At 34.1% G+C, this 72,089-nt stretch overlaps 1 protein-coding gene and 2 long non-coding RNA genes across 4 annotated transcripts; 2 read left to right on the top strand and 1 right to left on the bottom strand.

Annotated features, from left to right (window-relative positions):
• The first annotated feature begins 24,893 nt into the window (after positions 1 to 24,893).
• Positions 24,894 to 28,402, top strand: LOC125492640 (uncharacterized). The gene is made up of 2 exons (XR_007269291.2): positions 24,894 to 26,002; positions 27,964 to 28,402. It is a non-coding gene; the product is annotated as an uncharacterized LOC125492640 (long non-coding RNA).
• A 2,137-nt stretch (positions 28,403 to 30,539) lies between these two features.
• Positions 30,540 to 35,912, bottom strand: LOC104884082 (transcription factor bHLH18). 2 transcript variants are annotated; one of them, XM_010668677.4, is made up of 4 exons: positions 35,714 to 35,912; positions 32,514 to 32,963; positions 31,094 to 31,537; positions 30,540 to 30,874 (listed from the first exon to the last, which is right to left on the bottom strand). In XM_010668677.4, exons 1-4 carry the CDS (start codon positions 35,735 to 35,737, stop codon positions 30,764 to 30,766), a joined length of 1,029 nt encoding a protein of 342 aa, XP_010666979.1. In that variant the 5' UTR covers positions 35,738 to 35,912; the 3' UTR covers positions 30,540 to 30,763. The 2 variants fall into 2 exon arrangements, with proteins under 2 accessions (XP_010666979.1, XP_057247203.1); XM_057391220.1 differs by lacking the exon at positions 35,714 to 35,912 and adding an exon at positions 33,108 to 33,410.
• Positions 35,913 to 38,854: 2,942 nt separating this feature from the next.
• On the top strand, positions 38,855 to 40,647 carry LOC130589721 (uncharacterized). Its single transcript, XR_008967360.1, has 3 exons — positions 38,855 to 39,252; positions 39,797 to 39,859; positions 40,529 to 40,647. It is a non-coding gene; the product is annotated as an uncharacterized LOC130589721 (long non-coding RNA).
• Positions 40,648 to 72,089: the final 31,442 nt, after the last annotated feature.

Genomic DNA, 72,089 nt, shown 5'->3' on the forward strand with positions numbered 1-72,089 from the left:
GAGGACACTCCTTGATAAAATGATCGAAACTGCCACACTTATGACAAACAAGTTTGTTATTGTATTTCTTATTTTTACCTTTATAGTCTCCATTATTCATGTTCCTAAAAGTTCTCTTGAATTTTTGGACCATAAGAGCGGATTCTTCTTCAGCAGTTTACGATTCACCATTTTCACCGACTTTCAAGGCAATCGACTTCTGTTTGGACATGTCACCATTCTCAGTGTCCAAGTGTAGCTCGCGAGTCATAAGGGAACCAGCAAGTTGTTCCAGATTGAACTTAGTTAAGTCATTAGTTTCTTGTAAGGTCGTAACCTTAGCCATCCAACAATCCTTAGGAAGACTCCTTAGGATCTTTCGTATTTGTTCCTCAGATGTAATTTCTTTTCCAAGAGAGGTTATCTCATTAATAATATTATTAAAGCGCGTAAACATCTCTTAAATGGATTCCGTATATTTCATTTGAAAGAGTTCATATTGATTCATTAAAAGTTCGATTTTTGATCTCTTAACTTCACTCTTATCTTCATAAGAGACTTCAAGAAGATCCCAAATTTGTTTTGCGGTTTTGCATCCCATGACACGATTGTGTTCATGAGGTCTAAGATCAGAATGAAGCAGTTTAATAGCAAGAGCATTAATTTCCATTTTTCGAAATCTTCTTTCTCGAAATCAGTTATGGATTTAGGAATTACCTCATTTTTGTCGTTAGTGGTAGTGACTTCATAATCGCCTACCTCTATAACTCTCCATACCTGATAGTTGTCGGCTTTGATGAAGATCTCAATTCTGTTCTTCCAGTAGGTGTAGAACTTGCCATTTAACATCGGTGGCCTCTGGGTAGAGTACTCTTCTTCCAGTTTCTCTCTAGTATTCATATTTCCCAAGATCTTGAACTCAATAGGGTTTCCTGTATATTTAGAGTTCCCGCTCTAATACCAATTGTTGTAAAATATGAGCACTCACTAGTAGAATAATTACTTACTGATGCGGTGATATTGCTGCAGTTTTACCCATACGCAACAATATATCACGTAAAAAGAGAAGGCAAAATATATAATAACCATATTGTTGCGGTTTCGGCAAAAAACTCCAACAATATGGTGTCAACGAATATTTTTTGAAAGAAGTTGACCCTTTGACCAGGATTTATTGTTGTGGTTTCTGGAAAGAACCGCAACAATATATTAAAATAATTTTAAAAAACTATTATTTTAATATATTGTTGGCGTTCTTTAAAAAAATAAGCAGCAATAGCCTTTAAAATTTAATAAAACACGTACGCTAAGTGGCACTTAGCGTTCTCCCCCTTCTAGACATCTCACTCTCTCAGCCGTTTAAGGTTCTCTCACCCTCTACCCATCTCACTCTCTCAGTCGTTTTCTCTCATCCTCTATCTCCTATCTCTCCTCTCATCCTCTCATCCTCTCACCTCTCACCTCTCACCACTAAACTCTCACCTCTCACCTCGTCGGCATCATCACTGAACAACAAATCGTTGTACCAAGTTGTCTTCTTCAAACCAACTCGTTCGCACTTCTTACCAACGTCGTTCATCCGCACTTCCCACCAACGTAGTTCACCAGGTCGTTCGTCCTCACCAAGTCGTTCGCACCTCTCACCAACTTTGTTCGCAGTCGTCGTTCGCCTCACCAACGTCGGCGTTCTATCGCGGTCCGTCGTTCGTCTCACCAACGTCGACGTTCTCTCGCGACCTGTTGTTCGTCTCACCAAGATTTGTTTGTTCTTTTCACTTTTTTCTTTATTTTTTGATTTTCTTTATTAGTTTTGTACTTCTGTTTTGTTTTTAGATCTGTGTATATCTTGTAATAAAAAAAAATCCGTGTGTACTAAATCTATTTTTTACTTTTTCGTTTCTTTGAAAAAATTTCACTCGATCTACTGCCTGAAATCTGCTAACCGGCATCAAATCGGTGGTCGCTCGCCGTTATTACTTCATACCTTTTACTTCTGATTTTTATAGTTTGTGCAAGCTGATAATAATTGTGTTTCTGATGTAATGTTAAGTTTGTCTCTTCCTTTCTTTGTTAATGTTTTTCTGATGCAATGTTAACTGTTGAATTCCGAGCAGTGTAGAGTTCTTTTTTTTCCTTTTTTATTGTTTTGAATTTTTTTCATCTTTCGAATTTAATGGCAAAATGAAAAAAAAATTACCCTACCCATATACCTATTGTTGCGGTTTTGGCTAGAAATCACAACAATATGCTTATTATTTATTATAAAATAGAGTATATTGTTGCGGTTCCCCTAGAAACCGCATCAATGTACTGAATTTTTCTAATATAAAATAAATATATTGTTGTAGGTATCACTAGAAACCGCAGGAATATGTTACAATATTGTTGCGGTTAAAAATCGCAACAATATATTAATTACCTATTGATGCACCCTTAATTGTCGCGCTGCCAAAAACGCAGCAATAGGCCACTTAATGACCGCAACAAGAAGCATTTATTCTACTCGTGACTATAAGAGGGCGACTGAATTATAGGGAGAGAATAAGCGTAACTTTTTGCGGAATTAAAAACTAGCTAGGGAACACAAACTGGAAACACAAGAGAGTTTAGCGAGAAAAAACTTCCTAAACCTAATAGGATGAAACAACCTCGACAAAAGGGATTTTAATTCAAATTTTCCACTATAATAGGCCAAGAACTCTGTTACAAACCTATTAATTCTCTCGAGCCACAACCTAAGTTCCTAAACTCAAGTTCCCAACAACAGTTCCCACTAACTGTTGTTCCTTTCAAACCTCACTCGAAGTTCCTTTCTTTTTCCATTTCTCTTGCTTCACTCAAAGCTTTCTCACACTTACAGGAGTTCACTCAAATCCTTTAACCAAATAAATACAATTTATGATAACAAAGGAAGAGTAAAAACCAAAGATAGTAAGTATGAATTCTCTTGGGAACGAGACACTGACACTTTAGACAACTTAGGATTTTAAGCTATGTCAGACATAAATTAATCTTGGGATTAGGCGCCTATTTATAGAGTAAGTAGCCACGAATTAATTTTCCACTAATTAACCCATTAACCTCATGATCTCCACTAATTAACTTTACTTGGAAACTAAGAAGCTAACCCATTAACTCACTTAGAACGTGTAGCGGTGCAAATTACGTGATAAGTGGTTACTTGTGGAGTAATGAAACAATTAAAGAATAATTCAATTTAAGAAAAGTATATTTTCCATCTTTTAAATATACCCGAAAAATCAAATTTTATTTAAAGAATTAAACCGTTTTATTTATAATAGGAAAGATAAGATTTTAAAAATAAACCAATATGTTTTTCGAATAAAATAAACTAATTAAAATCTTTTCCTAACTAATTCCCTAAAATAGTGGATCTAGGCCTAATAAAACAAGGACTCCTACGCTTAACATTAATAGGCGCTTATGAACTTCTTCACTTCGATCTTGATTAATTCTCCTTTCTTTAATCTTCGATCAAGTATTCTCTTTGTTCTTCATGAATAACCTAGCAACATTGTTATGTTCCCTATTTTGAGTTTTGAATGATGACAAACCACATTGAACTATTATATTGCATGTATGTTTCTATTTACATGTGTAGGTGTCAAAGTACGAGTTCAATGGATAAGAAAGACGAAGCTAGTGAAGCCAAGTCTTGAAGAATTGCATGAAGACCAAGATCAAGTTGTACCTTTTAGTCTTAAATGCAATGTAAGTGGTATAAAGGTTTTAATGCACTATAAAGGTTTGAAACTGGAGAGATGAGGTAGTTGTGGATGACAAGAAACATCGGATACTTGTCATACACAACTACAAGTAAAACTTGGTTGATTGGAACAATCTGGGAACAGATCTGAACCAGTCCTCTAAGATTTACTTCATGCATTCGTATTTTAGGAAAGTTTCTTTCCGCGTAAAATTGATTCTCAAAATACACGGATGCATGGTTTGTTTTGCGAGCAAGATTTCTTAAGTATGGTAAGTGTGTTATATGATATTATACTGAGTATATTTTCCTTGGAATAATTTCCATACTTCCGAGGAAAGTATACTCTCATAATATCATGTAACACTAACTTACCAAAGGCTTATTTAAGAAGTTCGGCTAGCATTCAAACCTTAAGCTTTTGCTCGATAATTTTTTAGTATTCTCTCAGCAAAACTATTCTCTCTCAAGGATTCAAACCTAGCATAAACCCTAATACCACATAGATCAGAAACTACTCTCATTCTAAGCATATTAGGTTGTTTTGTTCGTGAGAGAAAAACTTGTTATATTTGAGCATCCTGTGAGTTCAGGTTGCTGGGGAAGTTAATCAGGGATCAACTTCATTTGAACCATCATAGTTGGTGGTTGAGTCGAACTTCCATAGGTGGAAGTTGGGGAATCATCTTGTGCATATGTGCATAAGTGATTGAGTGTAATTCTTTTGTTTTTCTAAGTTGATTAATAAAAGAGTGAGTGAGTGGAGGACGTAGACTTATTTGAAGTCGAACCTCGTTAAATTCTTGTGTTGTTTATTCATTGCTTTTATTTCCGCTGCTAAAGAACTGTTTCTTTACTGTTCTTACATTAATCGAAAAAGTTGCAACATTCGGACAAACACTCAATTCACCCCCCCTCTTGAGTGTCTCTTGCACTTACAAACATCATACATGAAATAATAAGAGTATGTCATTCACGACTTAGGGTCAACATTTTGATTATGTATTTTTAACTTTGAATTTTTATTTTTTTTTATGTTACTCATCAAGACATTTGAAAACCTAGGTTTTGCATTTCTTTTGTTTGTTCATTTTTATTCATTTTGTTGATCAACAATTTATTTGCAATTCATAATATATTGTGGTTATTGATTGAGTGAGGTTTCGATTATGTTCGTGTAACTTCGTTTTTTGATGTTACTGTTTATAAAGTAAGGTGTTACTGCTTTTAATTTAGCGTACTGGTTATATATTGTTTTGAGGTTACTAATTATAATGTATGGAGGATACTTATTTGTTGATGAACTTATTAATATAGGTGTTATGGATGAAGTTATACAAGTATCACCTGTTATAATTGATAAATGTTACTAACTATAATTTTTAGAGGTTATTGATCGATTTGGATTTTAAAATTTGTGCTTGTTTGAGTCTTGTATTGACTAGATTCTTTTTGTGGTTACTGACTTTATTATGTCGCGTTACTGATTCATTGTTTTCGTGTAAGTTCGGTTTTGAGGTTACTATATATACAGTGAGGTGTTACTGCTTTCAATTGAGTTTACTGGCTATATACTTTTTTGAGGTTATTGATTACAATGTCTGGAGGATACTCATTTGTCGATGAACTTATTTAGAATAGGTGTTATTGATGAATTTATACATGTGTTACCTGTTATAATTGATATATGTTACTAAGTATAATGTTTGGAGTTACTGATCGATTTTATTTTAATATTTGTTAGTAAGAGTCTGTATTGTTTACATTTTTTGTGTGTATTGATTATAGATTTTACAAGCTAGTGAATTTATTATGTTATGTTACTGATTCACTATTTTACAGTTTATCATGAGGTTCTTGAGGATTCAGGTGCTTCTAAAGGTATTACTGAGGAAGTTCCTTTGTCACGATGTGTTGATGTGCAAGAATCCTCTGTTGCTGCAATTACGCTGCCTTCTGGTGTTAGTCAAGTTGTTGTTGAGATTGATGAGAAAACATAATCTGATAATGAGGAGGGAGGTAATGAGGAAGCAATTGATGAAGAAGAAAACAACGAGGAGGAAGGTGAAGAGGATGAAGGTGATGGACAAGAAAATGATGAAGAAGAAAAGGATGATGATGAGAAAGATGGTGAAGAAGATGATGAAGATGGGGAGCAGCAATAATCTTCTAGATTTCCAGCTGAAAAAGTTCCTCTTGAGATGAAGAAGAAGCAATCTGATAAAAAGTCAGTGCATAAGCCAGCATCTTGTTTGAAGAGGTCTTTGAGTGGCCAAAATTTGAAGGTTAATGAGCCTTCATTGGCAGAATCATTATTTGGTAAACAGAAGACTATGTCATTCAAAAGAGTTAAACCTGAAGATGAGCCTGTATGTTTGGTTGTTGAAGTAGTTGAAGATAAACCGGCCAAGAGGGGTAGGTATGAAAAGGTGAAAGAGGAAGTTAAAGCGCCTGTAGCTTCATCTAAATAAGAAAGAGCAAGAATTTATCCAAGGTATGCTATTGTAATAAATCCTAATGAAGTTGTTGATTTGGAAGAGGGATCAATGTAAGTATTTTTTTTGTTATTAATGTTACTTATGAAAATTATTTAATGTGGTTACTTAGAGCCCATGTATAGGGTTACTTATTATTAGAGTAACATTGTATGTAAAAGGGTAGTATAGTCTTTTACTAGTCGTAGGCCTGTATTGCAAACACTATATATATTGAATGTCAGGCTCACCTAATCAGGTTAACACAATTATTCTCCACACTTATACATGGTATCACAACCTTTTTCTAAAGAGAATTTTTTTTCCAGCGTCATGGATCCTTCAAACCCTGCTTCTGCCACCACTGTTGCTCCTCCGCAGCCACTACAGGCGCGTCCCTCCGACGCCCGCGCTGCACCAGCCGGCGCGTGACCTTGCCCTCACGCAACCCCGCGCTGCAGTTTTCTTGCAGCCCTTTGTGGCGCCTTTTTCCACGTCGACACAACCTGATGCCGCCTCCTCTTCTCCGCCCTTTCTCGGCTTCTCTTCGGCGCTACTTCATGCAGCTTCCCCTTCTTCATCGTCGCGCATAACCCCCCGATTTCCACCGGGCTTCGCCATCCCAGCAGCGGCGCCGACCAATGGCAATGGCCAGCCGTTCTCCACGGCGGCACCCTCATCATAAATTTTCGCTCTCCCGTAAATCTCGGTCCCTAATCTCAGTAATTTGGTAACTATAACTCTCTCTTCTCTTGAGGATTATTTGTTGTGGAAAATTCAAATTACTTGTTTGCTACTTTCCCATCAATTGCTTGGTATGGTTGAAGGCACTGTTTCAATTCCCCTTACTACTATTATTGATGAACGTGGTATTTCGGTTCCTAATATACAATTTTATGAATATTTACATATAGATCAACCAATTAAGTCCTGGATTTTTTCCACCTTGTCTCATGATATTTTTGTTGACGTGCATTTATTAACATCTGTGAGAATTTGGAATCATTTGCAAACTAGATTTATGCATGCTAGTATGGCTCGCTCTATGGAAATGAAAGGTCGTCTTACTCGTATTGAGAAGAGTGATTCTCAGACTATGGATGGTTATTTGCGTGAAATTAAGCTTATTGCAGATTCCTTAGCTGTTATTCAGTGTCCTATCTCTAATCAAGATTTAGTTCAGCATACGTTGTTTGGTTTGGATCATGATTTTGAGTATTATTGTATAGTTACCACTCTGCTGCATTACCCGTTTCCCCTTAGTTTTGATGATTTGCGTCCTAAGCTTCTGCTTCATGAACAACGCCTAAAGAGTTCGAAGGATGGATCTGATTCCTCTTGGCATCATGCCTTGGTTGTTGTTCAGTCTTCTAGTTTTGGTTTTTCCCCTCTAAGAATAATTCAGGCGGGCGAAATAGAAGGAGAAATAATCGGAATCGTGGGGGGAATAATGGTCGTAGTCAAAATACTCGAGGTAATGGTGGTAACAATAACTCCAACAAAAATACTCGGTTTGGAAATAACAACAACAACAACAACAATGTTAATCGGGGACGCCAAAATGACATGAGTAATTATTCTAACTTGTTATCCTATAGTATGCCTTGCCTAGACTATATTACTAATGATTTGTCTTCAGTGGGGAGTAATTCATCAAGTAGCAATTTGAACTCTACCCCTACTTCCGATACTTGTGGTCTATGTTGGTTTCTGGGTCATCAAGCTGCCTATTGTCCTCAAAGATTCAATTCCAGCTTTGTTCCCTCTTCATCTGAAAGTGTCACTCGAGCCTTAGTTGCACTGTCTATTGGTGGTGAAGCTAATGATTTAATCTGGTACCCGGATTCGGGAGCTTCCTCACACATGACCCCTCAGGATGGTAAGTTTTCTGCTAAAACTCCTTATACTGGGTCTAATTCTGCTGTAGTTGGTAATGGTACCTTACTCCCAATTAAAAGTACTGGTAATTTAACCTTAAAAACTACAAGTCGTCCCCTCCAGTTGTCTTATGTCTGTCATGTTCCTCACTTGAAACATAATTTATTATCAATTAACAAGTTGTGTCAAGAAAATGATTGTGTTGTGAGTTTTGATAATTTTTTTTATTTCTGTTAAGGACCAGACAACGGGGGAGGTTCTGCTTCAGGGATCCAGTAAGCAAGGTGTCTACCCTCTTCAACTAATTGATGTTCCTCCTGAGTCTCCAGTTCCAACTTTCCTAGCTACTAAGGAATCGGGTGCAGTTCGGCATGCTCGTCTTGGCCATACTTCATCTAGCATATTAGGATCTTTATGTTCCGATAATTATATCACATGTACTTCTAAGTTTCATGATGATTGTGTTGGTTGTAAGTTAGGAAAAATACATTGTTTACCTTTTGATGCAGTTGAACATGTTTCTCCATATCCTTTATATAAAATTCATAGTGATCTTTGGCAATCTCCTGTTTTGTCAAATCAATTATATCGTTGTTATGTTGTGTTTGTTGATGATTTCTCGCGATATTCATGGATTTAAGTCGAAAATAGGAAGCTTCTTCTCAATTTATTGTGTTTCAAAAGATGGTTGAAAATCTCTTCAATTGCAAAATTAAGATTTTTCAAAATGATGGAGGTAGGGAATTTGATAATTCTCCTCTTCTACAACTTTTTCGTGACAATGGCATAATTTTTCAAAAATCTTGTCCCCATACTCCAGCTTAAAACTGTGTCGCAGAAGGGAAACATCGTCATATCATTGAAATGGCTCGTACTATGATAATTCATTTTGATTTTCCTGCTGAATTTTGGGTTGATGCATCATACATTCACTAATAAAATAATTGCTTATTGTTGTGGTGGTATTGCTGCGGTTTTACCCATACACAGCAATATATCACGTAAAAAGAAAATGTTAAATATAAAATAAATATATTGATGCGGTTTCCACCTAAAACCGCAGCAATATGTGTCAACAGGAAAAGTTTTGAAAAAAAGTTGACTATTTAACCAGATATATTGCTACGGTTTTTATATATTGTTGTGGTTTTCTACAAAAACCGCACTAATATCATTAAAAAATCTTTTAAAAAAAAATATAAAAGGCTTGCTAGTTAGGGTTTTTCCCCTCATTTCATCTTTCCTGTTCAACGCCTCTCCTTTCACTTCTCTGCCTTCTCTTTCCTCTTACTCCTTCCTCTGCCATCTTCTCGTCGATCTCCTTCGATGCTCCTCGTCGATCTCCTTCGATTCTCCTCGTCGAGTCACATTAGACCGTCGGCTGTCGGTTGTACATCCGTGAATGCACGGTTAAAACACCTTCGAATCTGCTTCGATTCTCCTCGCCGATCTCCTTCGATTCTCCTCGTCGAGTGTCATCAACACTGCCGGCTGTAGCGGTTCCTCGACATGAATGGTCGGTTCCTCGAACTCCTTCATCTGCCTTCGTCGCCTCGTCGGCCGTTAGATCCCAGCAGTTCCTTGGCTTTAGGTGTTTAGTTTTTTTTTCTGTTTTCTTCCTTTAGATTTAAACTTATGTATTTTTCATTTTCTTTATTTTTATTTTAATTTAGATCGAAACTTCTGTATTTTTTGTTATCTTCATTTTTTATTTTTATTTTTGATTTAGATCTAAATTTCTGTCATTTTTATTTTCTTTAATGTTTTTATTTTTGAATTAGATATGATGTTTAAGATTGTCTTCCATTGATATTTTATGAATTTGAATGTTCTTGTTGTTGTTATGCTTATGTTGTATTTTCGCTGGTTGATCTGATGTTTTAGTACTTTAGTTTTTATTGCATTTTAAGTATTCTTAAAATTGAAGATTTTAATTTCAAAACAAAAAAAAAATTAAAAAAAGTGCACATATTGCTGCGGGTTTGGCACAAAACAGCAGCAATAGGTGTATCTTTTTAATATTAAAAAAATACATATTGCTGCAGTTTTTCCCAAAAACCGCAGCAATATGTTCAAATATTATTGTGGTCAAAAACCGCAGCAATATATTAATTACCTATTCCTACGCCCTTAATTGCTGCACGGCCGAAACCGCCGCAATAGGCCATTTGATGACCGCAGCAATAAGCATATATTCTACTAGTGACTGCCACCTACACCATTAATCGATTGCCCAGCTCAATTTTAGGGGGTATTTCTCCTTTCGAAAAATTGTTTCATCGTCCCCCTTCCTATCATTTTTTGAAAACGTTTGGGTGTGAATCCTTCCCTTTGTTCCTGAATTCTAAAAATCACAAACTACAACCTAAGTCTAAAACCTGTGTTTTTATTGTATGCATTGGATTATAAAGGTTATTGTTGCTTTGATCCTACTACCAACAAAGTGTTCACTAGTTGTCATGTTTTTTTTCATGAACATAAGTTTCCGTATCGTGCTCTTGTTGTTCCTGCGTCTCCCGTGCCCTACACCTCGTCCATGGTCCTATCTCGTGATTGGAATCTCACTAATGTTGCATGTGAGACTTCCTTGGTTATCGTGCCTCTAAACCCCGTCGGACCCTGTGTCTCGGTCCCCGTTGTCCTCCTCTCGAACTCTCAGTCTAGCTGCTCCTTCGAACCACTCCCCGCCAGCGCCCAATAGCCTGGTGCCCAGCCACGCTCACTGTCCTGCCTCGCCCACTGTCGAGCTAGGGCTCCATGGGTCTGCAGGCCACCTCAGTCTTCTACCATGCCCACTTTCACGCCAGCGCTCGATGGGTCTTCTATGCCCCGCGAGTTCTCTCTTGAGAACTCTGTCTCGCAAAGTAGGCTCCCAGCCTCCGCAAGCCCAGACCCTCCACTCCATGGTCCACATGCTGTCGCTGGCCTGAATTCGCGCACTCGTGTGCCCTCCCTCTCCCCTGTCCGTGTCTCTCCGACCCGCTCTCCTCAAGTTCCTTGCGTTGTCATTAATCGTCATCCAATGGTTACAAGGTTAAAAGATGGTGTGTCTAAGCCTAAAGTCTTAATAAACTTAAATGAAATTGTAGAGTCTGAACCTACTTGTTTTAAACAAGCTTCTAAAGACTCTCGTTTGCATCAAGCTATGCTAGATGAATATAAGGCTTTAATTAATAATGACACATGGGAGTTGGTACGTCGCAACTATGATAAGAATTTGCTTGGTTGTAAGTGGGTTTATCGGATTAAATATAATTATGATGGTTCTGTGGAGCGGTTCAACGCCAGGCTTGTCATTTTTGGAAATCACCAATAGGCAGGTATTAATTACTTTTAAACCTTTAGTCCTGTTTTTAAGCCTACTACTATTCGCTTAGTTCTTACTACTGTTGTTTCTCTTAAATGGTCTATTCGTCAATTAGATGTCAAAAATGCTTTTGTTCATGGTTTGCTTCATGAAGAGGTTTATATGCGTCAACGTCCGGATTTTATCCATCCATCTAAACCTACTCATATTTGTCGTCTTCGTAAGTCCATTTATGGTTCGAAACAAGCTCCTCGAGCTTGGTTCTCTCGTTTCAGCAATTTCCTATTATCTATTGGTTTCAAGTGTAGCAGTTGTGACACTTCTATGTTCACCCTCAAATTTCATGGTCATCTTATCATTCTTCTCTTATATGTTGATGATATTGTCCTTACTGGTAGTAGTCCTACTCTTGTCACAAAATTCATCTCTGTCCTTTCTTCTCAGTTTGCTATGAAGGATTTAGGGGATCTTCATTACTTACGTTGTGCGTACTCCTTCTGGTTTATTTTTGTCTCAAAATAAGTATGTTTCTGATTTACTTCGTAAATTCATCTTCATATTGTTAAACCAGTTACCACTCCTGTTGTCTCTAGAGTAACATTGTCTACTCTTGATGGAGAGATTCTTGTTAATCCCGCAGATTATGATAGTATGGCCGTGCATTGCAATAATTAACTATGACTCGTCCAGATATTGTTTACGTTGTTAATATGGTGTCTCAGTTTATGCATGCTCCTCGTACTACTCACCTTCATGCTGTGAAAAGAATTTTCAGATATCTGCAGGGCACTTTGGATTTCAGTTCCTTGTTATATAGCAGCAGTTCTCCTACTGTTGTTAATACCTACCCTGATGCAGATTGGGCAGGATGCCCTGACACTTGTCGGTCTACTATTGGCTATGCTGTTTTTCTTGGGAAGAATCTTATTTACTAGCGCTCGAAAAATCAACCTACTGTCTCTAAATCCTCCGCTGAAGCTGAGTACATAATTGTTGCCTACACAGCTGTAGAATCTATTTGGCTCAAGCAACTTCTTACTGACATTGGCCATTTTCTTTGTCGCCCGGTGATCGTGTATTGTGATAATGTCTCTGCTCCTTATCTCACTGTTAATCCAGTTCATCATGATCGTAGCAAACATGTTGATGTCGGTTATCAGTTTGTTAGCGAAATGTTTGCCAAGGGAGGTCTCATTGTTCGACATTTTCCTATTCAGTCTCGGGTTGCTGATATTTTTACTAAGGGCTTCTCTACTAACTTGTTTATTAAATATCGAACCAATCTATTCGTTATTTCACCCCGTAAAGATTGAGGGGTGTATCAAAGTAACATTGTATGTAAAAGTAGTATGGTCTTTTACTAGTCGTAGTAAACACTATATATATTAAATTGCTAGGTTAAACTAATCAATTTAACACAATTATTCTCCATACTTGTACACTTATCATGGTTATAATAATTACTGATAATGTTATCGAGGGGTTATTAGTTATGTTTATAGAAGATTAGTTTAATTATATTTAGGTATTACTTATTAATGTGTAAGAGTTAGTGATAGTTAAGTGAAGGGGTTACTTACAGAAGATATATGGGGCTACTGAAGATTAGTTAAATGGTTACTTAGAACACATGTGTGGGGTTACTTATTATGGTTATAGGAATTATTAATAATGTTATCGAGGGGTTACTAGTTATGTTTATAGAAGATTAGTTAAATTGGGTTTGGATTTTACTTATTAATGTTTAAGAGTTACTGACAGTTAGTTGAAAGGGTTACTTAAAGCAGATATATGGGATTACTGAAAATATAATTGTCCAATTGTTTCGTATCTTTATAGGGATTACTTATATTATATTTGTAGGGTTACTATACTATAGAACAAGGGTTACTGATATTATGTAACACCACTGATGGTTATGTGTATGGGGTTACTTATTATGGTTATAGTATTTACTGATAATGTTATCGAGGGGTTACGAGTTATGTTTATAGAAGATTAGTTTAATTGTTCTTGGGTATTACTTATTGATGTGTAAGAGTTACTGATAGTTAAGAGAAGGGGTTACTTATAGAAGATATATGGGGTTACAGAAGATTAGTTAAAATGGTTACTTAGAACACATGTATGGGCTACTTATTATGGTTATATGAATTACTAATAATATTTCCAAGGGTTTCTAGTTATGTTTATATAAGATTACTTTAATTTATTTTGGGTATTACTTATTAATGTTTAAGAGGTCTGATAGTTAGTTAAAGGGCTACTTATAGTAGATATATGGGATTACTAAAAATATAAATGTCCAATAATTCTTTATATTTAGGAAAAATTGACTGTAGAGGTCTGAACTTTGGGTGATAACTTTTAAAAAGTCTGAACTATTGATTAACCTGTGTAGGTCCCAACTTTAGGGGATCTTAACATTTAGCGGGCCTCGACGATTTAAAAATGGAGATATTTTTTTAAATTTCACCTAGTTCCTACATCCCTCTATCAATTAACCTTTCTGATGTGACCCAAGTTTTACAAGTGATGACCTATTAAGCCAATTTTAAGTCACTAACCGCTAAAAGTTAAGACCCCCTAAAGTTGGGACCTACACTGGTTAATCAATAGTTCAGACCTTTTAAAAATTATCACCCAAAGTTCAGACCTATGTTGTTAATTTTTCCTTATATTTAAAGGTATTACTTATATTTTATTTGTAGGGTTACTAATACTATAGAATAAGGGTCACTGATATTCTGTAACACCATTGGTTATGTTTTTTTGCAGAGTTTTCGGTCCTCTGATTACTGTTAGATGTAGGTCTGCTTAAATCATTAAGTTGTTAGGTGAACCCACACCAACCCAAACTGAAGCTGTTAAATAGATTGGTTTTAGTTGTTTGTGGAATATAAAGTTGTTTGAAGTTTCTAGGGATATACTTAGGTGGCTATGTTTAAGATTTCGCCCAAATGGTAGAGTTTCTATTATTTCTCCTGGTAAAGAGGTGTGGTTGACTTCTGAAGATGTTTTTGGTATTCCTCATGGACCACTTATAGTTCCCATATACGGGAAGTCCGAGGATAGAGATTTGAGGAGGGTATGGGGGTTGAAATATCGGGGTAGTACATATTCTATTACTGTTGTGGAGTTGGAGAGAATGATAAAGTAAGATACAAGGATGATAAGTGGGAATGATGATGTTAAGAAGGGGTTTTTAATGTTTGTTATGGTGACATTATTCACCCCCAACAAGCAATCGAACTGCTGATTTGAAGCTTGCTAGGGCTCTTGAAGATGTTCATAAATATTGAAAAATATAATTGGTCTCAATATGTGTTGGACCACTTGGCTTCAAGTTTGTCAACATAAAAACCAGACTAGAGATATGTAGGTGGTTGTATTATGTTGCTGCATATATGCTATTTCCATAGGTATATGTTTAAAGGGGTTGCTTCTCTTATTTAATTACCTTTAATTAAACATTGGACAACTTAGAAAGTGAGGGAGGGGTTACTGGAAGAAGGTGGGGAGTATGCTATTGGGAAAATTGATGAGTGTACATATCCTATTTGAAAGGGTGGTGGCATTGTTCAAGATAACTGTGCTACAATTGCAGATTGTGTTGTTGGTCAGTAGAGGAATGTAGATCAGTTGGTATTTGTACCAGCCATTGGTAGTGAAAGTATTGTTTCTTAACAAAAGGGTGTAGATGACATTGTATCTGCTCCACCCATTGGTCGTGGATGTGTTAAAGAACAAGGTGTTTTAGGTAGCGATCCAACTGGAAGTGAAAAATTTAGTGGTCGTTGTGTTAAGTTTGTATTGCCTGCTGAGATTATGTCGAATGAAGAAATTCACCAAATCTCTAAGAATGTAAGTATTTATTTACGTATTAGGTTATTTATTTTTTTAAGAATTAATTGTAAATTAGAAATGAGTTACAGATTTCTTTGTACATGTTTAGTTGTTCTGTTGTAATTGCATTACTGTTGATCTGTTTATTGGTTTACTTGAAAGTGTATATGGGGTTAGTTTTTAAGTTTTTAGGTGTTACTTAATTGTTCTTGAAGAGTTTTGTGGTTAATTTCTAAAATTAATACATATCAGTTTTGAATGTTTTATTTGTTTAAAATTGTGTGACTTACTCATTAATTTTTTACTACTTTAGTTGTTCACATTTTGGTTTTACTTGTTCTGTTTTGAAATTTGTTACTGTTTATTTCTTTTAGAGGTTATCTTAAATATTCTATGGGGTTACTTATTAACTTTTTAAATTTTGTTACTGTTTATTTCCTTTAGGGGTTATCTTTTCTGTTTATATGCTTACTTGTTCTGTTTTAAATGTTTTGTGTTTATTGCATTTGGGGTTACCTGAAAGCATATATGAGGATACTTGTTGTGTATTTAGATGTTAGTTATTCTCTTTTTAAATGGGTTACTTTATATTTTCTTTTGCAGGATCTTCAAGATAAATATCTGCTACTGAAGAGGAATATGAAGCTTTTCTCTTTTCAATGTGAGAAGCATGTGGGGAAATAAGAAGCCTATCTGAACCTGGCAACAGTCAAAGAGCAATGTATGAGAATGGTTTTTCTCCTATTATGTTGCAATTGGATCCTGCATTTAGTGATCTAAAATTCTAGGAGGTACGTAATTGATCGTATTGTACTCCAGAATATCACAATGAATGAGTTGGAGAAAGGCATGCCATCTTTTGAGTTCTTTTCAACAAGTGATATAAATGTGCCATATGATCGTCTCATAAATCCTCAGATGGATAAGCTTTTCAAAGACACTAAAATGATTAATGTGTCCCCGATTGATGATATACAAAGTTAAGGGCCAAGATACATGATATTGAATGATTCAAAATCATATAAGTTGGAGTTAAGCAAGATAGACAAGACTCCTCATGTGAGAAATGAGGTTAATACTACAATAGGTTCTGAAAAACCTGTTGGAGTTACTGAACAAGTGACCAATGAAGTACTTATTGAAAGTACAACTGACGTCGTTAATGAGGAAGTTATAGAATCAATTACCAAAGAACTTGTTATTAAAAGAACAACATCTTTAGTTAAAGATGTACCTTTTGTTGAGTAAGTCTTTGATGGTGCAAGTTATGGAAATAGTCCAACTATTTACGATAGAAGTGCAATTAAAATTGGAGGTAATATAAGTAGTTGCTTCTCATTCAAACTTTTGGGGTTACAGATTAATATAAGTAGATATTACTAATAATCAGCAAAAACTGATTATTATAAGTAGGTTTTACTCATTCATATTATGGGGGTTACTGATTAATATAAGTATGTGTTACTGATTATTAAAGAAAGTGTTTCTCATTCATGTTTTTCGGGTTACAGATTAATATAAGTAGATATTACTTATTAATATGAGCAGTTGTTACTGATTCTTATAATTAGGTGTTACTCATTCATATTATAGGGGTTACTGATTAATATAAGTATTTTTGATTATAGAAAGAAAGTGTTACTGATTTATATTTTGGGGGATACTAGTTAATATAAGTAGGTGTGACTTATTCATATTTTTGGTTCTATGTTGTTGACAGATGCGTGGTGAAGTCTCAAAGAATCTATTATTGATGTTGGAAGTGAACTATATAGCCTGATCCTGTTATTCAAATTGTTGATTCTAGTCAAGAAGCAACTGTTCTAACAGTAGAGACATCGAATGCGGTTGACAAGGAAGATGTTTCTGGGTGTATTAGTGTAAGTGAGCTTGCTGATGACATTGGCAAGAAGAAGGAGCAGCTGATTATTTATAAAAAAAAGTTGCTCATCGAAATCCAAGGTCTTCAACCGTTACTGATGTTAAGAAGAAAAAGGATCGGAATATTGGGAAGAAGGAAGGAAAACATTCTAGCAAAGTCATTAAACCCATTTGTAAGATAGTCTTTTGAGGATGTGAGGTCGTGATTAGAGAAGCCTCAAGAAGCTGGTAGAGGCTGGCGAGGAAGGGAAAGAAATACACAACAAGATGTAGGAAGGAGGAAAGTAGGTGTAGTTGCTCTAAAAGGAAGTGGGGGAGCAGAGAAAGAAGTGATGCAAGCTTTTGTTTGGGGATATATTGCTGAAGAATCCAAATGTATTTTGGAGGAGAAATTCGCTAAATTTGATTCCGCCATACTCCTGAGCTTGTTATAGAAAAGGAGGAGATTGATAAAGAATTTCGCAATTCATTATCACCTACTAAATTCGATTTGGAGTGGGGTGAGCAGAGAGGTAACAAGATGACTTTGGTTTCAAAGTTTATGCGAGCCAATAGAAAGTTACTTCTTTGGAGCTCATTTTAATTCGTGTCATAGACTGTTTTTTGTTGTTGCGCAATGAGACGGAGTCACATCTACAGAAGCTCATACTTACAAGATATTTTTTTAGTTTGACATACATGGTAAGTTTTATAATTACTTTCACATTTGTGAAATTTGTTTGTTTTTTTGGGGTTTTGTTTTTATTTAAATTAATGTTAAAGTTATACTTGTTGCTCTAAAGGTTACTGGTATGCAAAACAGGGCTTACTATTAATTACATTTCGGGTTACTGATTTCTTCTTACCCTTTTTTCTAGTATCCTTTTAAACTTGCTGTAACTGAGGGTAATATGTCACCACATGAGAGAGAAACTTATGATACATGGGACATGTGGATTGATAGTCAGATTCATCCACATGATCTTTTAGATTCAACTTTGGTAAAATGTTCCTTATATAAGTATATATTCAATTCTTTTATGTTCTATAAGTTGGAGAATTGACTTATGTATATTGTAAATTTGCTGATTATATTACCATTTGTACATTCTGACCACTTTTCATGTATGACAATCAATTTTTGAGATAATAAGATTCACTACATTGATAATAGGATTTATTCGGCTCATAATCCAAAGAAATGTGATGAAATTGACTTTGACGGGCATATTTCAGCGTATTATACATTTTGTTACCTTATTATGTTTCGATTTATCAAGTTTATACATATTTACTTAGAATACTTATTTACAGAAAATACACAGGGTTACTTAGACCAGAAGATTTTAGGGGTTATAGGTATTACTGATTAATATAAGTAGCGTTACTAATTCCTATAAGTAGGTGTTAGTCATACATATTTTACTTAAGTAGATATTAGGGGTGGGTTAGTGTAGAAAATTGGGGTTACTTAAAGTCAATACATAAGGTTACTTAGAGTATATATATATATGGTTAGCTTAGAGAAGATACATGGGGTTACAAATTAATATAAGTAGATGTTGCTAATTCACATAGATAGGGGTTACTGATTCATATACGTAAGTGTTACTATTTCAGATATGGGTTTCTGGATATGTAATTGTGTTAATTTTGTATTGTTTTTGTTGCGTCTCTATAGAGAAGTTTTATGTCCACATTTCTGATGATGAAGAACCATGATTTTGGATATGAAGTGAGGAACTACATAATTAGGCAAATCCCTTTTAAATGACATACACTACCTACTAATCATGATTGTGGTGTATTCTTGTTGTACCATTGTTGCATGTATCAAGCTCAGACTTTTGAAAGTGATGGCTTGCAAAGGGTACACAATTCTATTATTTGCATTAATTCGTATATTTTATTGAAGTGATTTGAATTATTTTGAGTGATTTGACAAGTAGGTTGTAAATGGGAATTTGTACAGTTTGGTTTTGGATTGTGAGGTTAATCATTATTGGCTTAAATGTTACTATTTATTATTATATTGGGCTACTGTCTATTGGGATATAGGTTACATATTGTTTGTGTTGGGGGTTACCTGATTGTTATTGTTTGCGTTTCAAAGGGTTACTGATTGAGTACTTTATTTCGAATTTTTTGTATTGTAGGCAATGGAGCGTCGTCTTTACCGGGCTGAAATGTGTACGTCTCTTGTTCTATCTTATATTAATTTATTGCATAGTCATCTTATGGCTCATGTTAAAATTTTCAATGGGCAAAGGGTTCAAATACTTCAAAAGGTACTCAAGCAATAAAAGGAGATTACAGAAAAAGAAAAGGAGGAGAGAAAAGAATTGAATCGTTTACATCGTTTCAGGAAGAGTCAAAAAGCTACCAAATATGTTGTTCGTAGTGTTAGAGAATGATCATTTGTTTTTTATTCCAAGTATTTTTCAAATTACTATCTTTTAAAAGACATTTGATAGATGTACTAGTATTTTCATAATAGGTTAAACAAGTATTCTTATTTTTTTTATAAAGAAGCATTTTTATCATATGTGTTTGTGCACAACTGGTATTCATCTTTAGTACATAGAGGATAATGTTGATTCCTTATTAAACTGAATAAGGTTGCCGGTTACCAAATTCAGAGTTTACTGATTCATACACCGATGGCTAATTATTAATGTATGAGTGGAACACTGATTCTCTTATTCGGGGCTTACTTATTCATATATAGAAGTTACTGATTCTCATATTATTATTACATGAATGGGTTACAAATCAGTGTAAGTAGGGGTTACTTAATAATAGGTAGGCGGGTTTTATTTGTACAAATACATAAGGTACTGATTAATTTAAGAATTCATTACTTAGTGGATTTTGTGGGTTACTTATTAGCTTAGACAAGGCTTACTGATTATGAAATTCGGAGGTTTGTGATGAATTTATGAGGAAATAGTTTGAATGGATGACATATTCTCTTACTAGGAGTTACTAATAACATTCTAGAGCAGTTACTTCCCATGGTGAGGTATAAACTATTGGTAGATAAATGAAAACTGTTGGACACTGAAATACAAATTCAATACAATATCATAAGAGTGTAGGAATTAAAACAATTTTTGGATTCAGTGCTTGGGTTACTGTTCCAAAATCTTCTTGCACTCCTTTTTTTCTTCTTTCGATTGCTGCTCTTTGACTTCTCACAATGACCTTTAATGCGCTTTGTCCTACCTTTTGTATTCACTCTATATAGATCACTCACTAAAGGTATGATATTTAATCGTTGTATTACATTCATTGATGTGTTGTTGATTGATTCTTTTTCTTCCTCCTGCATAGATTCTTTGTTTGTGATGATCTTATCTACTTCACATATTAGTCTTTCATATGTGTCCTCTACAAGCTTTCGTGTCTCAGCGTGTTCCTGAATTTTCAGCATCAAGCTGTAACTCTTTCTTACCATCATGCTACACCAAGGTATGTATTTTTATTGTTGTGATTCTTGTTGTCATTGTTGTTCTTCTATTCTTTTCCACATATCTTCCCTAGCAAACTTAGTCCACCTCTTACATATATATTTAAATATCTGGAATATTGGTTATTGAGTGTTGAAAAAGTATACGTAAAGAATGGTAGCACAATCAACCAATTTCTTCATAATTCTTGCAAGTGCACAATACTATATTGTGACCACTGTCAAATTTAATTTTATGCTTAGAGTATATGTCATCCTCTAGCCATACTCCCATACCTCATAGTAGTATTTGGCACCAACATAAGCGTGAGTTCAGACAACATATTGAAGGGCATATGTGTATTCATTTTCAAAGTCCCTGAAAAGTGTGTGTGTGTATACCTCTGATATATGCGTGCTTGATTAGACTAAACATTGGGAGTGCTGAAGTTGGTGTTGATTATGTACACTTAAAGGCAGCAATTGATTCATTATTCCTCCACTTCTCTACATTATTCCAGAATGTTTTTTAAAAAAATATATGAGCCTTGTGTTGTTGTTTGCTGAAAAACCAACAACATTGTTTGTGGTTTCACTTCTTTGAGAAAAAATTATTTGTGCGGGAAAAAAGTCCTTGCTCAGTGCTCTGCACCATTTTTCTTTCAATCGATACAACCTTTTGAACCACTATAATTGGGAAACAACCTGCACAATATTACATCCAATATTCAAAATTCATCAACATCCATCATCTACTTTCATCCTAAACACATCAATCTATTATCGGACATCCATGCATCTCCTCCAACAACCAACATCCATCATCCAACAACTAATTTTCCTCCAACATTCATCATCCAATATCCTAGTTCAACAAGAAATAAATATGATTCAATCCAACATAAATATCATGCAAATCTAACATATATATCATCAAATCCAAGTCAATACCATGTTGGTTGATACAAGTTACACTAAATTCGTTGTAAAGATAACAAAGTAAATTAACATAAACTCAAAGAAACTACACAATGCAATAATTCATAAAGTATCTTTCCCACTTATTTTCACCTCAATGATTTGTTGTTCCGTGTAAGGATCGGATCTAAAGGAACGAGTAACTTGAAAATAATTCACCCAACAAGATAGTTTCAAATAATTAAATAGATGAAATGAATTGTATGTGAACAAAAACTTACTTCATTGAATTCCTCTCAACCAGAAAGGGAGAGTACGTCAAAAAAGTTACGTATGACAAAAAAAACCGTAAACCTGGCCTCCTTGTTGTATGCACTCTATCAAAAAATTTAAGAAATTGAAAAAAATTCATTATATAATGAGAATAACATAGACATAATTGAATAATAATATGAATCTATTATCCTTCAAGGCTTCAACACACTTCCAAAGAACACCATCCCGACGAACTTTGGTTGCCGCTCAACCTAAATTTCCTAAAAGCACTGCATAACAAAACATCAAAGGATATAGACTTTTTTGCCTTATACTATGATTTCAATTCATTTAAGATATATATCAAATCAACTTACGCCGCCATAGCTGGTTTAATCTTAACTTCCACTCCTTGTTTCGACTAGCGGAATCAAAGATATAGACCCTCTCTCCCATGGCACATATGACAAGGAGAATCCAATAACAGCTATTGCAAGATTGAATAACAAAAGTTACTATTAGCTCACCACATCATGCAACAATCAACGTTATAAAACTATTAAGATAGATATTACTCTTGAAAACTTGGTGTGAATATGATACTAGCATTATCAATGACGGATCGAGTCAAAACACAATCAATGTAAGTCGTTACATTCTCCAATGCATTCACATCCGCGGTACTCTCCAGACACATCCAACAAACACAAAGAACATCTAGAAATGCTCTCAAGTTAGTCTACGATGCCTTATAAAAAGTAGACAAATGTGAAATTTATGTGCAAAATACAACTATTATACAATCAAATAGAAAAAAACCATCACTTTGATTCTTGATTACCTCATGTACACTTGGATAATAGAAACATTAAGCATCTCACCTTTCAAGAACTCAACAACAACATCCTCCTTCCTTATATAAATGGTGGAATCTGCTGGATAATGGAAAAAGGAGCCTGGCAAGGTAACACCGATGGTATCATCGTATGCGACGGCAAGAGCAAGCGAATTTGCCAACTTCCTACAGTATTTAGTGAGGGATTCCGAGAACGAGACATCTTGGACAACGGGACTATAACGAGTAGCCGAACTGGCTAAAAGATCTTGTCTAGGACATCTAACCACCTCCCCAGAAATATCCTTTTTTTTTTAGGTGTTCGGTGTGACCTAATAATTATTTTTCAGAACTCCCATAAGATTATGTTATTTTTAAATTTAATGATATTGTTTTTACTAAAATGGATAAGATTTGCACTAAATTTTTTGGCCATTGCACCCACGTACCCAAAGTACTTGCTAGATCCACAGTTTCATATGCAGGGATGGGGCTATTGTTTTTTTACTTATTGACCTTAATTGTGGGGCCAGTAAAACCGCAACAATACCCTAGTTTATGACCGTCACAATTCAATATTATTCCACTAGTGTATTTTAAATTTAATTAAAGTATTTAATTCTATTAGCGTATCCTAGTCGAAATTCCTTGAGATAGGAATATTGCAACCTCTATAAAAAATTTGCCAAGACTTATCATTACCTAAACACCAATATATATGAGGTACTCATTACTAACTCAATTCACAAAAAATATTCAGTAAACTTTCACAAAAATCATAATTCACTAACAATTCTCACAAATTACAATTTACTATCAACACATTATAATTCACACATAATGTAATTCACTAACAATTCAGACTATCAACAATTTTCTATAATTTACCAATTGTGTAATCATAAATCCATAAATTAATTAGTAATTTGTTCTTCACCAACTGTGATTTTAAGAATCGATCAATTAACTAACCATAACCACAAGCAATCCACAAGTAGGAATAGCGAAGGCAAGACGACGTCCCCTAGCCACTGCTAGGCAGTGACAATTTACTAGGAGATCAAGAGAATGGAAGATTGAGAAAAGAGGCTAGGAGCAGAGAGAAAGGGGTAAAGAAGTTTAGGGCTTCACGCTATCATGCACCCTAGCACATGTTCCTTCCAAATTCTCCTTTTTCCTTTTCTTGTAAAAAGAAACTCAATTTTAAAAAAACAGGGGTGTCGTGCTACCCCTTGTTACTATGTGGCTCCGCCACTGTATGAAGGTACATAGGGTACCTATATCTTATCATACGAACATGAACACGACCATGCGGAAATTATCTCGGACACCCAACAACTAACCGTGGAGGATTATAGTGGACGATGATAGGTATTTTGGTCTTCTTATCAATTGAAGGTATAAATTAATATTATGAGAACAAATATTGATACCAGTGGATCAGAGTGCCAATGATACATGCTAAATGTGTCATCTGTTAGTTGAATGTAATGTAGTAGCTCTCAAGATTGAAATTTTGGCATCAGAACTAGACTAGCTACCTTGACCATTACGGCCTCGCGTAACAAAACTTCGTCCTGAGAAACTGGCAACTTCCCATTCATCCAGTGTTGGCTGGAGGCACGGATCTCATGCCATTTCTGACCTTCCATACACATTGCTTTTGTAGGTTGCTCTCCGCTATTCGTAAACCTTATAAACCCCATGAGACTGGTTTACAACTAGTATTGATCCTTGTAGGTTGGTGGTCATTATCCTGGAACAATCTTGAAAGAAGAAGTTTAGGGTTTTGTTGTATTCGCCAAACCTATATCATTAACAGAGCCTGACAAAAAAGACCAATGTTGTGAATACCCAGAGCATCCATCTCCTTTGGGAGATGAAGAAGCTCTCATTTTTGCGAGTGGATGCCCTAAGGTTGTATGTTGGTCCAAACAAAAACTGAACGAGCATACTGGTAATTTTGTTGACTACAGTAGTAGGAATATGAAAAATAGACAATAGATGCATGACTGATGCTGTGAGGAGAAAATTAGTTAGGATAAACATAATTGACTGAGACATGGGCGATTTTGCCATGTACTTATTCTAGTGGAAATTTTGTCGAGAAGCGATGTAAAGTGTCGGACCTTGGTGTCTTGCATATCGATAGGCACACCATGATATGATCCGAAAGAATTTTTAGAGTTCATTCAGAGTATACCTTAATATTCTTGTTGTTTCTCCACCAAAATATTAAGAGTAAACTTGACAAAGGATTTCAGTAGGTTAAGCATCTGATTTGAAACACAACAGAATCTTGCAACCAAGTAGATGACTGATAAACAAGACATTCTTGAAGCCTGAAAAAAAAAAGTGAGTCATCCGCAAAGAATAAGTGAGATATGGTGGGACACGTGTGCCTAATTGAAATTCCTTGAAAATGGCGTTTATTCATAGCAAGATCAGTCGTCATTCGAGATAAATTATCCATGCAAAAAAAAAAAAAAAAAAAGATATGGTGAGAGAGTGTCTCCCTGTCGTAGTTCACAACATGGAATAAAAGAAGTCTTAGCACTATCATAAGCTTTATTCATATTAAGTTCTAATCCATTGATGATAGTTCAATATGAGACTATAGAAATGCGTTGCCGGAATGATTGGACCCAATGAGCAAGTAATCCATAGGCCATTAGAATTTTCAAAATAAACAACCAGCTGACACGATTATAATCTTTATTCATATTAAGTTTTAGAGCCGCCAAATGGCGAGACTCGATTGGTCTTTGTTAATCATATACGTAAGCTCATGAGAGATAAGAATATTATCATCCATATGTCGCCTCAATACAAATGCATTATGATAATCTTCTAGTATAGAGGGGATGAAGAGCTTCTACGATTGGCCATACACTTTGATATATGCACATTTATAAACAACTTAGCAAAAACTAATTGGTCGTAGATGATTTACCTCTTCTTGGGGATGGACTTTATGTAATATCCCAAAAACTTGTATTTATGCTTAATGAACTTTAATAATAAGAGGCAAAAATTATTTTATTTTGTGATTGGGCAACAAATAAATTATTAAATTAGATAAATTTAAAAATTGCCGGGATCAGCTTTGCTTCGCCTGAAACAGTCACCCAAATAACCCCCTAAACCCTCTGTTTTTTTGGTACTACCTTCTCTCTCCTCTGTTTTCGGGCTGCTGCCCGGACCAACGACCACCCCTGCCACCCTTGGAACCACCGCAGCACCACTCTCCGTCTTGAGTCTTTTCACGCCTCCACCTGCCGCGTCAATCCCCGACTACCGGTGCACCACCGTGCGCCACTCTCCTGCAAACCTCCCTGTCTCGCGTTCCTTGCGTCCTGCTCTCGCTGCACCACCAAGTTGCAGCAGCAGTTCTGTCGCCCTCCCTGCCGTCGCGCCACCGCCTCGCCGCCTGCTTGCCCACGCCTCCCCAATCCGCTATATTTCTCCAAGTCAGGTATAATAACCATTCTCTAGCTATTTACGTTGATCCTCAATTGCTAATTAAGGAATAATATCTGGGCTTATTTGAGTATGGGTTGGATGGCCTTTTTACTTATATGTGGGCCTAAGTGGATGCTATTAGCAATAGTTTGGTTAAGAACTAATGATAGACTTTAATATATTTGCTAATTGATAATATTTAGTTCATGACATAACACTTATTATTTGACTCATTAATGTTGGGTTTATTTATTCTTGGTATTTATATATTGGTTAAAAAGAATAACTTAAGTATGAGTTAATGACTTTACTTATGAATATGAATATGAATTGAAGGTTGATTAATCTTTTTCTAATTCTTCAACTTTGATATTAATATGAGGAACTTCATATGATTAAAAGGCCGATTATAAAATGATTTAGGTTCTCCACTCAATACTATTGACCATACTTCACTAACGTACATGAGCATATCTAATGCCTAAATAAAGTTGTTATATAGATATAATAATGAATAAATAATTATATGTTATATACTTGGTCACTATAACTATAGTTGAAATGTTAATAGTATGAAATAAAGGAACTAATTTTGAATAACTTTGTTTGTATAATAATAAGTCAGTTTAATAGGTAAAGTATAACTTAATTGATGATAATTATTAATTATTGACTTTTTAAAAATTAAAGTACATGTTTAAGGACCAAGTATGTTATGATTCACCAGATCAAGGATATTATGGACATTATGAAAAAAAGGTTAATTGACTCAAACTTAATGTGACTATAAACTTACTTTAATTAACATGAAGTTCTACTTGAAGGTCTAAAGCTTAAAATAAATCAAACATATTCTAATATCACCATTCTTGACTAAAAGGATAAAGAATATTAGAAGCATCCCCTAGTTATCAAAGCTACTACAGGATTTCATGTAAGTCCACTGCTAACATCCACGCTCCCCATCCAACTATGTTTCACGATGCTTTTATATAATATTGACGCTATGTTATTTATCGTATACGGGTTATGAATGTTTAATTATGCAAGTGGTTTTATAAATGGTTTGGTGATACGAGAAGTATGATTTATGTATGTTTCTATGAATGATTTGATAACACGTTTATGCAAGGACATAACTATGATTTTTGAAAAAATTCCTGAAAGACACAAAACATGATAAAAACAAGTGAAAGAGGTTATGGCAGCTTAGTAATGAAATGCATTGTTCGTTGTGTCCCCAAAAGATATACCGCGTTGCCCCGTACCTCCAAAAGGAGTACAACATTGTCCGTCATATGCCCAAAAGGGATACCGCATTGTTCGTCGTACTCCCTAAAGGAGTACCGCATGGTTTGTTGTACATGGGTTACCGCATTGGTGGGAGGTGTCCTACAAAACTATGTATACCAGTTGCCAAATTACAGAATAATGATAATGTCAATAACTGATATTACAAGTTACACAAGATGATGCTATTTCAATATGTTATGTTTACGCAATAATTTTATAAATATTTTATAATATACTCTCTCCTCTGATTGCAAATAAAATAAATTGAAGGAAGTTAAGATGTTAGGGTAGTATGTTACTAAACTTCGATCATGACATTTTATTTTTCTGTTTTAGGTGTAGAAGGGAAATACAGAATGACATAATAGTGATGAGTAGTTAACAATAAATTATGCATACATAATGGTTATGTATTATAAGTTCATTTATACTAAATTATGAAACTTTAGCTATGTTTAAGTTATTCATATGTTTCAAGATTAGCTATAATTATTATAATATGTTTAGCATTATGAAAGTGTGTTGTTTAGACCTTCCGATAGGAGGTATGACAGTGACATTCCGACTAAAATAGGTCTTCTGCTGTTAATCAATAAATTAACTAACTGAATAATGATGCTCAAAGTCGGGGAATTACAATTTTGGTATGAGTACCAACAATATTCTTTTCCATTCCTCAAGGAGATAGCCTGTTGAGAAAAACTATTGCACCGGTTGGACCACGAAAGCCCAGGAGCGGCCAATTGTTCTTAAAGAATTCGACCGAGAAGCCATCCAAGCCCAAGAACTTGTCATTGGCAATGTCGAACATGGCTTGCTGGATTCCTTGAGTTGAGTCGGGGTAAGCAGAGATGTTTTATGGTCTTCTGTGATGGTGGGCAAGTGGAGCTCTCGTAGGACCGGTTAATATCTTCCTCATGGTGTCGTACATCCGGAAAGACCGACAATTCTGGAGAATAATTAGTTTTGAAGTGTTCGAAAAACATGCATGGTCGTTATCCTGCTGGTTGTCAATCCAATTCCCAGAAGCATCGTCAAGCATGTAAATATAATTTCATTGTTGTCGTAAACGGAACTTGTGGAAAAGATAATTAGAAGGAAGATCGACAAGGTTAATATATATGTTTATCCTTCATTCGTTGCTTCTCAGTGTATGATCCCTAAAGATGCTTCATTCAGTAGATGTTGCCTGCTACACGGCATATTTGAACCTTGGTGAAGAGAACCAACATTGTTACCTAGTGTTTGAAGTTGATCCAAGATCGATTTCCAATAAAACCCCCAAAAAATTTGCTTATCAAGGCACCATGCCTCCAGTCGTTCGCGCGCGACAAGTAGCTTCCTTGATAGGGTGTACATGGGTGACCCAGAAATTTGCAAACTCCAAATTTCTCTTATTACATTATGAAATTTGGGGTGCTTGAGACACATGTTGTCAACTTGATATGGCCTTTTTTTTTACGTATATAGGAAGTTTAGCATGGAGAAATATATGCGCATGGCCCGATTGAAATAGAAGACTCTGAATATTTGTTTTCGGGAAGGCTTCCAAGCAACTCAGGGATCGGAGGCATAAGCATAATCTAGCCTTGGTTGCTGCACCTTTGTTATTTCATGTCTTGGATCCCTTAGAAGTGGTTGTAGCTATTGGCTTGGAACCCTTAGCACTCTTTGTTGTTGTTGCTTTGGCTAATGGTGCCTTTGGAGTTTTGGCCTTGGTTGCATTGGTAGTAGTTGGTTATGCTGCATTGATAGTAGATGGTCTTCCATCAGTCTTCTTGGTTGGAGGATCCATAGTAGCAGATCACTTACACTTGTTCTTGTAATGCCAAGCACTGCCAAACTTAGAGCAATAATTTTGTTTCTTTGCCCTCTTTACAAGCTTTTTGTTCCTCTCCTTATCTTCCCCTTGCATGTTCTTTCACTCTTTTCTTCTTACTTGGTCTTCCAGTCTATTGAACCCTAGTTTTGATGATGACAAAGGAACAAAGATGCAAACTATGTATTGGATTAACAATTTGTGAAAGTGAATGAATTTCAATGTATCAATGAAAGAAATAAAGAGACTATTAAGTCAAAGAAGAAAACAATTTTGGATTTTGAAGACTAAGGGAAGATGTTCAAAGATTTGGTACTAGAGAAGCATTGAAGCAAGTAGACCAAAGCGAGGCCTTTTGTTTCTAGTTCCAATGTAAAGGAATGAGTAAGAATGGTAAGGAATTGTGGCAATTTAAAATGAGAATGAGCATTTGTTCCTTTGTAAGGAACAGTCGAACGGCCGCTGTCATGATAAGTAAAAGGAACTAATTATTAAAAGGAACTAGACTTAGGATGAAGTAATATAACGATTTAATTATGTCTGTTGAGTAATATATGCCTAGATTCTAGCTAACCGTTTTATTTAAGTAAACATCTGATTTTATGGAAAATCTTTTTAAGGAAAAGATTTTATTTTTATAAAGATAATAGATATCCTTTTCGGTTTTATGGAAAATACTTTTTAAAGATAATACTTTTGTAAAAAGATTTTAATTTGGTTTTATTAATTAAAATACTTTTTAATTAAATCATACTTTAGAATTATTGTTTTAAGTGGTTGCTAAAATTAAGAAAGCGGTAACATGTTTGTCTCCCACGTTTAAAATTGATCATGGAGATCATGGGTTTAAGGAGGAACGTGTTCATCCGGGTAAGGAACTTCATGGGATAATGGTTTTATCACTAACACATGTTTTAATCCCACGTTCTAAGTTATTACCACTATAAATACTAGTGTCTAATTAAATTCCAATTTGTGTGAGACCGGGTGAATTAGTGAGCTTAGCTAAGTAAAGTGTTAGTACCTTCATTCTCTCATAAAAGCCATTTGTTCTTTATCTTCTTACTCTAATTCCACTAAGTTTATTTGATCAATTGTATTTTGGTTTTTGGGGTAAAGGGACGTTAAGTGAAGGTCTGTAAGAGAGAAACTTTCAGTGAAGCGAGTTAAAGTGAATAAACTTCAAGTGGAGTTAAGAGGAACAACTGTTAAGAAAACAGTTGTTCAGGAACTTAAGTGCAAGTTTACTTTACAAGTTTTGGAACTTGAGTGCAAGTTTACTTTACAAGTTCAGGAACAGTTGTTCAGAATTCAAAGCTCTATGTTATGATATTTGTATTTATAAGTTTCCTTTCCAAATCTTGGGTATCAGGGCATGTAACCTTCTCGGAGATGAATAAAAACTAGTTCCTAATGAAATTTTAATTAAGAAGTGATATAAATTTTGAAATGAAATTTTCATTCCATTTATATCTATTAACCAACAAAATGTTATAACACAAAAATGGACCAAAATTTATTAGTATGTTAGTGTACATGTCTTGACTCTTGAGACAGATACTACCTTATCTTTAAGAAAACGACTCTTATTATTGAAAAAAAGTGCAAAAGTCCTATGTCTTATTCGGAATGATAATTCAAAGATAAACAAGTGACAGGCTATTAGGTATGATTATCTTCACGTGACACATGGTCTCGATGACTAGCCAATCGCAATGCTGAGTGAAGTGTTCTAACAAAATCTCTCACACTCTTGTTGAAGCCATTTTTCATCTGCACAAATCAAATTCGACAAAAATATTATTACACAAAGTTTACCCAAAAAATATCCTCTTAAATTCAAGAAAAAGTGATCTTTAGTGTTTCATGAGTATATTTATTTTATCCATAGCAATTCAATTATTTTTATATGAAAATGAGTCTTGTTTGGCTTAGACAAAATAAATTATGTTATCAGAAAAGGTGGCGGGTAAGACATGAAAAGGGCATTACCTGTGCATAAATTGTAATGTCTAGAGCGATATTTCCAAATGGTATAACACTACAATTAGTAACATTCATATCGTGCTTGTCTACCTCCGCAAATAACTTGGCCAAAATTCCTTTTTGCTGTTCGCAATATACTCTCAAAAGCAGCGTTTTTCCAGATATCTTAACTTCAATTTCTGGAAGTGAATTGTCCTGATTATTTGATTCATTGCTATTGCCACCATTACCATTGGAGCCAATAACACCATGTTCACAATTGTCATCCACAGTGGAGGAAGACTCGTTATCATCCAACCCTTTGTCATCATCAACTATCAATTGAGATTTTTTAACCACCACCACAGACTCAACAGTTCTCTTTGCAGCTACATCTTCAAGAACCTTTACTTTTTCTTGAAGTTGCTTCATATATTTAATTGCCTCTCCCAAAACCGATGTTTTATCCACCTTCATAAGACCAAAAGGTTTAACAAAAATACTCATTGCGTCCCAACTTCACGCTATAGGAAAAATTTCTTTACATGAAACAAAATTCAAAATTGTATAATAATAAATGTGAAAGTTGAATCAAGTCATGTTTATTTATTAAAATCTAAAAAGTCTTAAATAATAATAATTATGGGTAATATAGCTAATAAATATGTCTTTCAAAAAAAAAAGCTAATAAATATGTCGAATAAGAGTTGACTTTTTTCAAGCCATTTATTGCATGGGTTAATTAGGTTTAGGTTCATGCTTTTTACAGACCGCTTACTATTAACTGGAAACAAAAAATTAAACTCGCTTGTTTATCTGCCCTATCACGTTGCAACCTAGTTGGTAATCTACCTACTAAAAATATGCAAATAAGTGGTGAAATCCAACTTGACAAAAGTAAAATAATTGTGTGCTCTATTTGTAGTGGTTAGAAATACAATGGTCGGAGACATGAAGTCTTTCAACATATTACATCTTATTGGAGTCAAATTTCCTTCGTCAATTGTAACACTTCATGGTCTTAAAAGGTCAAAAAGATCCACAAATTGTTTCTTACATAAATAACATAAACTTAGACTAAATAACTATCAACTAATAGAAAAAAAAAGGTTTTCAATTTATAATAATAAGATCTTCTGCTAAAGATATAATTATGGGATACTAACATTACTAAAATTGTTAATTTCTACATAGCACTCAAATGATTGAGGTTCTGAAACTAACACTTTTGCAGACGGGGAACCTGAGGTGCCAACCTTTAAACACATAACCGGCTGGGATTTGCAAAACCAAAATATATAGGAAGCAAGAGGATCTTAGATACCAAAATTTTTGCTGCTTCATAGGTATTAGTGCAAGTGCAACACCTAGGGTAGGTTTAAATTCGAACTTTGATCACATTTACTAGGATGTAGAAGGCAAAGTTTAAGGAAAGAAAGAAGTATACCTTCTTAAGACCGGGAACAATAGTGGATAGAGAAATGAACATTTGACTAAGTAACTCCCGCCTCCTCCTCTCGGCTATGATATGATCTTGCACTTGGTTTGGTTGTCGTTTTCTCTTTGTACCACTGCTTGTTGCTTGGTTCTTAGTCTTTTCCTTATTAAGGCATTGTTGCCTATCTTCTTGGACATTTGAGCTATGAATCTTATCATTGTCCTTATTGTAATTGTTGTTTTTTGTTATTTGAGGAAGCATAAATTGTTCGATGGGATCGCAGTCAAAATCAAACTGAGGAGAGGTGGTATGACTCTCAATGGAAAGAGGATATGGGAAATCCTCACCAAGTGTAGCAACAAGTTGCTCATCAAAAGACGCTTCTACTGTTTCACTTTGTTGAAATTGGTGGTGAGAGTTATTGATTAAAGTTGGAATTGATTGATCCACATCCATTTCCTACACCAAGAAAAAGGTGGCCAAGTAAATTGCTTAACTAACAAAAATTAGTAGTACAAATAAGAATGTTAAAGTGAATTCTAAATGATATGTGTATTAAAGTAAATATAGCAACTAAAACAGACAGAGAAAGTAATGGAGTACCAATGTAAAAAGTTTGATTAATTAGGAAACTTTTTTATACATTTTAGAATTCACTTTAAACTTTGTTTGAGTAGCCGTTATGATCGGAAAATAAAGGAGGGAGGAGAAGGATAAGTGAGCTTATATTTTCCTTTCAAATCTTTTTTTCGATATTAGAAAAGATTTGTTTCATTAATAAGAGATAAGGAAATGGAGCTTTCCATTTCCCTTTCCTTTGCAGTCTCAGTTTGCCTCCATTTATCTCCATCCAATATATTAAAAAAAAAAATTTCCTTGTATATAAGTTGTAACTTGAACATGTCATGTTCGCTTACATAGGGACAACGAAATCCCGAGAAGTAAAGCCAGCAAAACAAATCTCTATTATTGTTGAAGGACTCGTTTCAGTATATCCACATGAAATACTATCATTCTATCATTCTATCATTCTATCATTCTTTAAAAATAAAGCAAATCAATTTCATTAAGCTCAGACAATTAGGCATGTCTACACTCTACAGTCTACACTTTAAGGCCCAAGTCCAAATAGGCACCCTTAAAGCCAAAATACTTTTATTTGGTATAGTTCTATATGTCCAACACGTAGTGTTGCTTTTCTGTTGACATACATTCCCGAGATTTCTGATGGACAAAAAATAAGTAATACTCCCTCCATCCCATAATATAATGCTTGCATTCTATTCTGGATATCCTAAAATATTGTTCTTGTTTTTATTTTTTAATTCTACAATTTCCTTTAATTTTCCTAAAAGATCATGCAACCATTATTTATTTGCTCTCTGGAAATAATTTTTTTCTTTGTTTACTGAACCTAAGGGTTAAATAAGCCATATATTTGATGCTCTTTCACCCATTATTCATCATTCTCTCTCCTAAAATTAATTTTTTTTCCCACAACATTAATTGTTTATCATTCATGTTCCACTTATCTTAATTCTCGTAAAAAATGAGAAATAAACACTATATTATGGGATGGAGGGAATATAATATATGTTCCACGTCTGTTTTCAGATGACTTACTTTCCCACAATTTTTTGACTGTTGTTTCCACTTCTATTATAGTTATCGTATAATCTTTTATTAATGTAACAAATGATTGATAATGTTCGAATGTAAATTAATTGAAGAATAGATGTCAGATTAGTTAGGCCCGTCCCTGAGTCTAGACAAGAGGAGCGCCTGCCCCGGGAGAAAAGGCCCAAATGCTGATTTTATAATATATGACTTAGATAAATTAACCCGTATGTATTATAATTACCAAGTATATATTGTTAGCTCTTTGGTTAAGTGATTGACATAATTATGCCATTGAATTTCCGCATCCCTGGTTTGAATGCCAATACAACCTTTTTTTTCAGCTTTTTGATTTTTCTTTTTTAGTTTTCTTTGTTTGGTTTTTTTTGTTTCCAATGATTTTAAATTTACAGTTTCAATGTTTTTCTTTTTTTGTTTTCTTTTGTTATCAATGACTTTACAATAGCTACCTAATCTTTAGTAATGCTTTTTTTTTTCTTTTTCTCATATAAAATACTAACTATGTCCTTTTGCTATTTCATATCTCTTTCGATATTATATGATTCACTTTTTACGTTTATATTGTTTATTTACTCTACTTCGACAATAAAAATACTAATTAATAAGAACAAATGTTAACATAAAATACTATTAAAATTATCTTGATGTGCGTGCATTCAAAATATAATATTTTACCAAAATCGTGCAATCATTAAAGTACAATAGTCAAAGATAATAGATGTTAATAAATGCGTTGGTAAAAATGTGAATGTTAAAGTGAAATTGTTAAAAAAAGGGAGGACTGATGTTGTTGCCTTTTTTTTTTGGACGAGTCTCAAAGGACTACTCTAATTTCGTAATACAAATCACATACTCGAACTGACAACTCAGTGTAGAGGAAGATGTGATAGATTTACGAAGTATGACTTAATTTAGGAAGACAAGTCATAAAAATATAACCATCAATTCAGTTGGTATCTTATTAAAAAATGTAAACTAAAATGAATCCAAATTTTACAGGCTAAAAGACCATATTCCAACTTTGACCATTATTATCTTTTTACAATATATGTCAAGAATAATACTCCTTTCGTCCCAAATTATTTGCTACATTTGCTTTATCACAAAGACCAAGGAGGGAGTGGAGACCATTGCCATAACAAGAATTAACAAAAAAGCAAATAGGTAAATTGTAGGACCTATGTACTATATATGGAAATATTTGCAAAAACCAATGAGGGAGTGATGGTAAATTTGTAAATAAAGTGTGGGACCTATGTACTATATATGAAAATAGTTGCAAATGTAGCAAATAAATTGGGACACACCTAAATGGCAAAATGTAGCAAATAAATTGGAACGGATGGAGTAGTTGATATTGGGAAAGGTCCATATTTCATCGCTCCAGGACCTCCAATACGTTAATTAGAAAGGGCCCTGGATGAGTACGATTAACAGTTAAAGTTGTCAATCTCCCAGATATGGAGAAAGTTTTCAGGAACCACGAAGAAATTAAAGTATAAATATATACCACATAGAGTAACAAGAACAGAAATAAAGGCCAGAAAATATGATGTCAATAAAAATCTTACCAGTTGAGCTAGCCAAGCTTCCATGGTTGTCTTGTCAATTATTTTACTTCTTTTATTAACGTTCTTGTTATAGAACTCTTGAAAACAATTACAAAAACAGCTCTGAGCAGGGGAGTAGTTCAGTAATAGAAACTACAAAGTAGATGTTTTTCTGGTTACAATAGAGGTTGAGTAGTGCTATATTTAGTCTACCCAGATCCCTTAGAGCACCATTATTCATGAGTGAAAAACTCAATCATCCCATTCTCTTTCTAATTTTCTCTCTCTAAAAAATAGCTTCCCACAATCTTTCCCCACTCATCTCCTTAACCATGAACCATTTTTCAATCATCCCAACTACTTTTACCTACCCAACTACTTTTTTACCCCACCCAACTATTTTTTCTCTCTCATCACCCCATCACCATTATCTAATATTTTTATTATTTACGTTTTAATAATATTAAATATTCATTATTAATTGATAAAAAAGTAATTTATAAATACATAATTAGCGTTTTTAGCATTAACTAAATTAAATGTAAAAAAATATTATTTATTTTTTTAAAGTGTAAAAGTGGGACATATTTCATATAAAATAAGCAAAATTATAGAAAATTAGTAAATAGGTAGAAAAAAAATTTTATCCAAAATATTACAAAATGGGTCTCTAATTGTAGATCTCTGAAAAATAGAACCATTGGTATTTTTTTTATTTTTTTTCGCTTTGTATTTTTTAAGATATTGCATTTTTAATATTTATAATTGTATTATTTTTCTCACCTATCAGAATTTGACAAGTGTCAAATTCTGACGTGTGCGTCAGAAAATCTGACACACGCGTCAGAATTCTGACAAAGTCAATTTTTTTTGGCTTTCCCCAAGCCAAAATGACGCGTTTTGGCTAATTTTCAGCCAAAACGCGTCGTTTTGGCTGGGAGAAAGCCAAAAAAAATTGATTTTCGTCAGATCAGGCAGTGGGTCCCACTCCCACGCCTGATCACCATTTCACTCACCCCATCCCATTTTTTGCCCCAATCACTCCCATTCAACCCATGATTTTTTTTCCAATCATGATTAAGGCCATTTTTTTCTCAATCATCCCATGATATTTATTTTTCACTCATGGTTAATGATGCTCTTACTCTCAGCCTTGTTTATATATAGCCATTTGATTTTAGTCTACCGAGAGTGAATACATAGCTGTGATTGTAGTATTTTTTTAACTTGAAAGTTTGTCTCTTCCAATATAATGGTGGCTTTGTTGTTGTGACTGGTGATACAATAATGCGAGTGTGACGATATCAAAAAGGGGTCTGCTCGAAAGACCGCGTTCCTATTGATTAATACGTTTATCAAGTGTTTCACATGTACTACCTGCTCCTCTTCTCTTACTACTACTTCCTCCGTTTCTTTTTACTCGTTACACTTCTCATTTCACGGACTCCTAGGCAATTTTTGGAGAAAAGAGGTAGAGAGTAAAAAGAAAAAGGACCCATGTGGGAGGAGAGAGATAGAAAGAGTTTATTGCCCAAAAAAGAAGTGTAGTAAGTAATGTGAAACTTCCCATAACGGAAAATGTAGCGAGTAAAAAGAAACGGATGAAGTATAATTTATTGTAATAATAGAATCAGTGTATATTTTTTTAATAATGGTAAGGAAGAAATACTGAATGCTCCTTTTCACGGAAAAATCCTAATGTATTGTTTATAAAGATAATAGAAAGAGAAGAATTATTACAATAAGTGATAACAAAAAGTGGTCAATTAGGTGTCCACATATTAGCTATTCAATCTGATGCTCAATAAGCTTCTCAAAGGACATGTCTGATCTACTAGTTATGGAAGTTATATACATATAAATATTCACATTTGATAAGCAATTTGGTTGCCTATATGACTATTAAAAACAAGTTTTTTTTTATGATCTAGTTAATTTATTAATAAAAATTTGTAATTCTATAAGAGAAATTCGAAACTAACATATACAAATACATAATAAATTTTTAAAAAAATTCCTTGATCAAATTCACAAAATTGTTGAGTAGATCTTGCAATGTGGAATGTCTCTCTTATAGTTCACTAAAGAATGCAACCAATTCAAAATCACAACCTAACGATTTGATGTAGTGGTCTTGGACCATTAATAATTATTTTTCTTAAAAAATTGGCTACTTACTTCTATTATGTCAATGTCAATCACTACTGACGAGGACTTTTCCATCCGATTCTTTTAAATATATTTAAAAGATATATTTTCTTTCACTAGTGAAAAAAAGCTAAATGACACTTTAAAAATGATCTGGTAGGGTCTGATATGGATTAGTTTAAGTGTATATTTTTGTGCGCAAAATAAAGGACCAATCAACTCATCTGGGTTCCACCTGAACCGGATTAGTCAGCAGAAATCGATTCAAATCAAGAGGATGGATCAGTTAACATATCCAATAACATGGCCCAAAAATCGTTGATTGAATAAAACTCAACACTTCACACTCATCAAGTAACCCTAAAGCCTAATTGTAATATCCCGTATTTAAGTAATACTAATTATCGGATTAATTATAAATTAAATATTTCCAAACTAACAAAAACAAGAATTATAGATATTAAAATATATAATAAGCTATTTTAAGTTTCCTTTATTTAATCTAACTTGTGGACAATAGAACAAGTATATACTTAAGTAAAAATTGAAATTTACAAAAGTGCCCCTATGAGTCTAGCACTAGCCCATCTTCTTCCTCCCTCCAATTTCCTTCTTTCTCGACATATCTTCATGTTCACACATGAAATCAAATATTCACCATTACATTTCAACACCCATGTCAGAAATCTTCTTCATTAGTCAATAAAATTTTCTACAATATCTCACAAAATCTGGAAGAAGCCTCAAAGTTTGAATTCTCAATCTTCCTCCATTAATGTAACTTGACCAAAGTTCGTAAGCTTTGAATTATAAACTGAACAGCAAGACAATGGCAACCTCCAACAAGTTCTATAAATACCGATTGATTCCCAAGTTTTGCCAACACAAAACAAAATCGAAAATCAGAAATTTTGGAGTTAATATTAAGCCAAAACTAATACAAAAAAAAAAAAATTAACCCACTGCTTGCTTCCTCCTCTGTTTTTGGGCAACCACCACGCACCACCATTCGCCACCCACGTCTGCCGCCACTACCCAGCCAACCACCGAACACCACTGAACCACCACCACGACGACACCACCAATCCTCACCTGCGCAGCACCACCACGACCCACTCTCGCTCACCTCACGCTGTACCTTCCCTTTCTCTGTCGTTGCTGCCACCGCAGCACATTTCCGGCGAAGCAGCCACGGTGTAACCACGCCGCAACAGCCCCTCCGCCACCCAGCCACCTTTCTTTCTCTCGCAGCACCTTTCTCTCTCCTCGACCCACCTGAACGAACCACCTTTGTCACTCCGGCGAACCACCTTTGTCACTCCGGCGAACCACCCTTACACCTTCAAACTCGCCGCTGCAGCCTCCATTTCCGGCGAAGCTTCTTGTCGCCCTTCCTCTGTTTCTGCCGCAAGGTATGCTGAACATACCTTTCCTCCCATCTGTTTTTATTTTTCCTTTGTTAAGTTTGTTGTTTCTTTTGGGCCCAAAGTACATGATTTATATTTTTACTGATTATAATGATGGACTCAAGTAATATACAACTTATTAAGTTTGTTGTTGAAAGTATTACGTACAATTATTACTACAATGTAAGTATAATATAATCTAAGTAAAATGACTTAGCTTAATTAATGGGCAAGTTGGGTGAAACAAGTTTAGCAAATACAATACTAAGTAGTTTTATCCTTTATAACAAAAGTCTTATCCTTTATTTTATTAAGTTCATATTATTAACCTTAATTTATTAATATTTAAAGTATGACAAAATTTATTTTATAAAAACTAATGTAATAATAATAATTATTTAAGTAATAAGAAGGTACTTATAAAGTTAGTAAATAAACGAATATACATAGTCCAACTATTATTATGGTTAACGAGTCAACCTTATAACTATAATAATAACATATGAGGAATGTTACCATATTAATCGTCTCGTTATCAATTATTGGTTAGATTAAGGAAAAAGGGATATTACAAGCCTCCCCCGACTATCAAAGTTACTAAGCAGGATTTGAGGTAACGTCTACTGCTAACACCCGCATTCCCTTTCTAAATATCTATTTTATGTTGATATTTATAATGTTTATGTTAAATGTATGCTTTTATGGATTGCGGGATATGAAATACTTTTTATGAACATGATATTTCATGACGTTACGTAATTGATGACTTTCGAAAGATTAAAGAATATGATTTCATGATGATTGTGAAGTATAATGTATATATAAAAAAAGAAATGGAACATGATAAACAAAAGTGAAAGATGGTTCTTGGCAGTACGATGTTATGTTGGTCGTGCACGTACCGTTCTATTCTATGGCGGAAACGCCACCTTCTGGTTAGGGGCAATTGTCCCTGGTGGCACCGCACTATGCATGGCTTTATGCCACCTTCTGGTTAGGGACGTTGTCCCTGGTGGCTATTGCCCTATGATTTATGATGGATGATGATGATGGGAGACGTCCCTGTATGTTATACTCGCCAAGATACCAATAAGATAATTATGATGATGATTATGATATGAAGATAATAATGAATTTATGTTTACATAAAATGTTTATGAAATGTTTTTACTCTATTCTCTCTCCTCCCTGTTTGCAACTAAAATGAATTGAAATGAATTTACGATGTTAGAGTAGTATGTTACTGGGCTTCGGCTCATGACGTTTTGTTTTTCTGTTTTAGGTAATGACGGGGATGACGGAATGGCGTAGCAGTGAGGAATAATTACTACTTAAATTATGCAGACTTTTATTAATATGTATTCTAAGCTTGAGAACATTAGTTTATGAACCTTAATTATGTTTCACCTAGTTATTTACGCATTTACTGGTTAGTTATGAAGTTTAATATTTATAAAGTTACGTTCTTTAACGAACTTATGTTGCCTTGTATTTTCCAAAAGGAAAGTACGGCAGTAACGCACCGACTAAGTTAAGTCTTCCGCTGCTAAGTAAGAGCTAATTAATGAATTAATGATGCTTAGGAGTCGGGGCGTTACAGAATGGTATCAGAGCCAACGGTTCCGAAACCTTAAGTAAAACCTTAAGGTTTTACGTATTTCAATATAAGAACTAAAATGGTTTAGGATAATACTTTAGCTAAATAAGATAATAAATAATAAATAAATAAAAATAAAATGGTTGTAGATAAATAAGGAAATCAATAAATATGAGTGTGAGTGATAGGACGGGAATGGGAAACTTTTACATACTTTAACGCTATTGAACGAGGTATGAGTATGTTATAAACGTAAAATGTTTTATGTGTTAGACAATGGCCTCAAGTGAAAGTGACCCTATTAATGGAGGAAATGCAAACCACGAATCGAGGTCACGCTCGAAGAAATGAGGGCAAGGATTGACGCATTGCGTAGCGACCCTGTTTTTGGAGATGCCACCGGAGATGCTAGTGATAACCGAATGGATTTAATGAGGCTGATGATGATGGAGCTTTTACAAGGAAATCGACAAAGGCCTAGGACTGAACAAGAAGAGTGCTCAAACATGTTCAAGAGGTTTCGGCTCATAAGCCCCCAACTTATGATGGAAAGCCAGACCCCACTGAGTTTGAAGAATGGCTCAACGGCATGGAAAAATTGTTCGATCACCCAGTGCCCCGATAAGTGGAAAGTTAACTTTGCAGTCTTTTATCTGAAAGGACAAGCCGATCTTTGGTGGAAAACTGCCAAGGAAATGCAACAGCACCTGGATTCGGATGGGAACATCTAAAGGAGGCCATGCGCAACCAGTTTTATCCTCAGTCATTGCAACTCCAAATGGAGTCGGAGTTTATTCATTTGAAACAGAGGAATATGACAGTCTTGGAATACGCGTGAAATTCAATGAACTTGCTCGATTCGCTCCAGACTTGGTTTCCACTGATCGCCAACGATGAATCGTTTCGAAGGAGGTCTAAACGTTGACCTTCAGGAGAAACTAGCAGCACATATGAGCAAATCCTATCAGGAATTTATGATAGGGCCATCAATGTCGAACGCAAGACGAAACTTAGAAAGGAGGTGTTTGAAATGGTAAGAGGAAAGGAAAACCTCAAGAAGGCCAATCAAGCAACATTTCAACAAGAAGTTGAATACTGGTCACATGGAGGAAATCGTAATCAAAGACAAGTTCCTCGGTGCAACAAGTGTAACAAGCAAGGCCATTGGGCAAGGGACTGTCGTAAAGGCACCGACCAATGTTATCGATGTGGTAAACAAGGCCATATAGTGAAAGATTGTCCTGTTCAAGAACAACGAGGCCACAACGTGAACAACCATGGCTTCACAAGGAATCAAGGGAATGGACAGAACTCCACTTATAGCGGCAATGCGAACAACAATCGTAATCCTCCGAGAGGACCTCCACAAGCTGGGAGAGTGTTCATGATGCAAAGAGAAGAAGCTGAAGCTGATGATACCGTCATCATCACTGGTACTTTTCCTATCCACTCTATACCCGGTTGTGTTCTTTTTGATTCTGGAGCTTCACATTCATTATATCTACTGCATTTTCTAGAACTTTGAATGCAAAACCATGCCCTAAATTCTCTGCCATGTCAGTTTCCATCCCAAATGGGAATCTATCTCATGTGATGTCATGTATAGAAACTGCCCTATCCTTATAGGAGGCTATGAGTTCCTAGTTGACCTAGTTCAATTTGAATTAACCGACTTTGTGTATATTGGGAATGGATTGGTTATCCAAGTACCAAGCCGACATTAATTGCCTTAACCATGAGATAACCCTTAGAAGACCTGATGGTGCAGTTCTTATCGAAGAAGAAAGCAAACCCCTTATCTCAACCTCAAAGTATTCAAACTACTTGCGAAAGGTTGTTACGGATACCTTTGCAATGTAATAGACCTAACAAAACCTGAAGACTCTTTGTCGACATCCCTATAGTAAAGATACCCTGACGTGTTTCCAGAAGACATACCTGGTATGCCTCCGCAAAGAGAAATAGATTTAGCATCGACCTTATTCCGGGAGCTGCCCTATCTCGAAGGCACCATATGAATGGCACCAGCTGAATTGCAAGAATTGAAGAAGCAACTGATGAATGCTCGAGAAAGGGTACATCCGACCCAGTGTTTCACCCTGGGGTGCACCAGTCTTGTTTTGTAAAGAAGAAAGATGGAATATAGGTTGTGCATCGATTATCGAGAGTTAAATAAGATTACCATCAAAAATAGATATCCCTTCCCGCATCGACGATCTTTTCGATCAGCTGCGAGGTGCAACCATTTTCTCCAAGATAGATTTGAGGTCGGATATCATCTTACGTATTAAGCCAGAAGATATCTCAAAAACCGCCTTCAGAACTCGATAGGCCATTATGAATTCACGGTGATGCCCTTTGGGTTAACCAATGCCCCAGCCGTTTTCATGGACTTGATGAACCGATTTTCAAGCCCTACCTTGATAAGTTCGTTGTTGTATTCATCGATGATATCTGGTATTTTCAAGAAACTCAAGTGAGCACGAAGAACACTTGAGAAAGGTGTTGGAAATACTAAAGAAAGAAAGTTGTATGCGAAGCTGAAGAAATGTGATTTTGGTTGAAAGAAGTTGCCTTTCTAGGGCACTCATTTCTGAGAATGGAGTCTCCGTTGATCCTCAGAAAATAAAAGCCATAATGGAGTGGCCTAGACCCACCAATGTCCCCGAAATTCGAAGTTTTATGGGTTTAGCTGGATACTACCGAAGTTCGTCCAAGACTTCTCAAAGATAGCTATGCCTATAACGCGATTGGTGAAGAAGTCGGTCAAGTTTGAATGGAGCGATGAATGTGAAGAAGCTTTTCAGGAGTTAAAGAAACGCCTTACCTCTGCCCCAATTCTAACCCTTCCTTCTGGTACAGATGGCTTTGTAGTTATAGTGATGCTCCAAGCATGGTTAGGATGCGTGCTGATGCAAAACGAGAAGGTTATAGCATATGCTTCTCGACAACTCAAACCGCATGAACAAAATTACCCAACCCATGATCTTGAACTAGCCGCTGTCGTATTTGCCCTGAAAATCTGGCGACACTATTTGTATGGTGTTCCGTGCAAAATCTTTACCGACCATAAAAGCCTCAAATACATCTTTACCCAAAAGAGTTGAACTTAAGACAACGTAGGTGGCTAGAACTCCTAAAAGACTACGACCTTGACATTCAATATCATCCTGGAAAAGCAAATGTTGTAGCTGATGCCCTAAGTCGAAAAGCTCACCTAAACACAACCGTGACCCTACCAAAAGCTATAAAAGATGATCTTTGGAAAATGAAAGTGGAGATCATTCAGAGAAAAGAAGGTGCGTACTTGAATGCATTGGAGTTGAGGCCAACATTGTTGGGAGACATAAAGGAGGCACAAGATGAGACCCAGAGTTAGAGAAAATAAAGAATGATGTAAACAGGAAGTCGCCAGGATTTGTGATCCAAGAGGATGGTACATTGAGATTTCAAGGAAGGTTATGTGTCCCCAATAAGGAGACTTAAAGAAGAGGATTTTAGAAGAAGCTCATAATGTCCTTTCTCAATCCACCCCGGAGGAAACAAGTTATACAAAGATTTGAAACAGACATTCTGGTGGAGCAACATGAAGCAAGAAGTCGCTGAATTTGTGGCAAGATGCTTGACTTGTCAAAAGGTCAAGATAGAGCACCAAAGACCTGCAGGGTCTACAACCTTTGAGTTCCCTACTTGGAAGTGGGATCGATCTCGATGGATTTCATAATGGGACTACCACCGTAACTCGAGGCATGAACTCTATCTGGGTGATTGTGGATAGATTGACGAAATCCGCGCATTTCTTAGCTATAAGAAATAATTGGAGCTTAGACAAGCTAGCTGAGTTGTATATGAACAAATTGTCAGGCTACATGGAGTTCCGAGTTCAATCGTATCTGATCGAGACTCAAGATTCCAGGCAAAGTTTTGGAAAGAATTGCAAAAAGCTCTTGGCACTAGACTCGACTTCAGTACAGCCTTCCACCCAGCACTGATGGTCAGACGAACGGACGATACAGACCTGGAAGATATGTTAAGAGCATGCATGTTAGATTTTCAAGGAAGTTGGGAGAAGTACTTGCCACTGGTAGAATTTTCTTACAATAACAGCTACCAAGCTAGCATCAAAATGGCCCCTTATGAAGCACTCTATGGAAGAAGATGTAGAACACCCCTTTGTTGGAGTGATATTGGAAGCTCGAATGAAGGACCCGACTTATACAAAGAAACGACAGAAAAAGTACGATTAATTCAGACCAGGATCAAGACTGCGAAAATCGACAAAAGAGCTATGCAGATCGTCGGAGGAGACCACTAGAGTTCATAGTGGGCGATCATGTTTTTCTGAAAGTCTCACCTACTAAAGGTGTCATGCGATTTGGTCAATCTGGTAAGCTTAGTCCAAGTATATCGGTCCATATGAGATTCTCGAGCGAGTGAATGACGTGGCTTATCGACTGGCGCTACCGACAGACCTAGATAAGGTGCATAATGTCTTCCATATATCGATGTTAAGAAAGTACATACCTGATCCAAGCCATGTGATTAGGCATGAACCTTTACAACTGAGAAACGACTTGACTTACGAAGAAAAACCGATTGAAATTCTTGACCGTAGGGAAAAGCAGCTCAGAAACAAAGTAATTCCCATGGTAAAAGTTTTATGGGCCAACCATTCGTCGACTGAAGCAACTTGGGAAGTTGAAGATCAAATAAAAGCGAAATACCCTCATCTATTTGCTTAGATTATTATGTATGTTTATCATGTTTGATCTGCATATGTTATCTAAAGTATGAATATGTTTTACTTTCATAATGATTTTTGATATGCATTGCATGACCTTATTTTGACTTAGTAAGTTTCGAGGACGAAACTTTTTCTAAGGGGTGAGGATGTAATATCCCGTATTTAAGTATACTAATTATCGGATTAATTATAAATTAAATATTTTCAAACTAACAAAACAAGAATTATAGATATTAAAATATATAATAAGCTATTTTAAGTTTCCTTTATTTAATCTAACTTGTGGACAATAGAACAAGTATATACTTAAGTAAAAATTGAAATTTACAAAAGTGCCCTATGAGTCTAGCACTAGCCCATCTTCTTCTCCTCCAATTTCCTTCTTTCTCGCATTATCTTCATGTTCACACATGAAATCAATATTCACCATTACATTCAACACCCATGTCAGAATCTTTTCATTAGTCAATAAAATTTTCTACAATATCTCACAAAATCTGGAAGAAGCCTCAAAGTTTGATTCTCAATCTTCCTCCTTATTAACTTGACCAAAGTTGTAAGCTTTGAATATTAAACTGAACAGCAAGACAATGGCAACCTCCAACAAGTTCTATAAATACCGATTGATTCCCAAGTTTTGCCACCAACACAAAATCGAAATCAGGAAATTTTGGAGTTAATATTAGCCAAAACTATACAAAAAAAAAAAATTAACCATGCTTGCTTCCTCCTCTGTTTTTGGGCAACCACCACGCCACCACCACTTCGCCACCACGTCTGCCGCCACTACCAGCCAACCACCGAACACCACTGAACACCACCACGACGAACACCACCAATCCTCACTGCGCAGCACCCACGACCCACTCTCGCTCACCTACGCCTGTACCTTCCCTTTCTCTGTCGTTGCTGCACCGCAGCACATTTCCGGCGAAGCAGCCACGGTGTAACCACGCCGCAACAGCCCTCCCCACCCAGCACCTTTCTTTCTCTCGCAGCACCTTTCTCTCTTCCTCGACCCACCTGAACGAACCCCTTTGTCACTCGGGAACCACCTTTGTCACTCCGGCGACACCACCCTTACACCTTTCAAATCGCGCTGCAGCCTCCATTTCGGCGAAGCTTTTGTCCCCTTCCTCTGTTTCTCGCAAGGTATGGCTGAACATACCTTTCTCCATCTGTTTTTATTTTCCTTTGTTAAGTTTGTTGTTTCTTTTGGGCCCAAAGTACATGATTTATATTTTTTACTGATTATATGATGGACTCAAGTAATATACAACTTATTAAGTTTGTTGTTGAAAGTATTACGTACAATTATTACTACAATGTAAGTATAATATAATCTAAGTAAAATGACTTAGCTTAATTAATGGGCAAGTTGGGTGAAACAAGTTTAGCAAATACAATACTAAGTAGTTTTATCCTTTATAACAAAAGTCTTATCCTTTATTTTATTAAGTTCATATTATAACCTTAATTTATTAATATTTAAGTATGACAAAATTTATTTTATAAAAACTAATGTAATAATAATAATTTTTAAGTAATAAGAAGGTACTTATAAGTTAGTAAATAAACGAATATACATAGTCAACTATTATTATGGTTAACGAGTCAACTTATAACTATAATAATAACATAGGGAATGTTACCATATTAATCGTCTCGTTATCATTATTGGTTAGATTAAGGAAAAGGGATATTACAAGCCTCCCCCGACTATCAAAGTTACTAAGAGGATCGAGGTAACGTCTACTGCTAACACCCGCATCCCTTTCTAAATATCTATTTTATGTTATATTTATAATGTTTATGTTAAATGTATGCTTTTATGGATTGTGGGATATGAAATACTTTTTATGAACATGATATTTCATGACGTTACGTAATGATGACTTTCGAAAGATTAAAGAATATGATTTCATGATGATTGTGAAGTATAATGTATATATAAAAAAAGAAATGGAACATGATAAACAAAAGTGAAAGATGGTTCTTGGCAGTACGATGTTATGTTGGTCGTGCACGTACCGTTCTATTCTATGCGGAAACGCCACCTTCTGGTTAGGGGCAATTGTCCCTGGTGGCACCGCACTATGCATGGCTTTAAGCCACCTTCTGGTTAGGACGTTGTCCCTGGTGGCTAATGCCCTATGATTATGACGATGATGATGATGGGAGACGTCCCTGTATGTTATACTCGCCAAGATACCAATAAGATAATTATGATGATGATTATGATATGAAGATAATAATGAATTTATGATTACATAAAGTGTTTATGAAATGTTTTTACTCTATTCTCTCTCCTCCCTGTTTGCAACTAAAATCAATTGAAATGAATTTACGATGTTAGAGTAGTATGTTACTGGGCTTCGGCTCATGACGTTTTGTTTTTCTGTTTTAGGTAATGACGGGGATGACGGAATGGCGTAGCAGTGAGGAATAATTACTACTTAAATTATGCAGACTTTTATTAATATGTATTCTAAGCTTGAGAACATTAGTTTATGAACCTTAATTATGTTTCACTTAGTTATTTACGCATTTCTGAGTTAGTTATGAAGTTTAATATTTATAAAGTTACGTTCTTTAACGAACTTATGTTGCCTTGTATTTTCCAAAGGAAAGTACGGCAGTAACGCACCGACTAAGTTAAGTCTTCCGCTGCTAAGTAAGAGCTAATTAATGAATTAATGATGCTTAGGAGTCGGGGCGTTACACTAATACATCTCGCCTCCCTCATTCCACTTTTCCTGTTCCTCCCTCCTCGTGAACACCCACCCCAATCTTTCATCTCCGGCTAAATTGCCTGCCTAAATCGCCTTCTCCTAAACAGCCACCACCACCAACATCTTCATCCTCCTCCTCATCTCACCAGCACCACTCTCAAAAACTTCCTTTTCACCAACAACACCATTGGCGATGGATCAACAAATCTTCGTCAACTTACTGCTTATGGATCGACCGAGTTGTCAATCTCCGTCATTCTTCTGGATTCAACAAGAAATCGGAGACTGTTGTTCATAGGGTAACCAATACAAATTCCTATTTTAAACCCATTAATGATACCAAACTGAAGGTAAACCTCCCCCAAAAAAATTTCCACAAATGACATCCCTAAATTCAAACCAGCTAATAACCCAAAGTATCATCTATGGAATTTCAGTGCAACCATGATCATCAAATTAAAGCAGTTGACGTTGAACTATATCCAATGATATTTCCGATGTCATTGGGCCTAATTTGCCAAAATTGGTTATATTCCCTAGACCCCAAGCAAATTGAAACATAGGAGGATATTAATATTGCTTTCATGAAGCAATATGAATCAAACACGCAACTACAGACCTCCCTTAGCGAGCTTGAGGTTCTTAAACAAGATGAAAATGAAGGTTTTACCACTGATCTAAATAGGTAGAAAGACAAATCAACCCATGTGGTATCAAGGCCTGCGGCAAAAGACTTGGTGTGAATATCCGTTTCTAACCTGCTCCCTAAATTCAAAAACACCCTCAAATTCTAGATAGCTTTACAAGAGTATATGATATGGGTATCTAGATTGAGAAAGATTTTCTGAAAAACGCAGAAGGCAATGACATCAATGCCATAGAATTAGACATATCTCCAAACTCTAGCACTCATTAATACATTCGGACTCGCTTAGGTCCAGTCAACATGAAGAACGTAGCAACAAAGTCGTCTCGTCATGCGACATAGAAGTCTAGACATGAGATTTCTATTTCGTTTTTCTTATATCCGTAGTATATTGGATTTCCCTCTTATTGCATGTACTCATAAATTCCAATTAATATATGATCATTTATTTTCATTTATCTATTATTTAAACTTGCATTAATGAGAATTAATGGAAATCATGATAATCGCCTTAATATAAAAATGATTCATTTATAATTCTAACAATTTTTCTACATAAAGACAATGAACAAAATTGGCATAAAAGAGCCATTCCTCCCTTCACTATAGTCGTTTCCCAATCCTTGTCATATATTTCAATCTAAACACATAATATTCCTCTCCCTTTAACCTATCTCGTGGGAAGTACATTTGACATCAGTTTAATGTAAAGGGGAAAAAAGAGCAAGCGCAAAAATCAAAGCAAAAATACGAAAAAAAGACAAGAAAAATTGAAGCAAAAAAATAAATAAAAATCAACAAAATAAAGAAAAAGTAACAAGAAGTGTTGAAAATAGGCCCATCAATAGCTTTGTCAAATATACTTCTTGCAAAAACCTTTAACATGTAATCCGAAATCCAAAGGCCTTGACCTCCATAACCAAAAACCATTACGAGTCAAATCATACCTCTATCACAATCCTTCTCATAAACAATCCACAACCTTGTCGCATTCAATTAAACCATAAAATACAAACCTAAGCCCGCTAGGTCGAAAACCCATAAGGGTGACTTACGCAAAAGTTAGGGTTTTTTGCCATTCATTAGCCTAAATAACAAACGGTCTGATTCTGCTAAAGATATGTAGGAAACCTCACCCTGAGGTCCGACCACTTAAAACTAAACTAAACCTACATCATTATCCACCCTTGCCAAAGACCTCTTCCAAATCAATACCAAATTCATTGCAAATGGCTCCAAGCAAAATGTATGGCCACCAAGTAATATGAGAGCTATGACTGACTTTGTTTCATCATGGATACATAGGCAACCTCTTTTGAGGATCGGCCAATTTAATTCGAAAACATGTGTTTTAAGGCTTTCTTAGGCCCATGCGAAAAAGCTCATCGCTAGATGATGAATTTCCAATGCTCATCCCTACCCTTTGAACTATACTGGATTTGAACTTGCAACATTAGCCTCCCCTATCATGTGAGTCAATTCGTTATGGCTATGCCTTTTCTTATACTTATCACTTGCAACTTTATAAACGACATTATAACCGTTTTAGCCAACCTTAGCATAACCATTCAACGCTCAGCACTATGATTGCGCCTTATCCTTCAGGTGTTCTTTTTTTTTTGTGGCCTTATTCTTTTCTTTTTTAGCTTAGGGGATCCTATTAGAATCTTTGCTTGAAAGTTCCACTAAGCGTGACGAGATAATATCAAGCAATCAAGTCAACTACCGCATCAACTCCATCTTGTTAGGGGAATTCATCACTGGTCCACATGCAAAATCATAGGCTCCAAGTGTACCTTGAGAAGGAGCTCATTACAATTTCATACAGAAGATCATGGGATCCGAACCTATACGAGAAAAGAATACGTGATCCAAACTATTTTATTACCTCAGTTAGGCCTGTAGCAAACTAAAATCGAAGACTCATTCTATAACACTTTTCGAGTCAAACATAACCTCATGGATCATCGTTGGGTGTTCCCATTTCTTCTCTTTCGAAAACTATCTACTAAAAGAAAAATTGAGCTTGTAAAGGAACGAAAAAGCATTGTATTGGTGCATTAATATCATATCATATCTTCGCATTAATGTCATCTGCATTTGCATTACATATCTGCATTTTCACATCATACATTATTTTAAGCATTGCATCCTTCATCCTTAGTCATAGGATCCTACCATCAGTCATGAAATCACGAAACACCAATATACACATGTACACACACACACACAATAGCACATTCATATCTAGAGTATTAGAGGTCACTCTTCATAGGTCAAGTCATTTTTTACCCATACACTAGCACCCATATCACAGGGCATATGCTTGTCCCATAATTGTTTATATGCATATTTGTGTATATGGATGACATTATTATGCTTCTAAGACATTATTAATGACATTGTGCTCTCATTGGACGTTAAGAGTCCAGTTTTCTGTCGTTTGGCATTAACCGATATCTCGGGGCCGATCACTGTAGGTGAGGGTACCGTTCATCCAACAATTGGAGTCATTATCACATCCTACGGCCGTGAAAGTGAGTGTTGATGATTTTTTTTCTAATTACGTAGATTCTTTAGTTTCACTACCTACTCCATTCATCAAGAAACTCAGTCAAGCTATCGGTTCACTCATAGAATGGCCGAAAGAGTTAGTATTTTTAGTCTCGGATAATGAGTTAACTTATGTTTGATATCTTGATTTATATACGAAGTAAGCTTGATTTATATATTAAATAATCTATATACATATATAGTATGAGTTAAAAAGAAGTCGAATTGAATTAGGAACATTTGCCTAAGGAAGGTGCGATGAAGAAGGAGAAAACAAAAATAGTTGGTAGTGATCCCTGCACCGATGAGTCTACACACAGGCACATAAATCCTTTTATTGACTTGTCAATAGAGGATATGGATGATATTGTCAAGAATCTATGCATCAATTATTTTGCAACCGACCCTCGAATGAGCCTTTTAGTATGCAAGTTATGAAAGGTATCCTCTTCAACTATGATGGTGATCAAGATGATAATTCTCTTGCGACAAGATGTTTTTCAACTTATCACGGGATCATGGCTTAGCTTAATGTATCAATTTTGCAAATATTTATGATGTGAGAATTCTCAAACTCTAAACTTATTAACATTGATATTTATTTTTATTGTTTCTCCTAATTATAAGTATTTGGAGTGTATGCATTTGGAAGAAGAGTTTGAACTTGATGGTACTATTGGTCTCATGTGTCCAAGTATGATTTTGGCGATCATCATATGCAATCAACCAGATGTCGTGATCAACTACATGGCAAGTTCAATGAAAGCAAATAAAGATATGCGTTTCATCCTATGTCTGTATATTCAAAAGTATGTTAGTTAAACTAATCTTACTTTGTTTTATCTTTATGAACTTGTGATTATATGAGCAACACATTTGTTTCATGCCTTAGGGAACATTGGATTCTTCTTGTCATTTGTCTATCTAAGAAAGCGGTATATATATTTGATTCGCGCCAGAGAGAAAGAAATTAGCTATCAAGATGTCGATGAATACGTAAGTTCATAGTTGTTATACATGTTAATTATATTACATGCATTTTATGATATTATAAATAATTTATAAATGTTTGTAGTAATTAGTTGTTACAAAATTTCTATAATTAATGCATATACAAGTTTCATGCGCCTTGAAGGATCTAATAAAGGAACTAGATTGTCTTGGATAACTATGCCAGTAAAATACTTATGGTTTTGTATTTGATACGCATTTTATAATTCTATTTAGTATTTTATTTCCGATTCTAGTATATATCTTAAATTTGGTGTAGTGCACTCAACAATCGGGAGGAGGAATGCGGCTATTTCGTCATGAGATACATGCTTGAAATCGTCTGCTTGCACAATGATTCAAATAATCTACAGGAGGTATATGTATGTCGTAAATTCGTTATTTATACTTATAGAATTTTCAAGTATTAACTAATTTAATATAATTCTAGGATTTTCCACCAAGTGCCCAACCATACTCCATAACTGAGATCGACGAACTCAAAGAACTTTTTGCAAAATATTTTGTAGCGGTCGTCAAAGCAGCCAACCAACTAGTTAGTATATGTATTTGTAGATTGAACAATATTTAGTTGATTGAACCTAGTTGATTGCTTGATTGCAATATTGGTTGCTTGATTTAGATGTACTACAACAGGTTTTGGTTATATATGTAAAATTTTCCTAACGATTTATTGGGTTATCCAAATTACAAAGGAAACTCAGCCGACTTTTCTCCTCATATATAAGTTTAAGCTTTAGTATATGAAAAAAAAGATATGAAGCTAAAAAAAAATATGAAGCTGAAAAAAAAAACAAAAAACACTCATTTGTGTTGCACATAACAAAACATGCGACACAGATGATGGTCATTTGCGTCGCATGTATTGTTATGTGTGACACAAATGACCATCATCTGTGTCGCCTGTTATGTGATGTGCGACGCAAATGAGTGAGGTTTGGGTTACTCAACACTTATCTGTGTCGCATGCATGCTATATGTGATACTAATGAGTGTTGCTGGGTATTGGATTGGCGCATATCATCTGCGCCGCATGCTTAGCTACGTGCGACGCAAATGTGTACCATTTGCGTGATTTCCATGTTCGATGCAGATCATCTTTCCGAATTTGCGTCGAGGCATGTGTCGTCGGACCGACATCCGATGCAAATCATTAATTATGTACTAGTGTCAATAACTCCAACTTTCATAACAAATTTGATTTATCATATTAATTTTGAAAATAAGCTTCCAATGTCAAGTTCCACCATTGAACAACATATAGCTAACTAACAGAGGTTTTAATAAAGAATTATCAAAAGGATTTCAGATGTTTTCTAGGATAATTAAAAAAGGGCAACTAACAAAATAGGGACAACATGTAAGGTCTTGTAAAAAGCTTCTTAATCATAGGAGAAAACAATGTTACGCAAATGAACAATTATAAATTTCTTGCATTGGTTCTCGATTTTGAGTCAATATGTTGCGATTTAGACATGAGTTTGTCGTACTTTATATGCATGGTTAGGATTTTGATAAGTCAATAAGTGGATGGTTATATACAGCTTATAGTTGATAATCAAATGAGCATAACGATCCAGGGAAAATAACTTTAATTTGTTCTTAGTTTGAAACGGTAGCTAGACATATATAAATATATAATTGGTGTCTTAGGGGTTCTTTATATATCAAAACTTAGGCTATGTGTGGCATATGATGGTGCAACAAAGTAAGGTTTTTTAAGTTTAAATCATGAAAGTTTCTTATCAAAGCAGAGGAATTCGGGCAACAAACGAAGTCAATATCTAAGGTACAACCGTACAAGCAAGGTAATAAAGGTTCAAAATTAGGGAACTTGACATGCAATAATTTATAATTTGAAAAATACAAACAAAATATATATGCGACACTTTGATAAGCATCACTTAAAATCCGCATGCAAATCTGTATCTATCTATATATACTTAAAATCCACATGCAAATCACTTTTTTTATGTGATCATAAGCAGGAAGTCTGCAGCTAGAAGTAGTACATTCCAGCTGGCCAAGTTCAATACTTTAATATGTTCACCCTTGAATCTCGATTATGAGTTATATCAAACACACAATTAATTTCTTCCATAACATTTGCAAGATACTTTGCTTCCTTCAAATGAAAATAATGTCTCAAGTCTCTATACTTGTAATTGTTTTTTTTTTAAGAGAAGTTTTATTAATAGATGGTCAAATGACATGTACAAGAAGTATTAAAGAAAAACAAGACATAATCAGACAAGATCAAATCAAATTTGTCTTTGAATAAACTACAATGAATCAAATACAGCGCAGTCCCCTTGTATTTGATGGATCGCGCAGCTACTGATGGGGAAGTCTATCATTCTGACATAGTTTGGGGAAGAATATTCTTGATTTAATCATGTTGACCGCATCTGAATTTCTAATACTTCGATATTGATGGTCTTGAACTTAAACCAATAGAACAATTTCTCATACCAACTTTTAAACTTCCACATGGGAAGAGTATAAAACCAAACTCCAAACTCCCAGAAAAGGAGAGAAAGAACCCAAAAATTGGGTAGAAAACTCTCAAAAAGAGAGAGAATGAAAGATTATTAATAATAAAAACAATGAAAACTAGAAGAAAAAAGAAGAATTGGGGGCTTACCACCATCGAACGGATGATGGCAGCCCCAAACTAGAAGAAAAAGGTTAGGGTTTTTAGGAGAGAGGGGAGAGGAGGAGGCTAGGGTTTTTCTAATTTTTGTAAGAAGGGTGCCACAATACACTTGTAACTGATCTTTGTGCTGGAAAGGAAGCTCTCAACCAGATGGCTTATAAGAACGTCTATTAATAAATCTCTATTATATAAATGAAAGAGGGAAAAAAGATGGTGTCCCTTTACAAAAAATCTTATATAACCTTAATAATTTTATATTATCATATATATTAAATAATATTTTCTTCATCCTACTTGTCATATATATTGAATAAGTTAACAATATAATTGAATTTGAAATTTCAATTAAATATTAAAACAATGATTTTCTCTTCTTACATATATATATTTTTTTATTTGGTAAGGAAAAAGTTAGGTTCGTCAGTGATCACACATCATCCAAAATAGAACCATCCATGACTACCAATACGAGTATACAACCCATTCTTCTTACATCTCTATTACATAAGGGAAGGGGGAGCAATGGTGTCCTCTTTTGAAATGCCTATTTTACCCCCCCTTTCCTTTCTAAATAACAAATTCACTTACAAATCAAAGGGAGCTTCAAACAAAAATACCAAAAATATAATTATAACAATCACTCACAAGTCGACTAAAATCATAAAATTGCATAATTTATGTTATGCAAACCACTAAAATGAGGAAATTTTACAAAAACTTAAAAATTCACTTACAAACTACAGCCTATGAAAAAATTGACTTGAAATCAAAGTGTCCACTTTCTTTACAATTTATGAAGTACTGTACTTAATGCAAAAATCAACGAAAAAATTATAATATTAGAAATCATGAATAAATTCAATAAAATTTCTATATTGTTCATAGAATTTAACTATGAAAAGTAAAAAAAAAAAAAAAAAAAAAAAAAAAAAAAAAAACTAAAAGAATGGTGAGAGACTTAAGGGACAGAAACTAAACCAATCAAATTTTGCAACTAAAAACAATTATACTTCGTATGTCTAATGTTCAAATTTTGACTCTTATGCCAAAGAAAATCGAGTTTTTGTTTCGAAAAAAAATCAAGCACGCATCGCGTGCAAAAAATTCTAGTATATATATACATATGAAAGCATTTACTAATATATAACTTGATTGACATGTTAAAAAAAATTAAAAACCTAAAGTTCATATTAATAATTGTACTAATAATATTTTAAAACCTATATATGTTGATTATTATCCGATAATCTCTATTATATAAATCAAACTATCTCACTTCACTAATATTCCACAATTGAACCTGATACACAAATTCTTCCACTTTATTTGAGCACAATTCCTTCTCTCAATATTATATCTGAATAAAGATAACTCAATAACTTAAAAAAAAACCAAAGCAACATTAATTTAAGAACAATATATTTTAGAGATTAAAAGTAATTATACATGCTCGAATCAAATCTTTTGTAACATTGATAAATAACTAATACAGAAAAAACATTAATATAACACGCACGCATAGCATGAAAAAAAAGCTAGTTCTTTCAATAAACCAAGCACGTTTTATGAGCTTCTTAATAAAAGTTGATAATCAAAGAAATTACAGTACCCAACCAACACCTACACATGGGACTCACCTAAAGGTGGCAAACGGGACATACGGGTCGGATCATAATCGGATCAAGTTCCGTTCCGGTTGCGTTTGGGTCGGGTTCGTTATGATACTGGTCCATGATATTTCATTCATATCAAGTCAGGTTAGATCGGGACGGGTTAAAACAGTTCATGTTAGATCAGGTCGAGTGAAATCGGGTTTTCAATCTCGCAAATAAATAAAACACATATAAAACTAATGAGTAAGTTAAATAGTTCCTCCGTTTTTATTTTATTGCTACATTGTTGAATGCACAAAAATCTAGCAATGTCAAATTCAAGCTTTTGGGAAAGTACTTTTTGACTCATTTGATGTAAAATAATGGGAAAAAGTAAAAAATTAATAATTTTGGTGGAAAAAGAGAGAAACAAATATAATAGTAATACTTTGTGGTGGGCCAAGTACTCCAAATTAGAGATGGAAATATCCAGTGGATCACCCGCTAACCCGCTCCACCCGACTTAATGGACGGATGAAAAACCCGGTTTAAATGGATGATTGGCGGGTGACGGATTAACGGATTCGGGTGATGGATCGGATTCGGGTGGAAAATATTCACCCACCACCCGACCCGTTAACCCGAAAATATAAAAAACAATTTTTTTTTTCTGAAATTCGTGTATTGCTGGGCTAGGCCCAAGTCCAAATGAATAATTGAATATATACGCTCTTACTAGTCTTACACTCATAACTACACAGCAGTGATTCTCAAACCCTAAAATTTCAAGAAAACGCTCTCTAGTCTGCCTCCCTACTGCTCACCTGGTGGTCTCCCTGGTGGTCGGCAATTTCTCTGGTGGTCGGCACTTCTGACGGTGGTAGCATCAAGGGAAGCATCCATTGTTAACTGTTAACGTATTATAAATTCTAAACATTAATTGTTCATACGATTTTAATCCTAAGTTTATATTTTTATATTTTTATGGGGGTGGATGTATGTAGATGAAAGGTAATGATCTGGAGGAGATGTATTAGTAAATTTTCTTCATTAAAATTTAGCGTAGATTTTACAAAACTTGATTTTTCTAGCTCTATATGTAAGTTGGTTCTTTAATTTTGTATTTTCTAGTTCTTTTCCTTTACACTACATGATTAATATATTTACAAATTTCTATATTATTCTGTGACAGAAATTATATCATTTACTCATTTCCATTGGTAAGGTTCTTGGAGGATTATGGTAGTCGATTTTAATCTTTGTGTATCTTATGTTTTTCCCTTCCTCCCTAATCTAGTGGGCAATGAAATTTTTTTTATTTTGCCCTTTTTTCACAATTTCTACCCTTTTTTCACAATTTTCTGCTAATTTTGTCACGATTTTTTGCCCCTTTTTTTCACAATATTCTGCCCTAATTTTATCACGAATTTCTGCCCTTTTTCACAATTTTCTGTCACGAATTTGTGCTAATTTGTCACTAATATTTACACCCGATTACCACCCGAACCATCCGTTTCACCCGTGGGTGATGGATGGATGGATTCGGGTGGATGAATTGGCGGGTGGTGGATGGATCGGGTGGGGTGGATGGAGGCGGGTGATGGATGCGGGTGATGCTCCACCCGCCCCGAACCCGATCCATTTCCATCCCTACTCCAAATAAGAAAAGATTAAACAATGTAGCAAATAACAATTAAAAAGAAAAACACTCATACATGGAAAATGTAGCAATTAAATAAAAACAGAAGGAGTAATTAAAATAGAGTGATGGAACAAAAGAGTTGTAGTCCCCTCTTCTTTTTTGGTTGCATATTTGTAATAAACGTGAACCTTTTTTCACCATTTAATTTACAGCTTTATTCAATTTATTGTGACTATTCCAAATAAGGAAAGTGTTCCAATTATTGTGAAACAGAGGAAGTATATAGTATTTAATGATAATTTTTTCCTTAATTTGTTTTAAAAAGTAACTAGTATGACAACTTTTCAAGTCGAATTTGGGTCATCAATATCGTGTCAATTTCGGGCCGTGTATATTTTACTTTCGGATTATTTCATATTTCAGTTTTATTTCGAATGGAAAACGGGTTTCATGTTGGATATTTCAGATCGCGTCAATGAGTAAGGATCTATTTTGCCGGCTATAGGCTCACCCTGAGCAATGATATTCCCATACCCGGTATTTTCCAATACCATGGCATTTATGTAATTTTTATGACAAAAGTAATGTTAATAAATTATAATCTATTTTTTTCATATATTTTTATTTTGGGGATTATTAGTTGAAATTTTATATCATATCTTAACACTATTTATCATATCAATTAGCTCTTATATCATATTTGGACTACTTCTAATCATATCTATTAAATGGTACGGAAATTATAGTAAAATACTTCCTCGGCTCACCCTACCATCTTTAATTCACATGGCGTTGAATCGTTGATCTCCCACATTGTTATCTACAGCACTAATCGCTTTTTCCTCATATCTTCTCTGTCCTACTTAATTTGTCACTTAGCCAACTTAACTGTAAGTACACCTAAAACAATTCTGTTTGTATGTGAAAAGAACTGGATGAATTATAATCTTTATTCAATCTTCTTATATGATTCAAGTCATCAAAGTGAAAATATACTCTCTCATGCAGTTACAGCAATTATGCAATTATATTCTGGCGCCGACCTGCGTTATACACGTGAAATTGTGAAAACTAAAATATACTAAAGCTCATATATTGACGTGTCCGACAATGAGTACACGGAGATTGATTTCTGCAGAGCCAGCAACTGCATAATAGATACGCATACCTCTGCTCCCATTTATTTAATTAATTCCCTCTCGTCTAGAGGCCAGCACGATGGCTTACCCGACCCGGCCAGCACGAGGGCTCGGTCTTACCCGGCAAGTTGTCCATTACGTGGACTGTGGGCCTACCATGATCAATAAATTTTATTTCAGGTGGAGCCCGACACAAGCCCGCATATATGCTATGAAGCACCGGCACACCTCCTAGGCACCATACCGAGTACGGACAGATTCGTCTAGAATTCGTACCCAAATCGTATCTGGATAGGTGGGTACGCCGGTTTGAATTGGGTATGGTGGGGATGAACTCGGGTACGGGTTGGGGACGTTCTTGAAGAGAGAGAAGTGTATCAAGTGAAATATAAAGCGGAAATTAAAAAGCATATATATATATATATATATATATATATATATATATATATATATATATATATATATATATAGGAATAGGATCTTGTGAAAACACCCATTAAAATGAAAACTGAAAACAGAAGATCTGGAGCGTTGATTTTGATCGTACGGTTTATATCTCAATTCCCTCTCTCCCACTCTAACACTCCCTCTCACTCATCAAACTCCACCACACTCTCTCTCCTCTAAAGATCAACCCAGCGAATTTGTCCATCAATGGCAGAAAAGATGGCAGTCGTCAGTCGCTTAACTCTTCCATTTTTTTTTTCTCTCTCCTCCATCAATGGAAGAAAAGATTTGCATCTCTACTTCTCTCTTTACTCCTCTGCGAGCTTAGATCAATTCCTAAAATGGCGAAAAATAGTAGATGAAATTGGTGATGTTTCGTTCGGATTTTTATCATCTTCTCTTTCTTTTGTGGAACTTTTTCAGAGTTTTGTCATCAATTCATCATCAAATTCATCATTTCCTCTAATTTTAGGATTCTTCTTCTTGATTTTTTTCCTATATTCTGATATCTGTGTATTCTTTCTCGATTTTTCTTTTTTAACTTTTCATATTTCATTGTTTTGAACTATCTCTGTTTTGATTATTGATTGAGGTTGAATAATTTTAAATTTCTCTGTTTTCTGGTTTGAGAGTTATGTGATTTGATGAGTAATTGTTAATTTTATGATAATTTTGAGCTCATTTTGTTCATCATTTTCAGATCTTCAACTGAATTTTTGAATCTATTAATTTTCGATCGAAATTGCGAAGAGATCTTCATTTTAGTTGCCAAAGTGAAATTTCATTAACATATATTTAGCTCAGTGCAATGGATTCAATCATCCGGATAAATTAATCGGTAAAAATGCTAATGAAATTTCATTTTATTTTTATTATTATTCTTTTGAGCTCTGGTAGCTGAATTTTATTAGTTAAAATTGAGTAATGAGTTATTAATGCAGATTCGACTGACATTGACGACATTGGAAGAGTTGACAGTAAGTTGAAAAGATCAAAAGAAGCAACGCATTTGCGATACGAAGTTTACGGAATTTGCAGGAAGAAATTCAAGAAGAAAACACTCATAAATCTCGCTCTCACCGGAAACTCGGCGATTTTTAGTCTCACATGTTTTCAAGGAGCTCACCGTCAAAATCTAGCAAGTATACACAACCCTGGTAGAAATTTTCGCCATTTTAAATTTATTTTTCCGATTATTTTGTTCTTTTATTTGCTGTCAAGAAGAAGAAAAAAAAATTTGATGCCTAATGTAATTTGATACTGGATATAATAGGCAGTATTGTTATTAGTTGCCAAAGTATTGTGATTAGTTGCTGTTTTAAAGCTATTTGTTATCCCCCTCTCACTAACATATATTTCAAGGTAAAAAGTTAACTTAAAAGTGGTAATAGTTACTCTTATAATAAATAAAGTTACCGTTGAAATATATAGAACTATCCTTAATATAATAAAGTTACCCCAAAACTGATAAAAGTTACCCTAAAAGTGTTAAAAGTTACCCTAAAGGGATTAAAAGTTACTTTGTTTTAGTTTTCAGCCTAAGAGTGGTTTTCAGCGGATCCTTCCCATATATTATATATATATATATATATATATATATATATATATAGGAACAAGATCTTGTGAAAACAACACTTAATATGAAAACTGAAAACAAGATATCAGGGCGGTTGATTTTTGATCATGCGGTCAATATTCTCAATTCTCCATCTATCTCCCATTTCTGTGATTTTTCCCCTGTGTTACCGCCACTTATTACTCTCATCATAAAACTCCATCTCTGTCTCTTCTCTCTCCTCTAACAATCCAATCCCACATTTAACCCTTTCTTTATTTTCTCTCTCCTCCTTCAACAATGGCAGAAAACACCGAAGCGCCACCATCGTCGACACCTCCATCTTCGACCAAAGATCTAATCACAGTCTACGCTCCATCTTATAAGAGGCTTTTAGCTCGCAGCCTTGCAGTCATAAGGATTCTGCTGTTGTTGCTTAAGACATCAAAACAATTAGGATAATATATGTTGATTTATATTGAATTTCGAAGTCGGGCATAGATAATTTACATTAAGAAGAGAAGATAAGAGGTTGTTGATGACGTGATGGGAAAATTTGAGTTTCATCGCCATAGCTGTTGAAACACAAAGTTTGGGAATGAAAAAGCTAAGGAAGAAGAAGGTGGCAGTATTTGGAAAAAAAATATCAAAAGCTAAAGTTACTCTAATACTAGTTAAAGTTACTCTTATTACACTTAAAGTTACCCAAAAAAATCAAAGCTATTCTTAAAAAATATAAAGTTACCCTTAACATAATCAAGTTACCCATTAAAGTAGTAAAAGTTGCTCTTATAATAGATAAAGTTGTCCTTGAGAGTATAAAACTACCCTTAATATAATAAAGTTACCCCAAAACTAATAAAAGTTACCCTTAAAATATATAAAGTTACCCTAAAAGTGGTAAAAGTTACCCCGTTTTCAGTTTTCAGACTAAGAGTTGTTTTCAGCGGATCCTACCCCTATATATATATTATATATATATATATATATATATATATTAATATATATATATATATATATATATCTTGGATCTCCTCAACTAAGAAGAGTTCGAACGCTTTGAACTCATTCGTCTACCCCGACATGTCTCTCTGGCAGCTTTATCATCGGCCAACTCGGCGTTTCTCCGGCAGCTTTTTCGATTGCGACTCGACGTCTCTCCTTCAAGCTAAGTGAGTCTCACACTCTCTCTCCCTCTTCTCAATTAGATCTGAGTTTTGTTTGATGTAGTTTTTTTCTTCTTTTTTTTCTTTCTCTCCCTATCCTCACTTGAATGTGATTCCCCTATTCATTTTAATTTTTCGTTCTGTCAAAATGATGACATTGTTGGCCAACTTTGATTTACTTTTTCTTTCTTTGCAGGTGATTGTTGTACACTTGTACTTATAGTATAATAATATAATTTTTAAATACTTTATAAGAGAGAGTAGGAGAAGAGGAGACACACATCAAGTCATCAAACACAACTAACGTTTAATATCCCAGTTGTCATCAATTCATCTACTCTTCCTTCCTTTTTTTTGATTTTTCTTGTTACTTATAAAACATTTGGGCTCACTTTTAACTATAGAAACTAGTGAGTGTCCCGAGAGATGCCCGGGTTGTTATTTTTCGTAACTTTTTTGTCAAGTGTGGAAAAATTGACGAAATGACATGGTTAGTAATTGTATGATTTTTGAAAAATAAACCCTTAAAAGTTTGAGGGATGAAAGCAATCGTGTGATTCTTTCTACAAAGAATTGGATTAAGAGATTATGTCTATAATAGTCTCTTGTCATAACATAAAAAGGTTGGGTTTCTAACTACTTGTGCAAATATTTTAATGAGATATTATTATTAGACCTTATGATATTTTATTTTGAAATACTAAATAATGGTGTTATGGTGGATTAATGGTTAAGCTTTCACTTTTCGTTTAAAGATCACGTGTTCGGTACCTTGTACAACAGTATTTTTTTTATTAAGGGTTTTGCTTGAAAATAAAGCATTTGCATTACAGCTTTAGAGGAGAGTGCCACGTGGAACACAAACTTTCTTATGAACACCTTTTAATATTAGTATAGATATCGTACAATGTGTTTTCTTTATTTTTTGAATTTTGCTTCAACACTTATTAAGTTGTTCATTCACCTTGATAAGTCATTTCTATATATAGTTTTTAGGTGCATTTAGAATGTATTTTAGAGCATTTAGTTTCATATGTAGGTTCATTATTGCATCATATTCTTAAGTTATGTTATTCTACTCCTATTCGGTATGTTTTCTTGTAATTTCAGGTAATGAGAACGTATTTGGAGTATGATTAGCTAAACTCGAGGATCAGGAGCACTTGGAAAGAAGTTACAACGAATAAGGATCGTATGGATATGTTATAGTACGAATTTGAGCAAAAACGAAGTGGAAAATCATTAGAAGAAATGTGAAAAAGGAATCACGTTTACTCTTCTGATCATAACTTTTGATGTGCTTATTAAAATCTAGTAATTTTGGCATATTTGGAAACTAGACTTGAAGATCTTTTCAACGATAGGTGGCACGCCCCGAGGAGACTTCTAGTCAAGGAGTTATGCCTTTCGGAAGATTGCACTGTTTCTGCTGGAATCTGCACGCGTACGCGCGGATCACTAATCCGCCTATTAATGATTTATTTAAGACTTTCCTTATCTTGTAAATTACTTTCCTAGTCATATTAGGTGAATATTATTTAGATAGTTTTATTTTTCTCTCTCCCCTCTCTCTCCACGTTATTCTTGAGTTTTAGGTTTTAGTTTTCTCTTCTCTTTTCCTCTCTAGTTTTTAGTTGTAAACCCTAGTTTTTATTCTTCTTCATTAATTCATGAGTTTCGTTAGTTTCTTTCCTTGATTTCTTTGATTATGCTTTTCTTGTAGATTTAGATTTCATTATTTATTTCATGATAGAGTAGTTTTTATTTCAGGGTTTGGGAATCCATGTTTATATGATATGATTTGATTGATATTTATTTCGGTTTGATTAGTTATTGATTTCTCTAATTGATTAGTGTTTTTCTTTTTAATCTTGCAATCTGATCAATTGTTTGACTAAATATTGTTAATATCGAGTCATAGATCGAGAGATAGTAGAGGCTTACCTACAATTAGCAAATCTAATTATGTTGAGCGACTGTACTATCATATGTTGATTTGAGAGCGTTAATTCCCAGCCAAGGATTAACTTGTGCTCTGGATATCTTATTGATTGAACTATTGATGATATTTTGATAGATTATAGTTATAAATATGGTGAACCATTACCCTAGATCCTTTTAAGTTTGATTTTCGTAATTTGATTAGTTTAAAACTTTAATATTCATATTCTTGATCTTGTTTAGTTTCTCTATACCTTATAAACTAGATTAAAACGACCATCTCTCTGCGAATTCAACCCTACTTACCCTACTATATTGTTAGAAGGTTTTGCAAGAATTATTTTTGACGGGTGTACGACAACCTATCACACCTCAAAAAGGAAAAGTCCTATTTTATCTATGGTAATGACTTATATATAAATATTAATTTTAAATTTTTAAACTTTTTTTTTGTCGAATCCAAACTGACAGTATAAAAAATTGACTATATCATAAAAACGGACTATATCAATGGAAACTCACTGTTTTAGAGATCTAACTATATCATACAAAACTGACTATACAGAAGATTATTATATCATACAAAAAATGACTAAATCAAATGAAAACTAATTAAGTGATATGATACCCATTGCACAATGAGTTATTGTTGGAGCAGGTACATTCAAGTTTATTTTAATAAATTAATCAGTCTATATTTAGTATGAAACTAGTTTTTAGACGTGGGTTATGCTCGAAGTATTTATATTTTTCATCTATTAATATTTTACTTTAGAATAATTATAATAGATATCACTTGGTTTAGTGGTTAAAATTTTAGTATATAAGAAATGATCAATGCTTTACAAAATGCTCTATAGGATAAATAAGACATTTTATGGACATGACAATTATTAATAATTATTATTCCAAATGATAAATGTATAATAATTCTTACTAAGAGATCAGGGGTTAGTTTGACTTAAGATATTAGTATATTTTCCCAAAATCATGATGACCTATCTATTGTTGGTCAACTGCACATGTAGCAAAATTTTAGTGCAAAGAGGGACGATTCTACACACATAAACATTAATAAGCACACCTTCTAATATATTTCTATAGATATTTACTTCGATGTCAATAATGTGTTTATTTGACTTTTATATAACTTGAATGTCAATTGTAAAATTGATGTAATTTTCAAAGTTGTGTAATTTTTGTGAGGTGCGATTCTTACAATATGTCGTGATTTGTTTTTTCCAAACATGTTTGTGTCTTTTTCATGATACTGAGGAGGCCTCGTTCTTTTGAACTAATAGATACTTAACTTAACGGAACGAAAGTGAATTGAATTGAACTCAACTAAAATAATAATAATAATAATAATAATAATAATAATAATAATAATAATAATAATAATAATAACAATAATAATAATAATAGTAATGATAATAACAACAACAATAACAATAATAATAATAACAATAACAACAACAACAACAACAACAACAACAATAATAATAATAATAATAATAATAATAATAATAATAATAATAATAATAATAATAATAATAATAATAATAATAATAATAATAATAATAAACTCCGTCTGTTTTTTTCATCTTTCTTGCTTGAACTATTGACATTATTCATACTTAGAGAGAATCTTCTCAATTTTTTTCAATTTATAAGAAAAAATATAGTCATGTGGGGTCTTGTTTGATTCGTCTCAACTAGTACATTATTAATATTCAATCGTTATAATTTTTACTAATATATATCGAAAGATATTTAAGTTCAAAGAAGTGCATTGGGTGACTCGCACATGAAAGTGAGAATAATAAAAAAAACATACGATGTTATTATTATAATTGTAACAATAATAACATTAATTTTTACAGAGTATCGCAAGAGAAATTCCATGAAGTCCTCTCGAGTCTCAAAGGGAAGCAGGAGAATAGCTTTGATTCCAAAGAAGGAAGATTGGCTTAGGTTGCAGGAAGAATGAAAGTGAAAGTCTAGGCCAATATATATACTGCTATTATAATAAAATTTCTATTGCTTTAATCAACAATAATAATTAATGTAATTATTATAATTAATAATGTAATAATAATTAATAATATTAACAGGAATTATATTTAATTATAAAAATAATTAATACTAATATTAATAATATATAACAGTAATAATTAATAATAACAATAGTAATGTATAATAATAATAATAATAATAATAATTGAATTGGACTAAACTGAAATAAGTCCAAAAGATTAGGGCCTGAAAATCTTATTTACAAAACGACTGCTAGTTGGTTCTCATTTTGTAAAAACTCGATGCATCTATACAAATATATTAAAAGGCGTGCGTGACAATGTATATACGCCACGTGGCAACTCTGTTACTCCACTTAGAATTGTCCAATGTGTACATAAGTCATGTCAATTAACAAAAGTAAAATTAGCTTGCAACAAGATTTGAACTCGCAACCTTTTGATATTACACATGACACAATTACCATCTCAACCAACTTTGTAATCATGTTTTAAGTGTCCACATTATTATATTTGTACCTTTTAAATGTGGAGTTTTCTTTAATATATTTTAATGGGAATGAAAAAAATGCATATTAAGTTCGAAAAACTGTGCCAATCCGGAGCAACGCCTGGGCCCAAATTCTAGTAATTATTCATTATGAGTCAATTTTTATAATATTTTCTCTTATAGGGGTTGTATGGTAAGCATGGATCATACCATATACATATAAAAATTAGAGTTCATTAAGAATGATAAGAAGGATTTTCTACATATATTCGTCCATATATTTTTTTGAAGTTGGAGGGAGTAAATGCACAGTTTTTCATAATATGTATTTTTGTAATAAAATGTGCATCTTGATTTTAAGAAAAAATATTTTCAGTTCGCAAACATATAATATGCATATTCAAAACTACACATCTATATAAATATATTAAAAGGCGTGTGAAAGAACGTCTATGTGCCACGTGGCACTCTCCTTAAATTTCTAATGCAAATGCTTTATGTTCATGTATACTCCTCACTTTTTAAAAAAATGTGTAAGTTTAAGGTATCGAACAAGTGACCTTTGAAATGAAAAGTAAGAGCTTAACCATCAATACACTATGACTTTGTTGTTTAATGTTTGAAATAAAATATGATAAAGTCTTGTAATAATTGTAGTTAACTAAAAAGACTTAACAAGTATATACTCCCTCCGTTTTTTTATTGCTACATTGTTGTATGCACTACCATTTATGCAATGTCACTTTCAAATTGGAGTGTATTTTTTGATCCATTTAATGTAAAATAATGAGAAAAAGTGAAAAAGTAGTATTTTCGGGTCGAAAAAGAGAAAAACAAATATAAAAGTATCAATTTATGGTGGGCCAAATAAGAAAAATGTAGGAATTTTAAGAACCCAACCATTTAAGGAATATGTAACAATTTAAAAAAACGGAGAAAGTACATCTTTAACAATCTTATTAAGTAACTTCCAAGAGAATATTGATGTCATATTCTCTTACCACAAAATCTTATTACGTAACTTCCAAGAGAATATTGATGTCATATACTCTTACCACAATTCTTTTTAAGGTATTGTTTTCAAACTCAAAGCTCTTTTTTTTTTTACTTATCACGTATGTGACGTGAATTTTTCAATTTCTTAATGGACAAAAAATACGAAAAGTAGCAAAATAAAATATGAAATAAAAAATAATAACATATTTGTTTATTGTAACTGACCCGAGGCATCGCCCGGGCAAAAAAAACTAGTTCAATTTTAAAAGATGCACATGTAGGCTATGTTTAGTTCACCTGAAATTTTCTGATCTGAACTTATCTGATCTGATCTGAACTTATTTTTTCTGATCTGATCTGAACTTATCTGATTACAAGATCTTATCGTTTAGATTTTTCTCAATATATAAGAAAAAATATAGTCATGTGGGGTCTTGTTTGATTCGTCTCAATGAGTACTTTATTAATATTCAATTATTATAATTTTTACTAATATGTAATGAAAGGATATAATGATTTTTAAATATAAGCATGATCTGATCTGAACTTATTTTTTCTGATCTGATCTGATCTGATCTGATCTGATCTGATTAGATCTGAAATAATCAAAAATAAGGTGAACTAAACATAGCTGTAGTCGATCCCTTCTTTTTTGTACTTGGACATTTTGCCATTAAGGAGTACTCCCTCTGTTGTTTTTTATCTTTCTCACTTTCCATTTACACATCTTCCAATGCACATATTTGAACTTAAATATCTTTCATCATATATAGTAAAAATTATAACGATTGAATATTAATAATGTACTAATTGAGACGAATCAAACAAGATCCCACATGACTATATTTTTTTCTTATAAAATGAAAAAAATTGAGAAGATTCTCTCTAAGTATGAATAGTGTCAAGATTCTAAGTGAGAACGATAAAAAAAAATCAGAGGAAGTATTTATTTCTAATTGAGACATTTGAACCTTTTTTTTGTGTATTATAAGTTGTTTTATTGTCCCTCTCTTACTTTTACTCTCATTACCTCTATCTTTTGCTATTTTCCTTACTTTTATTCTTATTTTCTCTACATTTTGTACTTTTTTCCTGATCCATGCATATGCAAAATCAAATGTCCAATTAAGAAGAAAAAAGAATAAGAATAGATAGTATTGTACTTATGAATAGTAACTTTCGCATTAGATATCAAGTAAAAAATTATCATACATCTATATTATTTTGCCATTAAGGAGTATTTATTTCTAATTGAGACATTTGAACCTTTTTTTTGTGTATTATAAGTTGTTTTATTGTCCCTCTCTTACTTTTACTCTCATTACCTCTACCTTTTGCTATTTTCCTTACTTTTATTCTTATTTTCTCTACATTTTGTACTTTTTTCCTGATCCATGCATATGCAAAATCAAATGTCCAATTAAGAAGAAAAAAGAAAAAGAATGGATAGTATTGTACTTATGAATAGTAACTTTCGCATTAGATATCAAGTAAAAAATTATCATACATCTATTTATACTAATATATTAAAAGGCGTGCGTACACCAGGAATGGTGCCACGTGACGCTCTCCTTAGGGAGTTTTAGTTCATGTAATCCATGTACAATAAAAAAAATTAGAAATTGCATAATATAGGTTTTGATCTCGTGACCTCTAGTTCATGTACTAAAGTTTTAACCACTAGACTAAGTTGTATTTAGTGATATCATATCAAATTACAATATTAATAAATGAAATTTTTCTTGCCCGGGGAATAACCCGGACCTAATAACTCGTTATATCTGATATCGAGTAAGATATGTAATCATTACTCGAATTATAATTATGTAACTAGTTATTAGGCCCGGGCTATGTCTCGGGTAAGAAAAACTTTCATTTATTAATATAACACTTTATGATAAGAACACTAAATACAACTTAGTCTAGTGGTTAAGACTTTAGGATATTTATTTGAGGTCTAGGGATCAAATCCTATACCATGCAATTTCTAAATTTTTTTAATGTACATGGATTACATGAACTAATACCCTAGGGAGAGTGCCACGTAGCACATAGACGTTCTTTCGCACGCCTTTTAATATATTAGTATAGATTCACATTCAAATCATTGTTATATTCATACCATTCAATTTACGTAAATCGTGCTTTAAAAACATATTCATGTCATATACTTATATAACCCACAAAAAAATGTGGTAAACAAAAATAAAAGTTACACATAAGTATTCTTATTCTTGTGTTTTAACTCCTGCTAATGAAATAGGCTGTTTTTTGTTTTTTTGCCTCCTAAGAATTTAAAAGGTTCAATTTATATAATGGACTAAAAGACTATTTTCTAACCAAATGTATTAGCCTCCTTTAGTGAATTTTGGATGGGCCTTCATCGATTTTAATAGGTGAAAAGCCTACCCACTTTCGATTTTAATAGATTAATTTGGACTAATTAGCCATCTTCTATTACTAAGAAAATTTTATCCTAATTTTTTGGGGAAAATCAACAAATTGAAACCTTTGTTTATTTATTTTGGGTAAAGCTATACTAAAACTTTTCAACAGCAAAGAAATGATGATAAGTCAATTTGTACACTTGTAGAATATTAGTAGTCAAACAACCACATGTAGCTTACATTGTATGTATTTTTTGTTAATGATCTAGCAAACATAGGCAAAATTTTAATTAAATATGATGATGGAAGCTAAACGTAAGATATATAATCATTTGAAAAGAACAATACCAACGCAAGAGATTAAATGAGTCATCATACTTTCAAAAAGAAAAAAAAATATTCCTCATAAATTTATTTTATTCAAATTATTTGGTTTTGTGTTTCGAGATATAAATCGTCATTTTAATTGGGATAATAAAACGTAATGCTGAGTTTTCTATTTATTTTGTTGTAACTAACACGCAAGAAGACAGTACAAAGAGAAATAGTTAGAACGATCTTACTTGAATATGAAAATCGAGAAGAGATGAGAATGTTGTGACGTGTAGTGGTCGACTATCCTTAAAGGTGATTTCGCCGTAGCACGGGTGCAAACTTCCTCCCAACAACCACCCTCCAAGATTAACATAGCATCACCTGTTTGTGTGAACTCACAAGCAGACAAATGGAGTGACTGAACTTAGCCCGAAATTTAGGAGCTTTTTTGTGTTGAGAGAATGGCTGAATTATTTTTGTATATCTCTAACCAGAGAATGAGGGTTTTAATAGACTAGAGAAGCAAAGGAAAAACGACAATGAAATATTATGGGAGAAGAATAATGAATAACAACTGCGACAAAAACGACAATAATTGATTTGTCGTTAAAAACTGATTGCAAGCGAAAAGAAACCTCGAAAAACCAGTCCCAAAAATAAAATAGATCATAAAACAGGCCACAGGCCCATGCCGCGCTCGCCACAAGCCTGGCTCGGCCGGCGCGTGCGTGTAGTTTGACATTCTCTTAGCGCATTGCAATCCCCCGTAAATTTATGAAGTTTATAAATATATTTTAGTATATACATATTGATATTAAAATAATTTATTTATTTAAAAGTTTGACTATTTGAAAGTTAAAGGAATTATTTTAAGGATTTAAAGAAATTAAAATATCTTGTTAATTCATGCTTTGAAAAACATTTGAAATAATTTTTGGATTCGAAAAAGGGGTCTAAATGGGCTTGAGGAACCCAAACACTATTTAGATTAGGAAAAGGATTTCTAGTTGTGTTAGGAGATCCAAACATCAATTTTACTCACCATTAAACTCTATTTAAGCCCAATTGCCTTTTCCTAAGCCCACAAGGAAAACACATATATAAATTCATTAAATCCATAATTTTTCCGACACATAATTTTCTATCTCCTCACTCCACGTACACCAAAACCAGCGCCCTCTTCCTCCCTCTTTCTCTC

Source organism: Beta vulgaris, chromosome 8, assembly GCF_026745355.1.
Source record: "Beta vulgaris subsp. vulgaris cultivar EL10 chromosome 8, EL10.2, whole genome shotgun sequence".
NCBI classification, from domain to species: Eukaryota; Viridiplantae; Streptophyta; class Magnoliopsida; order Caryophyllales; family Amaranthaceae; genus Beta; species Beta vulgaris.

Bases quoted from the DNA above. Each gene is read 5' to 3' on its own strand.
- LOC104884082 (XM_010668677.4), bottom strand. From the start codon at position 35,737: ATGGAAGCTTGGCTAGCTCAACTG. The intron at 32,964-35,713 runs GTAAGATTTTTA...TTCTTGGTGTAG, and splicing joins AAGCTTGGCTAGCTCAACTG to GAAATGGATGTGGATCAATC. The intron at 30,875-31,093 runs GTAATGCCCTTT...TGATTTGTGCAG, and splicing joins ACATTACAATTTATGCACAG to ATGAAAAATGGCTTCAACAA.